This window comes from Alosa pseudoharengus, unplaced genomic scaffold, assembly GCF_046254945.1.
Source record: "Alosa pseudoharengus isolate Yale_2024_CS ecotype anadromous, Long Island Sound unplaced genomic scaffold, YU_APseudo_1.1 YU_APseudo_1.1_scf_20, whole genome shotgun sequence".
NCBI classification, from domain to species: domain Eukaryota; kingdom Metazoa; phylum Chordata; class Actinopteri; order Clupeiformes; family Clupeidae; genus Alosa; species Alosa pseudoharengus.
Window position 1 is genome coordinate 10,850,772 of NW_027468664.1, and position 72,089 is coordinate 10,922,860.

Genomic DNA, 72,089 nt, shown 5'->3' on the forward strand with positions numbered 1-72,089 from the left:
CAAATGACAAGACGCTCGTGAAAGAAAGATGCAGCTTTCAAGTGATAAAAACGCAAATTCCCAAGTTCACATTAAAACTGTTGGACATGAAAGGCCACATGGACTACAAACAAACTACAATGTGACAACAAAAGTGATGAGCCCCTAACTGGGCAACTAGTGTAGCAAAATCTAGTTTCCCGCCTCTGATTCCATAGGAGTTAATACTGCCGTCATGCCGGTCGTAAACTCGGAGGACCCAACTTTAAAAATCCCGATCTCCGAAAAAAGAGTGTTCATGAGATCAGCTCAGAAAACAAATACAGGAAACGCATAAATAAGTTATTAGAACTTACTATGGTTGAGCAAAAAGGAAAATGTCTCGGGTGAGTGTTTCTGTAGTTTAAGGCTAGCTTTAGACGACAACGATCTGAACACAATCCGCAAAAGTGGCGTTGCGTTCCCACTTTTTATTTCGCGTTTAGACGAGCGTCTTTGGGTGGAAATCTGCATGCACACGGTGACGCAAAAGTGTGAAATTTGATGTAGTATGCATGTATGCCAGGTGGCTAGGTGGTAGGCCTACTGTGAAGCACTGCCATACAACAACACCAAGAGCGCGCGCATGCGTTGAAACTTCCTTCTACTTTTCTCCGTAGTAGCGCGAAATAGCCCACAGTCGAAAACCTAAGCTAAGGCAACTTGAATATCCGACTGATGGAAATAATCCGACATGTTTGTTGTTGTTTGGCTGTACTGCACATGGATATGACGTCAACACGTATGCGAGGATAGCCAGCGTGAGCAGCTCAGAGCACACTTTTGCGTTTTTAACCCTTTAGATGGGAACGCGACGGTGGAGCATCTTTAAGATTTCCACTCTGGAGGATGGGTTCATTTTTTTTGCGTTTTTAAGCCCCAAAAACGCTGTCGCTGTCTAAACGAAAGGCACATCTGATAAAATATTTTGTCGGTTTCACCCGGGAGCGTTATCGTGTAAAGCCGGTCTTAGGGGCCGTTTATACGAGAACGATTGCGAAGGAAGACGACAAAATATTTTATTATAAGTGCCTTTCGTTTACACGGCAACCCCGCCATCGGGGCTTGAAGACGCAAAAATCTTAAGACTCCTTCCAGAGTGTAGAGTTTTGAAGACGACCTGGGTTGCGTCTCCGTCTAAACGGCTAAACCAAAGATCCTTGATTACCTCTCTGGCTAAACTGTCAAATTAGAATGTCTGCGCGTGACGTACCGGGCTTCTATCACACCACCACCCAGCGGTCTAGAATGCATATCCAATCGAATATCACATACTCTTGCGTCTTCATATAAACAAAGATTTCCCCCTGAGAATGCTCGTCTAAACGCGAATAAAAAAAATGAAGACAAGACGCCACTTCTGCGTCTTCTCTTTTCATCGTCACCGTATAAACGTAGCCTTAGTTTAGTGATAAATTACCTTGCCTATTTGTAACAAGTGTCAGATTTGTCTCTTGTATTGTTGCAAGGGAGGCCGCTGTGGTTGAGAATATGATAGTGACGTCGAGTCGGACACCTCGGGGAACAAGACTTCCGCACAAGTCTCCGAGCAAAAAATCCGACCCAACTTTTTTTTTTCTCTCTGTCGGAGGTCCGAATTTCTGAATATTCGATGTGGCATGAAGGCGGAATAAGTCATTTAGAGACAGACGAGTCCAGGAAGTGACATCAAACACGTCAAAATATGTCATGCCGAAAATGAGATTCCAGAAGTAGGTACATCATTTACTTTACTCTTTATGGAAGATACAGCAGGGAAAACTTGTTTTCTTTTACAGTCTATGGAACAAAATGGTCGCAATAGGTATTACGATTTTGACCAGCTCACCTGGAGACTGAAGGCAGGATACATTCAGAAATCTATATCTCACTGAAAACAGCATAGATGGGTTTTTTTCCAAGTCTGTATGTGTGTGGAAGTAACAGACACACAAAATAACACCAAATCCCAGAAAAAAGTGATTTTTTTATAATATGGACACTTTAAGAAATTCATTCATTTTAATTTTGTCACAATTATAAATTTGCCTCACATTTAATGACAGGTGCTGAGGCTGGTCTAAGATTTGCGTAATCACCCTGCTGCGGTTCTTATGACTGAGGGATACCCAGTGGTCATAAGTTCTGATGATCCCACCCTGTTTGGGAACCCTGGACTCTCCTATGACTTCTACGAGGCCTTTGTTGGGATTGGAGGGATGAGTGCAAACTTGGGCACCAAGGCGGGATCACATCAGCCAGCAGCAAGCGGCAGCGGCAAACGTAACGCAATGCTCAGACCATAATAAGTGTTGTCTCGTTCCTAAGCAACATAAATGGTTTGTCAAATGAATACGCTCGCATTGCGCTTTGAAAGTTGAACCAAGTTCAACGCTCAGCTTGTTCAGCGTTACCACCGCTCCACTGCCGAACTATAGAGAATAATAGGAAACCTGCCGCTGGCTAATGTGATCCTGCCTAAAAGAACTTGCTGTGAATTCAATCAAGTAAGCACTTCAGAGTTTACCAGGTAGGCCTACAGCTTTTTGTCTCCAGAATTAAATAAGAAATTGTTGAACACATAGCAGGATAAATGGAACAAATTTATTCCTGACCAAAAAGATCTGTGAGCTTTAGCTTTTTTAGTCATGGAATGCAACATAAAACTCATTTTCAGCGCTCTGCCCAAGGGCCGAAAGGATAAATTGATGAAAATATGAGAGGAGAAGTGGGACAAAGTTGTTTCTGCTAATACTAAAATAGACTAATAGGTACAGTTTTGGAAAAAAAGTGGCAGGAGAATTGAGACTAAACTGATATGTGAAAATACAGGATTGACAGACTACTCTCCACACATGAACTTAAATTAGACTTGAACAGTAAATATAGTGTTTTGAATTAAGGACAACACTCAATAGTTATTTTACACTTAGTTTTCTAATCATCCCATGGACGTTTCAGGCCAGATGCCCTTCTTTAGCATGACTAATGATAAATGTGCTTTATTACACCTGTTTCCCCCTGACTCCTTATTCCTATGGGTTTCCTTTTCATATCATTTAGTAGGCTATGCAAAACTGTGTGAAACAGGAATGCGCTCAGAATCATACTCTAATGTGAAGTAATGGATTCCATTCTTGAGCTAATGTAGGTTTTCAACATCACCACTCAAATGAAAAATAAATGCAGCACTGTTTTTAAACTTAGGATAGGCTACGGATAGTGATTGTAAATTCAATACAACTCAAATTTACTTTATTGGTGAGCTCATGGCTTAACCCCAATTTTGGAGGTAATATCGTTCCTGAAATTTAAAATAGCCTAATTCTTTGTCAAAACTTCTCTGGGATGTCGTAGGACAATGTCCTCACTGTTTATTAACTCTGCCTATTCTTTTCTCTCTAACTATGTCCTAACAGGATCTGATGCGAGCAAACATTAGCGATACAATCCGTTTAATTACTTTGTTTTCAATTGGAGTGTCCTGACGGCAAAGGAAACAAAGCAACGTTTTGAGAGAACTTTCGTCGGACACCCCATGAAATAGGTTGCTTAGAACTTCAGCTTAGAACTTCTTATAACTCTAGAAACTTAAACAACTCCTCTATAGCAGTGAAAGAAAATAATGAAATTTACATCTAACCATAAAGATCTGAAATGATACTCTGCCAGAAGCTCTTTCAACGCAGAATACCTCAGGATCTTTGCAATGAGGAGACAGACTACACATAAAGATATTACATTACAGTTCATTTCAATTAAGTAATGTACACAGACAATTGTTACTTTTTCCAATTATGCAATATAAATAAAATGACTTAAGCATCATTTGCATTTGTAGCACAACTCAAACCTGGCATATCTCCTATGCTCTTGTCTTGACCAGAGATTGAGAGTGAATCTGTTTCTGAATTCTGTTTGTGTACAGTCACTCAAAAAAATCAATCTTTGCAACCGGAGTACAGGACAGCAGTTGTCTAAATACAGGTATGTTGAAATATGCTCTACAGGAATTCAAAACTCTTTGACCACATTTGTAATCCTCCAGTTCTGACCATTGCATTCCTGCATGACAAGTTCACTGTCCTTTACCTCCAAACATCTCTTTGACACTCTGTTCTGTATGGCAGACCCCTGCATGGTAAAGAAAACATATCCAAAACCAAATATTTGTTACAGCTTGTTCATGGCTGTCTCATGTATTCCATTTGAAACTAATACAGCTAATAAGAAATCAATCATGTTCAGGTTTATTGAGAGCCTCACCTGTTTGAAGTCCCAGTGCATATTAAGGCCTGTTTCTTTGGCCTTCTTGCATTCATGTAGTTGTGGCAATTCTTGCAAGCCTGGATCCACCAGACAACGGTTAGTTTGGTCCGTGTTGGACTGGATTTCTCCAATGTATATCTTGCCACTTGAGTGATAGTAGCAAGCCTGCAGCAAGATATATGTGAGATGGTGTTACAGGCCTCTTCATTGCATCTATATTAGCATATTAAAAAAATATGCTGATTTGGCAATTACCTGAGATGTGTAAGAATGACATTGGTATAAGATGGGGGTGTGTCCTGAGCCTTGATCCACACATGCATCTGTGTTCATGTCATTCTGCAACTGACATCAGAGACAAAGGTGGGGAATCCTTCACAATAGTCTTTCCAATAGTTTCTCTTTTAAAAACTAGATGTACCACTAAAACTAGATGTACTGTTACAAAATATGTTTGAAACTTTTGTGTATGCTTGTATGTGCATGCCTGTGTGTGTGCGCGCGTGTGTGCCTGTGTGTGCATGCGTGCGTGTGTGAGTGTGCGTGCCTGTGTGCGTGTTTGTGTGTGTGCGTGTGGATGTGTGTGCATGTGAGTGTGTCTGCATGTGTGTGTGTGTGTGTGTGTGTATGTCAATTTGTCTCCATCTCCTTATAGAGCCTGACCAATATGGGATTTTGAGGGCACATACCGATTTCCCGACATACCGTTTGAGTTTTTCAAAAACTGATAACTGATATATTGGCCGATAGTCATTTTTAACAAACACAATGTAAAAATGTTTTCCCATAACAAGGTTCTAATCAAGATGGGGCATTATGTATTTGAATAGGCCTAACTATCGAGTTTCCTAATAAAAGGCTCTTCATATACAGTAATTAGTTTTGTTGTATAGAATAGAAAGAATAGTAGGCTAAGAATAAAAGAGGTCTTTGTTCCGTACATTGCCACAAATTGTGAGCAGTTTATGCTTAATGACTCCGCCTTTATGCAACCAAAACATTTTACAAATATGATCAGTTACTTTACTTTAAGCCTTTGAAGCCTAAACTCTTCCTTAGTTGAAATGCAAGAAATTGAAGACTGAAACTAGGGTGTAGTGGGTGTTTGGGAATGAACGTTAGCTCAGATGCTCACATTTATTTTGTGTAGACTTTTTGTGGTCTTAATGCAACATTTTACAAAGCACTGACTGGGCCACCAAGGACTGTGAGTGCATGAGTCAACAGCAGAAAAAACTATTAAGCAAGCAGAAATGTCCCAGCCCGGTGTTTAGGATGCATCGTATACAGGTTATCTTTCAAGTGTATCTTCCATCAGCAAACCATCATGTTAGCGAACATTAGCATTGTGGCTAACTAACTTAGCTCCTGTCAGTATGATCAGAAAATAATGAGATGACAGTTGAAAGAGACAATTACAGTGCTGTTATCAATTTGCTTGGTATTACTTTTATGTTTTTACCAACAATCAAACTAGCCTCCATCACTCAACCAATGCTAACGGTAACATTATTTTACCTATGGATATAACATTTAGCTTGTGCAAGATTAAAGTACCTGCAGTAAAAACCAAGCATGTCCGATTAACATTCTCAGGTTTATTTCGGTTTCAAGAAGAAATGGGGATTACATTTCATGTGAAAATCATCCCCCTATTAGACATTCTCTGCCGTAAGCTATTATTTTCTCTGCCGTAAGCATTCATTTGTTCCTCTCTCAATCAAGATCATTAATGAGCAGCGATGAATGTATGACCATGCATTTTATTAATTGTATTTACCTCCCTGCTGAAAAAAACAGCCTGACCAGCTAAAGGTGGTTTGCTGGTTGACCAGCTTGTTAACCAGCTTGTTTGACCTGATGGTTGACCTGCTAGACCAGCAAAACTCTCACGAAAACATACCTTCAGCTGGTTTTCCCACCTTATGATGGTAATTCAGCTGGTTTTGCTTGTCATACCACCTCAAGCTGGTCATTTTAGCTGGTGTTGCTGGTCTATAATGCTGGTTTTACTGGCCATGCCAGCTTATGTTGGTCATTCTAGCAAACCAGCATGACCAGCTTGACAGGCTGGTCACCAGCATGACCATCTTGCACCAGCTGTATCCCACAAGACAGGCTGGTGACACCAGCATGACCAGCTTCCTCAGATGGTCACGCCAGCATATCCAGCTGGTGGCCCAACCAGCTACACCAGCAAAGACCAGCAAGAGCTGGAAGAAAACCAGCAAAGACCAGCTAAAACCAGCTACCAGCATAAGCTGGTTTCTAGCTGGTTTTTTCAGCAGGACTGTGACTGTATGCAGTGGTTAAAGTGGGATTTGGCAGGTGGGGGAACCCTAAAATCCAGTGTTGGTGCAACGGGGGAAAATGACTCACCATTGGACAACAAATTAAGTATTGTGGTGTACTGTAGCAATACTTTTTGGACAAGAATGAATATCTTCTTGGTCATCTCTGTACACACGAAAAATCAACTCATTATTTATTTTAACAATATCATTGGTATGAAAGAATATTTATTATTAATTTATCTCAGGTGGCAGAACTGCGTTCCTCCCCACTTTAACCCCTGACTGTACAGTATGTATGTATGTATGGTTATGAATGGAGGAATGACTGCATATTTATATGCATATTTGAATGTATGGATATTTATGAATGATTAAATGAATGTTCATGTATGACTGAATGCATGGATTCTTATGGAAGTAGGAATGAGTGTCTGTAAGGTATGTATGGAAGAACAAGTATAGAGAAATGGTAATTTTGCAATTTGCACAGCTCCTTGAGTACTTTTGAGCCCAAATGTTTACTGTACATTGTCTTGTAACTGTTTTAACCCTGTGCTTGTTTTGTGTCTCTGTTGTAACTCTTACAGCAATTTCTCTCAGCGTCCAAAACAAATTTCTCCTTGGGGAGACAAATAAAGATATTTTGACTTTGACTTTGATTCTTGTGTTGTCCTCAGGGATTAAAGTGAAAAAAAATAGTTTGACTGAACTTTTTTCAGGCCATAAGTCATACGTTCTTCATATCTACCTATAGAGATAGCACCCCTTTTGCGGTCGCGACCTATTGGTTTTTAATGTACAAAAAGATGCAAACAGCAAAGTAAAGGCAGTATTCGCCTTATTCACACAGCGGCCATTGTTTAAACCAAAACGAGGCTACAGGGTACACTTACTATATAATTAATGCCACCTACAGGCAGTGTTGGGCAAGTTACTTCAAAATCGTCAAAGTAATTTGTTACATTATAATATTACTGTCTCTGAATTGTAAGGCATTACATTACTATTGTATTACTTTTAAGTTACTTTTACCAAAATATCTAGAAATATGGATTTGGAATTCTAAATGCAGTTTATTATGCTCAATGCAGCTCATTGCACTTCTAATGGAGGGCGATGTGGTATAACATAATGACTAAGCTAGGCTTAAGGCTAACAACAGTAGAATAGGCGCAGTGATGGCTCATGATGCAATACAAGGAACAATCATAGCCAGAATTTTGTTAAAAGCAGACAAAAGGTCGAAGTCTGGTCAATTGTGATAGAAATGCTGTAACTTTAGGCTTAGGCCTACTCATTAAAATCAACAGAGAGCCCACTACCTGTATATTGTAACCCAAAACTTGTCAAGACAGGCTACACAGTGCCGCTGCTGGCCATTTTGGTGCCCTAACTGGTGAAATACAGTATTAACCCAAGTATGTCATCACAGGGCTCTCAAGTTTTGAGGACAGGCAAGACACACTGGCATGGGAGTCGAGCGCTCTAACCACTGAGCTAAAAGCCCAGGCTTCCAACTCAGCGGTTAGAAGCGTTCTTAAGGTTAGGGGTGTGAGGATTTACACGCGCAACTAGCATCATCAGCTAGCATACACCAGCCCCAGGTCAGTTACCAGTTGATCCAATATTTGTTGTGCAGAAATATAGCCCGTCTTATACACACCAATTGAATTTAAATAGAAATTGTAAAGATTTGTATTTTTTTTTAATTATTCCATATTTAGTGTAGTCATATCAGAACCTGAAGTAGCCTACAATCCAAATGCAAGCATGAAACTTCAGAGTATTACCTTTCATTTGAGGCCAATATTATGCTTATGTGGGGTTCAGTAAGCATTTGATTGCCAGTATGCATTTTGGATAACCCAAAGTCCTATGGGGAGTTTTCATAGGGCATTTTACCAAATGCATGAGCATACCGTGGCAAATAATGGTCTAAAGTACTCATGTTGTCATTCTATATTGATCTACTTTTGCACACAGCATGACAAGACCTAATGCTAGGACTCAAGTCATATCAAGTCAAGACCTAGAGGACTGAAATGTGGTCAGTTCAAAGGTGCTTGTTATCCGGTAGAAAAAGAAAAGAATAATCTAGCCTTTGTAACTTTGTGTCAGTACATCACACAGTTATTCTAATTGTTTTCCAACAGTGCCTCAGCTTTCCAAAAGAGAGCAGGCATTTGATTATTGGCTAAAGTATATAGGAGCAATGCCCTCCTAAGTCAAAATGGGGGCAAAAGTATAAAGTATAATTGCTCAGATTTGCAAAAGAAAAGATTTGACACATGGCACTAACAATTCAATAATGGGCCTTTTCACCACCTCTGAGCATCCACTAACCTGGACCTTTTAGGGGGCTTTCCTCTCAGGGTGAATGAGAGGATGCTTAATTGCTTTTTACCCGACATTTTTGAATACAGATGCAATGATTAATGCATCCATGGCCAGGATATAATTATATAATATGACATGATTTTAAAAGTGACCTATAACAATAGGCTATGCAATAAGCTACTATTCAAACGAACACTTAAATTATATTGTTCTTAAACAACGAGTAGGAAAACTATAGTAACTAATGAGAGATTGAAATGAATGAAGTTATTACCTAATTATCCTGTTCTCTTCCACCTACAGTTGCTTCTCTTCCAACTTCACCTCGTTTACCACCTCCGCTATTCATTCACCGAAGGCCGAGACTGCTCACGAAACTGAAACTCAGAGTTCGCCCGGCAACAAAACAAAACTATTTCCTAATTGGTTGAGAAATCCTATTTTCTGATTGGCCGATAGGTTAGTAACTGAACAGCAGCTCTCTGAGCTGAATGAGCGCACAGACAGCAACGTTGTGTGACACGTTTGTAAAATATAGCTCTTAGAAATTTCTGTGCGGGCAAGTTAATAATTTCTCGGAGTGAGAAATGCCATGTGTGGCGTGTGAGCGTGTGAAGTCATTGAAATGCGTGTGTCTCACGCTCAATGCGTGAGACTTGAGAGGTCTGACGTTATATGGCGACAGAAATCAACTATCAAACAAGCCACTTTGATTTTTTGCTGTTTTCATTAATACAAAAGATGGGTGACCCCCCCCCCCCTCCTTGACAAAACAAGTTAGGTGACCCTCCCCTCAACAAAGAATAAAAAGACATGACCCTCCCCTATTTTCCTCCGGTGACCCCGTTTATAAATAACGAACGGTCCCTAATATGCAAGGTTCTGGTAGGCATACTGGTTATGGTTTTGTGCTATAAATTAATAATATTTTATAGCAAAGTTTTAAGTTGACTATTTTGATTGCATGGTTATTTTTTGTCAACATACACTCACAACCTACTGTCGTTAAAAGTGAGGCCTAAAGCAAAATAGGCTACAAGGCTGTCTGTGCGTCACAAACACGACTGACCCCCTTACTAAACAGTTCGCGATGATGACAATATTATTATTATTTTATGTTAACACGCTCAGTCAAAACCTTCCGTTGCAAATTGTGAAAAACATTGTTGTACATGTCATAACAGACGGGATAATACATTGCATACGGTTTATATTGCGTCGCTTTACACATAATGTTAGTTGCATTGATTAAAAACTGTAACAATAATAGTAGCCTACATGGGGTGGCATAGGTTCATAGGTGACACCCAAAATGAATGACCTCCCCTGACAAGAGTTCGCGATAGTAAGAAATTGTCTACATTGATGCACGGAAAGAACACAGCCTACGCTTCTTCTCCGAATTCGCACATAGAGCTCACAATATCATATCCAAAAAAGTTAAACGGATTTGCCAACCTCATCAGCTGTCTCGATTGTGTCACTATAATCCAACTTTTAGACCGTTATTAGTCCTCCATATGTGTTCTTTTTTTTTTTAAGCAAACGCCCCAGGCCAACGAGACAAGCGTGTAGCTACAACATAAACAAAGCGGAACTCATGGCTGAGGTAGGCTAGGCTATCTTCTTGAGCCGTCACTGATTGAGACACAGAAAGTTCTCAAGAACACTATTAGGTCTTTAAACATTTATCATCACACACATTAATTCATCGGACCTAATATTTGTAGTTGCCTTAAAAAAAGGAAAAGAAAAGGTGATAGCCGCCCCCCCCCCCCTATTTTTTTTTTTCTCATCGGATCTGCATCGATCTCAAATATGACATTTCTAAAATCAAATTGACGGAAATCCGTCCTACGACGGAGAACTTTAATCCTTGGGACCATTAAACCATACAATGATCCAAAACATACAGCCAATCAAGGCAAGAAATGCTTAACAGAGAACAATGTCAACATTTTAGAGTGACCCAGCCAGAGTCCAGACCTCAATCAGTCAAAAAAGTTAGCACAAGGCCAAAGTGATGGCAAATAATCATTCCTGCCTCAAAACCCAGATTGCTGCTAAAAAGGTGCGGTCTACAATCATTGTGGAGACATGGAGAGGCTTGGTATTATAAGAACCATTTCGAGCGCTTTGATGGCAAATAAAGATGTTTCCATTGATTATTTAAAAAGGGTATGAATCATTTTGGACATGCCATTTTTCATAAAAATTAAAAAAAAAGAGATAAGAACGATTATTTCTTTGATTCCATGTTTCTACCACATTGTCTTACAACCTTTTGGCATGTGGCAGTGTAATTTTCAGTCAGAAGAAACATATTGGTCAATAGAAAATCAACATCACATCAATATTATAATATAATATCAATACAATAATATATGTACAGGCATTGCTAATACCGATATCCAATTAAACAATTGTTTTATGGGGGGAAAATCAAACCAGAAGGAAGGAGGTGATCAAAGTCACCTAAAAGAAAAACACATGGCCACCAACTGCATGCTCGTCATTTATTAGGGAAGAATCAATGATGCTGCTTGTTCATAACATCATAACACCTCACATCACATCACAATCACTCAGGTCAGGAACATTTCTACTAGATGTCACTAGATGGAGCTGTCACACTTCAAAGCAAATCATGATTAATATGTCTGCTTACATGTGAACAAACTAAGGTGCATGAAGGATACAGTGGATATTCTAAATGTCCACCTCCACCTTTCTAACTGGTAGCCTCGTTAGGAATATAGGTTGGCTTTTATATAGATTTATTCAGATTTAGTCCTTATATTAAAAACAAAAGAGAATAGATCAAAAGGAATGATCCACACTCAATGTGTACGAAGTGGATTCAAAAGGTAATCCAAGGAGATTCATTTTTTGTACAAGCACTTTGCAATGGGTAAAATGTTCTAATCGAAACTAAAGGTGCGTAGGTCAAAACAATGACCCGCACTCAGTGGTTTTATTCAGACGATGGGTAACAAATGAAGACAGAATTATGTTACAAAGGTGCGTAGACCCCTTTAAGTGATCTGCACTCAATGTTATAATTCAGCATGGTCTACCAGGTTACCAACTGACCTGATGTTTTTGGTCTTTAAAGGATGGGCACTTTTTAATTTGGGAGCTGAGGTGTGACAGGAGGTTACTCAACCTCAGCTGTGTGATAGCACTGTCATTTCCTGACCACACACACACACACACACACACACACAAATCAAGCATCATCCTTGACCCTGTAGCCAGTAGGCCTAATGAAGGGCTTCAGTTTGAGGGTGAGGGGTAACTTAGGTGTGAAGTTGCCAATACCTCCTGGGCCCTTAGCGTCAAGAATGTAAGGATACACACGAGAAGGATGAGCAAATGAATACCACCTTACCACCCTCAAAACGGTTGCCTCTCAGTTGAGGCGGGGCCAGACTTGGTTAAGATCCAGGTCTGAAGTAAGGGCAGTGGCATCCATGGGGGAGGGGATGATAATATGGGCTGACTTTGGTTTGGCCACTTTGCACCTGCTGCTACCACTGCTAGGGACCTTGATTGCTCCCTCCGCTGCATACTTCCAGGTCATCGCACCTGGTACAGATTGATGCTCCGGAGAAGCCAGCTTGTCTCTCCCGGGGCTCTGCATATTGGTCTTTCCAGAGCCCTGCTTGTAGGTCTTCTTGGCGGAGTGTTGCTTGTCATAGCTCGTCTGCTCCGCAGCTGCTGACTGGGGAGGGCTGTTGACCTCAACTGTCTTCCTGGAGGTACGGATCCTTGTGCGGCACCTGTTTTGGGCCTCCGTAAACCAATCATGCTGAAGGGCCTCATCCGGAGTCATGCGCTTAGTTGGGTCCCAGCTGCATAAGGTAGTGAAATGTCAAAGAATTCATATGTGAGCATAATTAGAAACAATTACAAATGCCACCATATCCCTCTCAGCCTACCCTATGTCTGCCCTGTGTTGCCCTATGTTTACCATGTCTCATTTTGGATTCTATGTTTTGTACTGCACTGATACATACGCAAGGCAGCCCCTGATGAAGTCCAAAAAGAGTGGATCAGAGGTCTTCAGAATGCTGGCCAGATCTTTGGAGCCAGTTTTTCTGGTCTTGCCCTTGCTATTGGTGTAGGGCCTTGGTTTGCCAGTAGGCTCTGGGGGAGAAAAGGCTCATAGTTTACATGGGGACAAACTCTCATGGGGCCATCTTCTCCTCAGGTCATGTCCTGTAGCATGACTGCACCTGATATCAGGAACTCACCAAAAAACTTTTTTGTCCTAGAAGCAGTCTGAAGCATCTCCTCCGGAGGCACTCCCAGCACCTGAGACACAAACACACCTCAAAGATCATGACATGCAACTGCAGCACTCATTTACAAAACGGAGAACCTGTGTTAGATACACGGAACAATTGCTGTTAGACAGTACCTCCATGATGAGGGCAAGCTGGTCCTTCTCATTCTCTCCAGGAAAGAGTGGCACGCCGGTGTACAGCTCCGCAATGATGCAGCCAAGGCTCCACATATCAATCTCTATGCCATAGCTGCAGCCCAGAATGATCTCAGGGGAGCGGTAGAAGCGGCTCTGGATGTAAGAGTACACTGCGGACAAGAAGGCCCAGAGGTAAGTGGTGAGATGAGAGGGAGACTAGACTGTGGGGATGATGAAGAGGACGAACAGGGAAGGGCTGTGTCTCACACACCTCTCTCATGATCGAAGCAACTAGATCCAAAATCGATCACTTTGATGTTCTGCGAGCCGTTCTGGGTGACAACGATGTTCTCCTGCAACAAACACCATCAACTCAGCATTGAGATCATGAACAGTAATGGCAGGACATTCTTCATCATACAAACATTCCACTGGATTTTTCAAGCAGATGGATGGAGAGGAATGATAACATACCGGCTTTAGGTCACAGTGGATTATCTTCTCATGATGAAGCACCTGCAGGCACTTAAGGATGGAGTGAGTGAAGCGACGCACTGTGGCTTGGCTGAAGCCCTTATAGCGGTTCTTCTTTATAGTCTCATAGAGGTTATCCCTGAAATCATGAAAAAAAGTAGTGACTCTTTAGATGTACAGTATATAGTCACATTGCATGTGCTAAGTGCTCCAATAAAACAACAATAACATATCAGCAATATCCATTTAGCCAATGTATTTTGGTTTTCCTCTAGGCCACTAAAGCTAAGTGTTTTAAAAAAATAATTACATTACAGTAATCAAGTGCCAATTCTGGCATACATTTTGCCATTGATTATTTGACCTCATTCTGGAGGCTCTAATCATCTTCGGTCACCATCTTTCTCACATGTGGTAAATGAGAAGTTCTCTTAGATAATAATAATAATAATAATAGTTTATTTTATATAATGCCTTTCTCAAACCCAAGGTCACTTAACATACTAGAAGGAAAGCATAACAACAGACAATACAAACAAACAATAACAATACAAGAAGACAAGCTATGTGTGTGGAGCTATGTGTTGGGTGTAGAGGAGAAGTGAGATGTGCCTTGAAGAAGGGAAGAGATGGACAGTCACAAAGAGGTTGGGGGAGGGAGTTCCAGAGTTTGGGGGCCAAGGCACTGAAGGACCTGCCACCCAGGGTGGAGAGTCTGGTGCGGTGGATAACTAGGAGGTTTTGGTCAGAGGATCTGAGTGAGCGGGAGGGAGTGTAAGGGGTCAAGAAGTCGCAGATGTAGGAGGGAGCAAGGTTGTGGAGGGCTTTGAAGGCGAGTAGTAGTACTTTGTATTTAATCTAGGACGGAGCTTGTAGCCAGTGGAGTTGATGGAGAATGGGGGATGATGTGTGAGGATCGTTTGGTATGGGTGAGGAGCCTGGCTGCAGAGTTTTGAATGTATTGCAATCTTTGAAGGGATTTAGTGGGGAGACCAAGGAAAAGTGAGTTGCAGTAATCTAGATGGGACATGATGAAGGAATAGACCAAAGTCTGTGCATCACTAACAGAGAGGAAGGAGCGTAGGCGGGCAATGTTGCGGAGGTGAAAGAAGGCAGTCTTAGTGAGTGATTTGATATGAAGATCAAAGCTGAGGGTGGAGTCAAGTTGAATGCCAAGGTTTTTGACAATCGGGGTGGAGTGGACAGGTGAACCATCGATGTTAAGAGTGAGACTGTGAGGTTTGGAGAGCATGCTTTTAGGGCCAATCAGTTGAATTTCTGTTTTATCTGTGTTGAGTTTGAGAAGATTGTTTTGCATCCATGGTTTTAAGTCAGAAAGGCAGTCAGTGAGGGAGCGTGGTGGGGGGTCAGAGGGAGAGGGAGTGGTAAGATAGAGTTGAATGTGATCTGCCTAACAGTGTACATTAAGACAGTGGCTGTGAATAATCTGGCCAAGAGGGAGGATGTATTGAGGAAGAGGAGGGGCCCAAGAACAGAACCCTGGGGGACACCACAAGTGACGGGGGACTTAGACTGATGTGGACCAAGTGTGACAAACTGCTTTTTGTTGGTGAGGTATATGAAACCAATTGAGGGCTGTGCCAGAAACACCAATAGCAGACAGACGGGAGATTAAAACATTGTGGTTGATGGTATCAAAGGCAGCACTAAGGTCAAGGAGGATCAGAATGTTAAGTAAACCAGAGTCAGCAGACAGGAGGAGGTCGTTAACTATGCATAGTAGGACAGTCTCTGTGCTGTGACATGAGATGGAAGAGGGTCATACAGGTTGTGGTGGTTGAGAAAGGTGTGTAGTTGTGAGGCCACCACCCTTTCCAGTAGGGAGGTTGGAGATAAGGCGGTAGTTTAACAGTGATGTTGGGTCGGAATCAGGCTTTTTGAGAATGGGTGTAACTGCAGCAGTCTTGAGGGCAGCAGGCACAACACCAGAGTTGAGGCAAGTATTTACAATCAGTGGAATGGGTTCAGATAGGGATGTGGCACAGGCTTTAAGTAGAGGGGTGGGGGCAGGGTCGAGCTGATATGATGAGGAGTTGGACTTGTCAGTGATAGTGAGGGAGTAAATAGTGATGTCAGTGATAGTGAGGGAGTCAATAGTGGTGAAATGGGAGAGCTGAGCTTAGATGCATTTCCCAACCGACCACTAGCCTTACCCCTGGAGCTCAAAGGTGATGCATAAGTGATCACGGAATGTAAAGTGCTCCTTCATGTGGATGATATTGAAACGGTTGTTCCGATCTTTCTTGCGCAACAGTTCCAAGATCTTGAGCTCCATCAGGGCTTGGTGCTTGAATCTGTGCCCAAAGCACACGAATTAATAACATAATAGAAATATGTATTTAACTATAGAAAGTATACGTTCATGGAGTCTTTTTACCTTCTTTTGTTGTGAAGAATCTTAAGAGCAACCAGTTCTTTGGTCTTATGATCCATACATTTCAGGACTTGGCCAAATGATCCCTTTCCAATTACCTCCAGAACTTCATAGCGGTATTGAAGGTGATCATGCAAAACCTTGAATATCCATAAAGAAACAAAAAGCATGACAATGCACACTTAAGTATTCGGTTATTAAGTCATGATTCAATAATAGGCTGATAATTCTCTTTCAGAGCCGCTTGTTTTTCTCCATAGACAGTAAAATAAAAAAAAATTCCGCTATTCAGAGTAGCCTTTAAGAAAATTGTCGAAAAAAACGTTTTTGAGAGAAAAGGCTGTTGGGCCCATGACGTCGGACTTAAAGGAATTATCCGGAGTAAAATGCACTTTAGATCAATTTACGGATGATTGGGAGTACACACGTTGAGTTGACATCAAAATCATCTTGCCATCTTTGCCATCTTTAGGGGAAAATCCGTAGGAGTCGATTGCCAAGATTGGGAGTAACACGCTCTGGAAATTCACAATTTCGTCGCCTTTTAAAAAAAAAAAAAAAAATAGTCCAGTATTTCTTTTGAAATCGAAATGAAGTTGTATGGACTGGACTATGTTTTTTTTTAAACGGCGACGAAATTGTGAATTTCGGCAATCGACTCCTACGGACTTTCCCCTAAAGATGGCAGCAAAGATGGCAACATTTCCGGAAAGGTACTGGCTTGATGAAATTCATTCTGGACTCTCTATCCGACCACATAAAGACCTCGAGATACTTCGGTTTGGCTTTAGGGACCCTCTACTCACTACCACGTAAGTGTAATGTTGTTTGTAACTGTAGAAGAGATATAAAAATAGCGTTTTTTAGCGGCGAAATAATATGCCCTTCTCACTTCCACGCTAACGAGTTTTGACTAAAAACGGTAAAATCGAACTTTCTCAAAACACATCCGAATGACATGATTTTGATGTCAACTCAACATATGTACTCCCAATCATCCGTAAATTGATCTAAAGTGCATTTTACTCCGGATAATTCCTTTAACAACCGAATACGTGTACACCTCATAAGGAATGATACAATAATGCCTATGACATCTACACTGTTCTAAGGACAGGATACCTTGATGTACGCGCCATTCTCATCATCAAAGCCATTGTTTTGAGGAGCCCCTTCAACTGCTTCGATCTTCTGGGCATCGAGACCAAGGTAGTATATATCCGGAAAGTTAATGATCTCTTCCTGCTCAAACTCTGACAGCTTATCCCTGAATATTTTCAGTGCCTCTGTGAAAAAACATTTAACAAATAAAACATCAGTCGACAGCGAGACTCAGTCTTCACAGAGATATCTGCTGTCTTTTATCACCCAATGCACTTGAATTTCTCTGTACCTCTTGGTGTTAGGGGCAATGACTTTGCTCCATTGTAGGGACTTGTACTTTTCCTGTTGTTGATGCATTCTGGAAGATTCTCCACTGTGGACCTGAATTTCGAGGTCCGAGGCCTATCGTCCTGTTTAATGGCAGATTCAGATTCAGTCAAACGCAGTTCCACTTGGGCTTACCTGTCTGTCTATAATGAAAGCACTTAAGTAATGGACAGTCCTACAGCTTACAGCGCTGGGTGGTGGGATCACAGGGGGAGTATTGTGGATAACAGGAGCAATACGGGGCAGGATGTCCTTATGGCTGCTGGTCTTCTGGGGGTTACGACACACTGGCTTATTCTCCAGATGAGGAAATGTGCCAAGGAGGTGCTGAGGGGAAGAGACAGAGATGCAGATGAAATGTGAAACGGGAGACAACTTTCCTGCAGTATGTGTACACTCCTGTGGTGTACAGGCGCAGGGAACAGAGTGGCAAGACAAAGGACGGTTTGAAGCATCTAGTCTGCTTATCCAGCTGACTGGCACCCAGGTGTGCCACAGGCACTAACTAGACCTCCTGAGAGGCAGGTAGGGTTACCTGGAGTGAGAAAGGGATAGGGACAAAGGCAGAGAGGTCCAGCACTGACAGGTGCCGTCATCTGCTGCCAGCACACCCTCAGTAAGGGGCCTTAGCCTTGGCAAGCCTGCCTCATTATCAACACTAGTCGGCTCGATGAGGCCACAGTGTCACCCCCAATGCCCTCAATTTCTGCTCACTTGGGTGTACCCTCATACAGTCAAAACTGTGGTACGGCTCCAATGCTGGACTTTTTGCTTTACATATACATAATAGCCATTGACTTCATATATGCCATATAACAAACAGAGCAAAGTGGTCAATAGGTTTTACCCTCACGACACGGGTAATTTGCTTTACATTTTATTTATTAAACTACTGTGTAACAGTCTGCAAATGTCCCCTATATGTGTGTGTGTGTGTGTGTGTGTGTGTGTGTGTGTGTGTGTGTGTGTGTGAGGTGGTAAGGGGTGGTTTTGGTTGGGTCATGGGCAGAGACACCAGTTCTCAGGTAAATTCCTACTCTCCTACTCACAGGGGTCGCCCACCCCCCAACTGCACACACTAGGAGAGTGCATCTCAGGGGACACTCTGTGAGGATGGAATGAGAAAGGCCATACCTGCTGGTAGGGTCTACCAGATAGCATACGTATACCAGATTTCTGGGGTTTGCTCGATCGAAGCCGTTCCCCAGATGTAACATGCAAGCCAGTCACCGAAGTCCCAGTGTGGGGTTTGGGACCAGGGGGGCACTCATCCGGCTGTAAAAAATAATAAAAAATAAGGGGGCATACACACACAAGCACATTTAATTTTCACATCATCGTACACTTTCCTAAAACACAGACTTCAATATCTATCATCCTTACAACTGAGAGTTTTAGGTTATCCAACAATAAACTTTTTGGCTTATGTGGCTAGCTAAATATCACAAATCCAGAACGAATCTACAAAGCATGAGTGATCAAATGAACGTCAAAATAGAGGAAAAAAGACCCAACACAATGATGATATAAAGAACAGTAGGCCTATAATAAACAGTAATCGAATTGCATCACCTTAATAATATCAGGAAACATGTCCTCACAAATCCTCAATGGACTCGAGTTCTCCCAATTCAATATCTACATCACATCGAATTAACGGTTCTTTCAAGTAGGCTACAGCGTGTTTTCAATCAGAAACAATGAATCCATGTAGATCGGACATGGCAATGACAGAAAGGTCCATTCGTTTTGACGTGTTTTCGAAGACGCACCTGTTCGGGACTTATTACTTAGGCTACATAGCCTACTTATTCTGTCGCAAATAAGATAGGCTACAGAATTATTTGTCAACTCTGCGAAGTAGGCATAAGCTTACAGCTTCTTGTGGTAGGTGGCACATCACGAAAACAACAAAAACCTCGTAGAACTGACTTCATGCTTTACACGAGTCTCTTTAGTCCAGGCAAAACTCGTGTAATCCATTATGCGATCTTAATGATCTGCTGATAGCGCAGCTACAACAGACCGACACACTGTGACCACAGCGCACGTCACGTGGAGCTGGACACGAGCGCATGTCGTTTATAACCAGATCCTGTTTTAAACGACATAATTTGGGGTCTGAGAATCCGTTTTTATCAGAGATCCGCTCTGATAAAAAATATAAAGATGGGTAATCCGCAGAAAATACACAAAGAATGTATTTACAGCTACCACATAGAAACTATAATTTATATTATCAAGAATTACTCCCGTTACGACTCACATTACATTTCAAGGAAGTAGCCTACCTACTCAGGGAATTGCAAAATCACCCCACAGAATAAGACATGAGTGAATTCACCATGGCAAAAACTCAACTACGGCTAAATGCAAATGCTAAGTCTATGTGCACTGTTCAACTTTTCTTATAATGTATAGTCAGTGACTTGTGCATTAAAAGGTAAGCAAGACATGCTTTGATTTTTATTAAAATAAAGGAATTTAACTGTTTTCTACACACTCAATCACAGTAGGGGTGCTTTCTGTTCACCCTCCATTTGTGCCCATTTCACTCTGACTTTCTTATTCACTTTGATGCTCTTGCAGAGCACTTGGCAGTGCAGTGAAGTGGCATCTTCTTGAGGCCATAACACTAGAACCGTATGCAGGTGAATAATCATATAACAAAAAATAGAAGACATCCTCAGACTTGCCATTGTGTGGTGCCATCTTGTGCTGATGGCTGATCATATAAACACTAGTTACAACTCAGAATGTAAGTTTTCGTAGTTATCTATCTGGAGAGTAGGCTATTGTGGCAATCCTTACTTTAAAAAAATCGTGGGAGTTAAGAGAGGAGGTTTCCCAGGCCAGGGACTACCCAGACCGGCTTAATCCCACTCAAAATGAATCCCACAGCACATTTGTTTGTTGCAAGTGCAGTGAGGACTAGTCACAGGTTATAAGAACTATAAGCAGAAAGAACCGAGCTGAAGGCGACACGTCACTAAGATCAAAGGGGGAAGCCGGCATATTGGTTAAGCGGTCATTTATTACAATGCATGATGCATGGGTACAGCTTGGGTACCAAACACATTTGCCCTGAAAGACCATTTTAATATTCATTCCAAAACATCAAGCAAGAAAGCATTTAGCCCCTTTGCTAGGTACTGATTAGCCATTACAGTACATTTTGGTTTGCCATTAAAACTTACCCCATCCACAGACTCTTTGCTCACAGTGGACCTTGCCTTAGTTGAGCTGTGTAGCTCAGTCCAGGGAGCCATTTCACCTAGAACTATAGTGACTCTGAGGAGGGTTACAGGGGCTGCCAGTTCACACTCTGCTGGTGTTGGCCTTCCCTCTGCTGATAGCTGTGCCTGAGTGTGGGATCAGAATCAGTAGCAACTTGACTGACCTGAAATACACTCCATCCTTTGGGAATATTACACTGGTGGTGATAAACCGGAGGATGGCCAGGTGAAAGACAGGCACCCAGAGTGTCTTTTGAGCTCTACTGCCACAGCTGTGGGCAAAAAGCACCCAAATGATGAGGCACAGATCTTAGAAGTGGGTAAGATCCTATGATATTGGCCCTTAGGCGAGACATGCAGAAGTAATGGATCAGAAAGAAGATATTTTAGTCCCACAAGCACAGCAGGTGTCTCCCATGTCACTCGAACAGGCCAGTCGAACCCCATCGCCCACTCATCGAACAAGCAAATGCCCTGCAAGCTGTCCAACACCATGTACAGCATTTTGGCTTAACAAGCGACTTCTGGCCCAAACACGGTGTAAGTGACCAGTCTGCATTGTCTCACGTTCTGACGGCTCTGTCAGCGGCCACCTCATAGAGCTAGGCTGTCCACTCGCTGGCCTCTGTCCATGGGCCGGGTGGACTGACAGCCCAGTCTGGCTCCGTGTCAGCCAAGTAAGCAGAGAGAGGTTGTGCCAGAATCCAGCCCTCACTCCGAGCGTGACGACTGACAACCTGGTGCATGTGTGAGCAAGGGCTTCTGTTTGGCAAAGCTGAAATGAGTTCTTGAGTGTGTATACTTGGAGCTGAAGTGTTTTAAAGAAAGTGTTGTAGCATCCAAGAACAGAAAGAAATAAGATATTCGGCTCTGGTGGGCAAGATTACTGTTAAGACAATGTGCCATTCATTGTATTGCTGTCCAATCCAAAAGGATACAATGTAGGCCTCTGAGCAGCTAATGAGGTTCCCCAGGACAGTTTGGCCAGGAAGGCCCAAGCCAGCCACAGTGTGTTCCCCTTTAGAATAATATTGTAAGCTATAATCATAGTTTTCCCTTATTGCCTATAATAGGTTATTTTTTTAGCCCAGCCTAGGCTATATAAAATATTCCCATATTCTATTTCATGTAATTATATTCAAAGCACTGACAATATGTGCAGCAGACTAGATTACATTTCACCAAATTGATGGTCAGGAAAGTCTATTCCTATTTCAAGCATTTAACTAAGTGTATGCTTTTATTCACATACCTTGCTCAGAACTGGCAGGGCTTTGTCTCGTTCGTTCGGCTTTCTCGCAGTTTTACGGCTAAAATGAAACAGATGCGACCGTCATTTCAGTTAGGTTATGGCCATGATACCATGAATTTAGGCTAATTCATTCATTGGGCTTATATACTTCAGTGTAATTGAACGTGGACCTGTTTCACGGACATCCACCTAGAACTTAATTCTAAACAAGATTAATATTAACATCATACCACCAATATTCGTAGGCCTACTAGGCTAAATTATAACCTCACCGATCTGGGGGTCGTTCCCTGAGATTCCCGGAACTCATGTTTGCCTTAAGAAGTCTTCTTCGGCATATGAGAGTGGTCATGAAAGCGACAAAGCTACAATGAAGCAATCTCTGAAAGGCTATGGATTACATTTGATATGCCTACAATGTCATAATGAACCGCGCGTGACGTCATAAAGCAATTGACAATCCAACGTCAAACGGAACCTTTGAGCAGAGCTCTGGGCCGAGGCTAGCGTTCTAAAGCAGTTCAGTTAGAATTCCAAGTCGTCATTATCGGTATCATTCTAAATGCCAAGCAACACATCGCACGCCTGGGAACTTCATCTTCATGAAACAAGACTGCCGACTTCGATTGTTATAAGACTTTTTGACTCAAATTCATTTTTAATGTTCCATTCCATCCAAATGTACAAGTCGCCAGACAAAAAAACAAACAAACATTGACATTACCGTATACATATTAAGTTCAACATGCTTTTAAAATAAATGGTATTATTAAATGAACCGACAACACATACAAAGTTTGACATATAGACGTGTGGAAATTCTTTAGGAATCCAGCAGAGGGAGCCGCTTTGTTTTTTTACCTTTGTTTTTACTGCGTTCAATGTAATGGTGTGGCTATTTGAGATTCCTCCAGATGATGGTCTACTTATGGGGGCATAAAAGTTCTGTAGGCTGTGTTTGAAAGTATCAGGATGCCAGCCATCAGTGAGCCACAATTATGCTTGTTATGGTTATGGTTATGGATTTAGCAGACGCCTTTGTCCAAAGCGACACATAAATACAAACAACATAATAATATTGAACAGGGAACAGATTAGAATGTAGGTCAAATATAATAAGGAGAATAGCCTAGTTATAATACACAATAATATCAATTCAATCAATAGCCTAATAAAAAGCAATGGAAAAAAGTGGAAAGGCAATAATAAAACAATAATGTCAATTCAATCAATAATATAAAAACAATGACATGCTAAGACTACATTAAGGAGAATATCAATAATAAACAATAATGTCAAATTAATTAACAGCCCAATTGAAATAAAACAACATTATACAAACCATAACACATAAGCGCTTAAACAACTAAGTATGTTGAATAGAAATGTCTTCAGACCCCTCTTAAACGACCCAAAACTACAACAGGAACGGAGAGCACTGGGCAATTCATTCCACCAACATGGAACCACTGAACCAGATGCGGTCCGCTTTTGCTGGCCCCGCCTCCCCCCGTAACCATGTGAGCGCTGGGGGCGTCGCTAGAGGGGCCGCCGGACCCTGTGCAGTTGTGGGGTATCGCTTCTCGGCCTTTTGGCTAAGATCAAGTGTAGCAGCCGGTTCCGAGCGATCGACCGGATTGCATTGTGCTACACTTCACATGTCTAAATGGGGTGGGGCTTGTCCCTGCACCCGGCGGCCTCCTCGGTATTGCAGTGCCGCCAGGGAGGGAGCCAAATCTGTGTTGTTTGTCTTTATTTTTGTTAATCCCCCTAGAGGCTGTGGACCGTGACTTGTGGCACTGAACTCCAGTCCGCCCAGGGGGGCACATTCCTCCCTTTTCCCCTCTTCCAAACGAATAGAAAAAAAATCTGTTCTTATCAGTTTAATATCTGATACGTCCTCTATCTGAGGACCATATATTAATCTGATTTTTGGAACAGGGAGACGGAAGAGGGGCTTGCTATCGACCCGGTATTGCAGTGACTCCAGGAACGGTGCACATCCCTTTGACTGTGGAAGAAAAGAAAGAGTCTGGAATTAGACCCAGTTTTCATTACTGGTTGACACAACAGACGCTCACCAGAAGACCGCAGTGGGCGGTTGGGGATGTAAGGCTTGATTATTGAATTAAAATAACTAGGAGCAGATCCAGTTAGTGTCCTATAGGCCAAAGTGAGAGATTTAAATTTAATTCTGGCTACTATAGGGAGCCAATGGAGAGTAACTAGGAGAGGAGTTACATGTGTCCTCTTTGGCTGATTGAAGACCAGGCGTGCTCCAGCATTCTGAATCAGCTGTAATGATTTTGTTACACAAGTGGGTAAGCCAGTTAATAGTGAATTACAGTAGTCTACCTTAGAGATGACCATGGTCTGAACAAGAAGTTTTGTGGAATCTTGTGTCAGATAAGGTCGGATCTTCCTAATGTTGTAAAGCATAAACCGACATGATTTTGGAATAGAAGCTATATGCTCAGAGAAGTTAAGTCGGTCATCAAGTACAACGCCCAAGTTTTGTGCCGATCTAGTTGGGGTCAGTGAAGTTGAGTCAAGCTGGATGTTAATCTGTTGGGGAATAGCTGTTTTAGCTGGAAACACCAAAAACTTTAAGCTGAAGGTGCCGATCTTTCATCCAGGCTGAAATATCCTTAAGGCATGCAGAAATCCGGTGGGAAACACTAGAGTCATCAGGTGGGAAAGACAGGTAAAGCTGAGTGTCGTCTGCATAACAGTGATAGTCAAATCCATGGGAGCGAATGGTATCTCCTAAGGAAGTGGTGTAAATAGACAAAAGCAAGGGTCCTAATACTGATCCCTGAGGCACATCTGTGGTGAGGTCATGAGACTTAGATACCTGTCCCTGCCAAGACACGTTGAAAGAACGCCCTTTAAGGTAAGATTCAAACCAATCAAGAGCTTTTCCAGAAATTCCCAGTTCAGATAGTATAGATAGGAGAATGTCATGGTTAACAGTATCAAAGGCTGCAGATAAATCTAGTAGAATTAATACTGATGACTGAGCAGAGGACTTAGCTACTCTCAATGCTTCAGTCACAGACAGAAGAGCAGTTTCAGTATTGTGAATTCAGCTTGTGAATTATGTTGTCCACTTTGTATAACCTGCATCAATAATTCTTAGCGGTAACGGGCCGTTACAGTGGCCTATAAGGTCCCTCTCAGTCTCACAGTTCTGGCCATGTAGGAATGGAAGCGCTTTCCAAAAGGCCCACCTATCTGGTGGAGCAGATTTTTGCTGATGCTTATCCCTGGAACTAACTTCCTGGTGACATTAAAGGTATTTCATCTATAGTTCTATAGTCATCTATCAGTCTTGACTTTGAGTTTACTGATTTAGAGGATCATGTAAGAATACTTGGATAGAGGTTAACACAAAGGGTTTAAAGTGCATGGTAATAGTGCAGATGACTCACCCTCTCACTGGAAAGCTAAAGTCAAGTCAAGTAAACTTTATAGCGCATTTCATACACAGGTCATTCAATGTGCTTTAAACAAAAGCAAACAGGAATAGCTTATAAAAGCATAGAAGGGTAATAGCCAAAGAACAGTGTAAAATGTAAAGAATAGTAATGTAAAAGTGTTTAAAAAGTAATAATTAAAACACATAAAAAAACAATAAGAATGATTATAGCCTAGCCTACTAGTCAAGCACCCAGAGAACAGCAGCACTCTATATGGAGATTCTTGAAGTAGTTCCAAACTGTGCGCGCACACATATATTTCCACAGGGCTCGATAGACCCCCTCGTGGAGTATTAAAGGGGAACTTGGCAACTATTTCAACGTAATAAACCTGTTTAGAAATCATTTGGATGGTTAAATGACCTGTTCTGAAGAAAATGGTGACTTTTCCCGATGCCCTTAGCGTCCCCAGGCGGAAAACCAACATTGCAACATTGAGACTACAGAAAGAGAAACTCGTTTTATATTGTGTTTCTTACCTTGTAACATCCACATTGTCTGCCGAACATATGCTAACCGTTTTGCTAGCTTGTAAACAAATCCATGTGCTTTATCATTACCTTTTTCTACAGTTTGAAATAGCATAATGCACAATATCACCAGCAGAGCGGGAAATCCTGCCAAGTTTCCCTTTAAAGGGACACCAGGCAACGTTTTCGTGTTAATTAATCATCTTCGTAAGTCGGTATATGGTTAAATGACTCATTACGGGGCAAATGAAGGCTCTCTCGCCCGCCCCTACTGCCTGTAGGAAGAATATCCCACTTGCAAGTTCGGTGTATCCTACCCGCCGACCGAAGCAGGATCAGTTTACAGCACAGAGGCAGGCTAACGAAACGCTAGAGATTGTTGCAAACGTGTGTATAATGGCAGAGCCGGCGAAGAAGCAGCGAAAACCCTTGACAGAAGACGCAAAGAAAAGGAAAAGAGCGAGGGGGAGTTTCGTAGATAGACACCCAAATAGTTCAAGGAAAATTCCGGTATTTAGCACTTTGAGTCTCTTTTCTGGTTTGTTTTGGATGAATTACAGTGGTGGACCCCGACATTTTGACGATTGGTCCTGTCTCGACTTTTCTGACTCGTTTTGAATGCATTCACTGCTTCAGAGTGTTTGCCTACAGGCATGCACAAACATGTCCTTAAAACAATCCTTAACGTTCGTTTTCAAAACTGCAACTCACCGAGTGGTTAGTGGTGTTCTGTCCAGAGCTGAACTGCATAGCAACTAAAAGCTGCTTCACCATGTTTAGTTCTAACAGGTTTTAGCCTACTAACAAATATTTCTCCTGAGACCTGAGAGGTCTGGAAGGTAGGTGTGTACTGCTGGAGCATGTCTGTAGGTCATTTGGTCCCGTTCCATTTAGTGATTTATAAACAAGCAGAAGCGCTTTAAAGTCAATTCTGTGACTTACTGGAAGCCAATGCAGGGACTTAAGTATTGGTCAGTGTGATCAGTTCTTTTAGTTTCCATGTTAACCCATAGCCCATAGCCGCTGCATTTTTTCTAAATCTAAAATCTAAATCTGTTTGATAGTCTTTTTTTTAGGGAGGCCTGAAAAGCTCATTGCAGTAATCAACCCTACTGGAGATGAATGCATGAATACGTTTTTCTAATCATGTTTTGACATTAGGCTAGTACGGAGCCCGGGAGAGCTCACTTTAAGTGATATTTTTTCTGGTCGTGATAATTTGTGAGCACGTTTTCCTTTAATTGAGCCCTGGAATTAATAAAACGTGATCCCGTTGTAGGCCTGAATTGAGCTCTTGAAATATGTATTTCGTGCTCACATTTAGTAATTCCCGACATTTTCTCACCGCTCGCTGTGCTGTGGTGGCAACTTCGTGTTACCTTGGCATGGACTAGGCCTACAGCTGTCTGTAACATTACAATTCATATTGGTAATGTGATGATAACCGTAGCCTAATTAAAGCCTTTAGGTGGTCAGGATGGTTTATAGCGGACTTCTACTTTTTGTAGCAGGGTCACCTGTGGTGTCAACCGCCAGCTATGGAGACCCATAATGGGGAAATTCTACTAGGCTACATAGGCTACTCGGGCTCTGTTGTAATGACCGGTTTCCACTACCTCCTAGATTGTTGACTAAAGCCTACGTTAACTGTGAGGTCTAGAAGGCAATCGAAGCACACACAGCGACAAGCTCCCAAACAATTACAACACGTAGACCTACTGCTGTTGGTACAAATAGGCTACTGCGTATTAATACCCACCCAATACAATAAGGTTCCCTCTAGCGCCCGATGGGCCTCACCATATAACCCACCCGCACATCGATATGCACACAACGCAGTAGGCCTAAGCTTTGATACGGACTATGAAACGGGAGACATAAACAGTGGCGTACATGATGCTCAGCTTCTCACGCTATGTAGCTCACACCGTTCGCGATAAACACTAGCCTAGAAATCTAAACGCACCCTAGCGGCAGCAAATTAAATTTGCTGCCAGGGCTAGTCTAGCAACTCTCCGTTGGCTTGTAAGCTCGAAAAATTAAACTTCTATCAGGCCAATCAAATCGTGTATAGAGTCGTTAGGCGGGCTTAACATAATGATTGATGGCAGAGTTGCAACGGTTTGGCTTGAATTCCCTGCTACTTGAAAACAAACTAGATGTACCGCAGAGCGGTACAAAATATGACCGCCGCCCAGTCCAGCACATTTTTCCCACAAAAAGAAATCACGCTGAGAGGCCTATATGATTCTAACTGTCTCACTAAATTGCATTATCCACACTCAATTCTCACTGGTATCTGCTAGACAACAAGTACCAAAACATGATTAGTTCATAGATTTCACATGTAAAATTCATTTTATACAACCCCACCTCCATCTTGCCTGTTCATAATTATGAGAAATTCTTGATTGTTTTTGTTATGTTTATGTTATGTGTGTGGGTGTGTGTGTGTGTGTGTGTGTGTGTGTGTGTGTGTGTGTGCGTGCCTGCGTATGTGCCTGTGCATGGAAGCGTACATATGTCTACTGTGTGAGTATGTGTCATACGCAGTGCCGGCCCAAGCCTTTTGGGGGCCCTAAGCAGAATTTGATTTGGGGGGCCCCTCCCACAACGCAGTCACCTGTGCTTGGCGATAATTGACAACTTCACACTATAATGTCATATTATAAATTAATTCAGTGAGGTTATGTATTAATACAGCGACTGATTATGAACTACTGTCCCCCTGGACACAGATGCATAAGGACCCTCTCCCCCTACCCTGTTTGTGCAAATGTGGGTACAAACGGGTGTGTGTGTGTGTGTCAGGGATTAAAGTGAAAAAAAATCGTTTGACTGAACTTTTTTCAGGCCATAAGTCATACGTTCTTCATATCTACCTATAGAGATAGCACCCCTTTTGCGGTCGCGACCTATTGGTTTTTAATGTACAAAAAGATGCAAACAGCAAAGTAAAGGCAGTATTCGCCTTATTCACACAGCGGCCATTGTTTAAACCAAAACGAGGCTACAGGGTACACTTACTATATAATTAATGCCACCTACAGGCAGTGTTGGGCAAGTTACTTCAAAATCGTCAAAGTAATTTGTTACATTATAATATTACTGTCTCTGAATTGTAAGGCATTACATTACTATTGTATTACTTTTAAGTTACTTTTACCAAAATATCTAGAAATATGGATTTGGAATTCTAAATGCAGTTTATTATGCTCAATGCAGCTCATTGCACTTCTAATGGAGGGCGATGTGGTATAACATAATGACTAAGCTAGGCTTAAGGCTAACAACAGTAGAATAGGCGCAGTGATGGCTCATGATGCAATACAAGGAACAATCATAGCCAGAATTTTGTTAAAAGCAGACAAAAGGTCGAAGTCTGGTCAATTGTGATAGAAATGCTGTAACTTTAGGCTTAGGCCTACTCATTAAAATCAACAGAGAGCCCACTACCTGTATATTGTAACCCAAAACTTGTCAAGATAGGCTACACAGTGCCGCTGCTGGCCATTTTGGTGCCCTAACTGGTGAAATACAGTATTAACCCAAGTATGTCATCACAGGGCTCTCAAGTTTTGAGGACAGGCAAGACACACTGGCATGGGAGTCGAGCGCTCTAACCACTGAGCTAAAAGCCCAGGCTTCCAACTCAGCGGTTAGAAGCGTTCTTAAGGTTAGGGGTGTGAGGATTTACACGCGCAACTAGCATCATCAGCTAGCATACACCAGCCCCAGGTCAGTTACCAGTTGATCCAATATTTGTTGTGCAGAAATATAGCCCGTCTTATACACACCAATTGAATTTAAATAGAAATTGTAAAGATTTGTATTTTTTTTTAATTATTCCATATTTAGTTTAGTCATATCACAACCTGAAGTAGCCTACAATCCAAATGCAAGCATGAAACTTCAGAGTATTACCTTTCATTTGAGGCCAATATTATGCTTATGTGGGGTTCAGTAAGCATTTGATTGCCAGTATGCATTTTGGATAACCCAAAGTCCTATGGGGAGTTTTCATAGGGCATTTTACCAAATGCATGAGCATACCGTGGCAAATAATGGTCTAAAGTACTCACGTTGTCATTCTATATTGATCTACTTTTGCACACAGCATGACAAGACCTAATGCTAGGACTCAAGTCATATCAAGTCAAGACCTAGAGGGCTGAAATGTGGTCAGTTTAAAGATGCTTGTTATCCGGTAGAAAAATAAAAGAATAATCTAGCCTTTGTAACTTTGTGACAGCTACATCACACAGTTATTCTAATTGTTTTCCAACAGTGTTTCAGCTTTCCAAAAGAGAGCAGATGTTTGATTATTGGCTAAAGTATGTAGGAGCAATGCCCTCCTAAGTCAAAATGGGGCAATAATTAGTATAATTTAATTAAGTATCATTTAAAATTGCTCAGATTTGCAAAAGAAATGATTTCACACATGGCACTGACAATTAATGGGCCTTTTCACCACCTCTGAGCATCCACTAACCTGGACCTTTTAGGGGGCTTTTCTCTCAGGGTGAATGAGAGGATGCTTAATTGCTTTTTACCCGACATTTTTGAATACAGATACAATGATTAATGCATCCATGGCCAGGATATAATTATATAATATGACATGATTTTAAAAGTGACCTATAACAATAGGCTATGCAATACACTTTAATTTGTTTAGTGCTAATAAAATGATTAAGCGAGAGATGTTTAGAATGTGACAATATGTCAGTCATCGTGTGAACGAAAGTATGACTAGGCATAGGCTACTTGTTCTGAGCAAGTGTTGTCAATGAACACTGTGAAACTGTTGGCTAAGTTACAGACAGTCATGAACAACTGATGCTAATTATCTGGGAAACATTCTCTATAGCAGCAGTCACGTTGTCATTGTTTGTGTCAAACAAGTTGTGGATTTGTTGTAACATTAAAAGATGACTTTACTCTGTGCTGAAACCATGAACGGATGCTCGAAGCTCCAAGGTGAACGAAACTTGGAAGAAGTAGGTAACAGGTTCACGTTCAATAATTCACGTTCAACAATTCCAGGATACGCGTTTTTCATTGGTTGTTGCGTTAAATCTTACCCAGATACAATACAGTTATTTTCTGATTGGCTATTGTGTAGCCCCTCTCGTTATTTTTGATTGGCTGATAAGTGGCAGGCTCAACTCCAGGGGAGACGCGCTTGATTCCTGCCGGTTCCATAGTGAGAGCGGCGCGGCCAGAGACATTTTGGGCGCTGCCGCAGCATATTAAATATATAAATAGTTTTTCTCCGTGAGAAATACAATGTGTGGCGGGAGAGCGTGACAAAAGACTGAAATGAGTGACTGTCACGCTCAATGCGTGACACTTGAGAGCCCTGTCATCATATGGTCAACTATAAAGATGTAGGCTAATCTGCCTGTTCCCAGGGATGGGTAGTATTTCTGAAACATGTAATATGTATTTCAAATACAAAATAGTATTTTGTCATTTGTATTTTATTGGGTTGAAGGAAATGGCTCTGTATTTTGTATCAAAATACTTAATTGGTGTGTATTTTTGTATTTTAGAAATACTGCAAAATACTATATGTGAAACACACTAAAAAAAAGTAGATACTACACACAGGTGTAATGAATAATTGGTAATTAGGCAACAATGGTTTATTTTTATCGCAATCAGCTAATGTGAGAACAGCTGTGATGAGCAAGTTTACCTGTGCAAGTTCACATAAGGACACTGACAAAGGCAACCATGTCCTATTGTCTCCATGCCAATCTTTAACAGAAAAAATGTCAGATATCTCAATGAACCACAATGACATCAATAGATGGTAAGGTGTTGAGTGTGTTTGAATTCCCTTCCTTGTAGCATCCATTTCTGCATTCTACAGTGGGGACAAGTTCACCTTGTTTAATTAAATAACAATTATATTTCCTTATTAGCTGCATACTTGAGGTTGGAGATATTAAGGCATATCAAGTTTCTCACATACTGGAACTTCAAGATACATAGCCTTATGATTTTCTTATTCAGTTCTGCACTGGACTTGAATTACGAAATTCGGCACAGATACACAATTATGATTTTGGCCTATTGATTATAATGTGGTTAATTGAAAGCTCTGTCAGTCGTTTTGGATAAGCATCAGCTAGTTGACTAAATGTAAATGTAAATTCTTGAATTATTCTTCTGATCACACTACATGAACTTGCATACGGTATACTATTTGGTATGACGGGCCAAATTGTATTGTTTTTTACTATATAGTTTTAATAGGCTAAATGTTTGGGATATTAAAAAGCTTTTTTTGCAGTGCTTTCATACTTCCTTGAAAAAAGTATTTTGAGTATTTTCTAAATACAAAAATACAGTATTTTATTTTGATACATAATATGGTTACTGTATTTTGTAGTTTATTTTGATACATTAAAAATGAGGGTATTAGGTATTTTATTTTGAAATACATTCTGATGTATTTTTGCCCATCCCTGCCTGTTCCCAGCATCAGAACACTTTGCGATGGTTAGCGTGTCGTAATTCAAGTCCAGTGCAGAACTGAATAAGAAAATGATAAGGCTATGTATCTTGAAGTTCCAGTATGTGAGAAACTTGATATGCCTTAATATCTCCAACCTCAAGTATGCAGCTAATAAGGAAATAGAATTGTTATTTAATTAAACAAGGTGAACTTGTCCCCACTGTAGAATGCAGAAATGGATGCTACAAGGAAGGGAATTCAAACACACTCAACACCTTACCATCTATTGATGTCATTGTGGTTCATTGAGATATCTGACATTTTTTCTGTTAAAGATTGGCATGGAGACAATAGGACATGGTTGCCTTTGTCAGTGTCCTTATGTGAACTTGCACAGGTAAACTTGCTCATCTTTACTTGCGTACGACTTCACACCAGTGCTTCAGACCAGAGCTGATGCTTCAACAATAGCCGTCACTGAAAAGCTGTTAGTGTCTTTGAACACAGCTGTTCTCACATTAGCTGATTGCGATAAAAATAAACCATTGTTGCCTAATTACCAATTATTCATTACACCTGTGTGTAGTATCTACTTTTTTTAGTGTGTTTCACATATAGTATTTTGCAGTATTTCTAAAATACAAAAATACACACCAATTAAGTATTTTGATACAAAATACAGAGCCATTTCCTTCAACCCAATAAAATACAAATGACAAAATACTATTTTGTATTTGAAATACATATTACATGTTTCAGAAATACTACCCATCCCTGGGAACAGGCAGATTAGCCTACATCTTTATAGTTGGCCATATGATGACATACTTGGGTTAATACTGTATTTCAGCAGTTAGGGCACCAAAATGGCCAGCAGCGGCACTGTGTAGCCTGTCTTGACAAGTTTTGGGTTACAATATACAGGTAGTGGGCTCTCTGTTGATTTTAATGAGTAGGCCTAAGCCTGAAGTTACAGCATTTCTATCACAATTGACCAGACTTCGACCTTTTGTCTGCTTTTAACAAAATTCTGGCTATGATTGTTCCTTGTATTGCATCATGAGCCATCACTGCGCCTATTGCATTCTACTGTTGTTAGCCTTAAGCCTAGCTTAGTCATTATGTTATACCACATCGCCCTCCATTAGAAGGAATGAGCTGCATTGAGCATAATAAACTGCATTTAGAATTCCAAATCCATATTTCTAGATATTTTGGTAAAAGTAACTTAAAAGTAATACAATAGTAGTGTAATGCCTTACAATTCAAAGACAGTAATATTATAATGTAACAAATTACTTTGAAATGACAGTAATAAGTAATACATAATACATTACGATTTTGAAGTAACTTGCCAAACACTGCCCCTGGCACTTTCATACGTGCGCACCTGCCAGGCTAAGAGCCAAAGAAATCCCCCTGTATATTCACTCCAAGTTGGCCTACCATAACTTACCAACTCTAGCCTACACTGTAGACCATAAACTGGCTATTTATATGACCAATGTATTTGTATTCTGTATTCTGCTTTATGAAGCAGAATTACGCACTGCTACTTGGAACGTAACACATTTTTGTTGGCAGGAGAGAGAATGACAGCGATTAACAAATTGCACTTGTTGCTGGTTACCAATAAATAGGCCTAGGCTACTATATTTTTTTTTGCAAACGACAAAAACAGAAAGGATGGAGACAGCAAAGCTAGAGATGGGCAGGAACAAGGTCAATTGGTAGAAATGCTTGTCAAAACGTTAGGAGCTGGATGTGTGGATGAATGAAGCACAAGTATGCTTTATAAGCATGCACACTGTTTAAAATTAGGCTATGGCTACACGGTAAACTACAAGTAAACCAAAGTTAGCTTTTTTTAGGGCTGGATAAAGTTGACCAAATGGATATAGGCTGTTAGGCGTGAATAAACTAGGCTACTTGCTCCAACCCTTCCAACGTTAATGGGGACGGATGTTGACATTTTCCGTATTTGCGTGAGAAACCCGGGAAATCTCCCTTATTTTCATTGTTCAATATTGACAGAGCTATGGAACGAAAGAGAACGTTATATGGCGACAGAAATCAACTATCAAACAAGCCACTTTGATTTTTTGCTGTTTTCATTAATACAAAAGATGGGTGGCCCATGACCCTCCCCTATTTTCCTCCGGTGACCCCGTTTATAAATAACGAACGGTCCCTAATATGCAAGGTTCTGGTAGGCATACTGGTTATGGTTTTGTGCTATAAATTAATAATATTTTATAGCAAAGTTTTAAGTTGACTATTTTGATTGCATGGTTATTTTTTGTCAACATACACTCACAACCTACTGTCGTTAAAAGTGAGGCCTAAAGCAAAATAGGCTACAAGGCTGTCTGTGCGTCACAAACACGACTGACCCCCTTACTAAACAGTTCGCGATGATGACAATATTATTATTATTTTATGTTAACACGCTCAGTCAAAACCTTCCGTTGCAAATTGTGAAAAACATTGTTGTACATGTCATAACAGACGGGATAATACATTGCATACGGTTTATATTGCGTCGCTTTACACATAATGTTAGTTGCATTGATTAAAAACTGTAACAATAATAGTAGCCTACATGGGGTGGCATAGGTTCATAGGTGACACCCAAAATGAATGACCTCCCCTGACAAGAGTTCGCGATAGTAAGAAATTGTCTACATTGATGCACGGAAAGAACACAGCCTACGCTTCTTCTCCGAATTCGCACATAGAGCTCACAATATCATATCCAAAAAAGTTAAACGGATTTGCCAACCTCATCAGCTGTCTCGATTGTGTCACTATAATCCAACTTTTAGACCGTTATGGCTAGGCTATCTTCTTGAGCCGTCACTGATTGAGACACAGAAAGTTCTCAAGAACACTATTAGGTCTTTAAACATTTATCATCACACACATTAATTCATCGGACCTAATATTTGTAGTTGCCTTAAAAAAAGGAAAAGAAAAGGTGATAGCCGCCCCCCCCCTATTTTTTTTTTCTCATCGGATCTGCATCGATCTCAAATATGACATTTCTAAAATCAAATTGACGGAAATCCGTCCTACGACGGAGAACTTTAATCCTTGCAGTGTGTGTGTGTGTGGGGGGGGGGTTAGATGTGATTTCCTGTATTCTGGTGCATTTTTGGGATGGTCAGCTGGAGAAGGGCAGTACCTAAATTTGTTCAGATTCATAGCCTTTTGCTTTTTGACTTATTGGTAGTGAATTCACACAACTACTTGGGGTTCAGGGTCCCTTGACCTCTTGGGCTCGGTAGGCTCATTCAGTAATCCATCCTTGCTCACATGCCAAAAATGTTTTGGGGCTCCAATCTAGACTTCTGGCCCCATGTGCTTGGTAAACCAATGTATTAATATAGTTGTTATTTACACCAACCCTGTCACCTTTTAATCTTAGAGGGTACTAAAATCACAGATTTATTTGAAACATTCATATTCAAAGTGAAGCACTAAGGGTGGTTTACTGAAGTTGAATTGACAAATAACAAAATACAACAGCATTTGTATTTGTTGTAAACAAGTACATCAGTTTAATGACTTGTTTTTCAACAGATTTGCTGAACAAATCCGCAAATGTGCATTAAATGAGCAATTTTCAACTACAAAATAAAAACAAAATAGACAAACATTAATAATCAAAAATAAAATGTCCCAAAAAATAGATAATTATTCCTACTTCGTTCCTGGTTTTTAGGCATCTGCAACTCTGCAGTGGACGAACCTGCAATGATTAAATAAATACATAAATAAAGAAGAAAAAAAACGATGTTAAATGTGTCGTGTCATATTAACAGGCTATGTAACCATTTGCCATCAAGAAAACCTCACCTTCTGGTAGGTAGAGTTAGGTAGAGGTAGAGATGTGCTCCAAAGGACTTCAACAGTGTCTTTGAAAAAAAAAAAAATATTGCATAAGTGCATAGTTGATCGAGCAGAATTAGTTTATTTTGCTATCATTACTTACACTCAAATAACAAGCAATTCCACATGTAACAATTCATATTCTATTGGCAAATGAGGCATAATCAAAAGAGTATACTTAATTGCAGTATGGTGAACGCTTAACATGGTGATCTACTGCAGCCTAAATGTTAGGGTAGCACCGCTACATCACTTGCCACTATCTTAATCAAATGTAAGTTTATTTTCATCACAGAAGTCTCCCCACCCAACATGGTATATTTTCTCAAACACTACCATCTCTCTACAAAGATCTTAGAGCAGAGCGCACTGCTGTTCCATCTTTGCCTATGAAGCTGGAACGTTACCGATGCCCAGAGTCGCGCTAGTCAGTGGGTTGGGTTGGGACTGGGAGCCTGGGCTTAGTCTGTTGTTGCTATCAGACTTACCACTATGTCACATATTATAGAGCAGTAATAAACTATCAACACTTTCAGGTACGAAATCAGAAACAATCCCTCTGTGGTAAATTTGCCTTCAGCTACGTTTTCATGTAGCTACTGTAGTGCTAATGTCCACTTCAGTCAGCTAGCTAACTTTAATTTACGACATAATAAGCCCACCTAGAGCAAGGGTACATGCTTGATTGAACATCCAAAACAATCCCAATATCCTTGACATCTGAAATACATCTAGATAAATATATATTAATGGGAGACATTTCTCTGTTGATGGCGGAGATTTAGCTCTGGTGATGGCTTATATTAGATCATGACAGCTAGCTAGCTACCTCAAGCACAAAACATACTGTAAATAATCATGCAAAACATACCTGTATCTTGCTCGTTTTTCTCCTCCTCTGTCATTTTCTTCGTTCTGTTTTCGGCACCAGAGAGATACGTCCTTTTTTGTGACTTGTCTTAACATTACCGTCTCTTCCGATTGTTGAACTTGATGCAGTGTCTGCACGAATTGTATATGCACCCGAGGTGTCTACTTTATGCACGTGACTCAAAGGCTGGCAGACACAGTAGCAGTAGGCAGGCATATTGATCATGAAATCATAATTTTCTTGATTTGAATGATAATTGTTTCATTTATTCATTCATTGATGTCACTTGTTTACGTTATTTATTATGTAAAAAAAAAAAAAAAAAAGAACTCGATTGGGGGCCCCCTGGTGGCCAGGAGGCCCCAAGCAGCCGCTTAGTTCGCTTATGCCTCGGGCCGGCCCTGGTCATACGTATGATTACTGTGAATGTGTGTGTGTGTGTGTATCTGTTTGTGCACATGTGTGCACATGAACTGGGTTAACATGACCCCTGGAGGCAAATATACGGAAAAAATGGTCATCCTAGGCCCTACAGTTCTCAAGATATTCACAGAGAACTGTGTCTGGCCTACCCTCCTTTCGGGGGGTCCAGTCCAGCGGGGGGGCTACAGATCAAAACGAAAAATGACAGTTCCATGCTATCCATGTGGGGGTACATGCCCACCAAGTTTTGTGTACCCCGGTCTTTCAGTGTCCCGGGAATCCTTGTTGGTGTACGTCACTAAATGTACACATAAATTGTTTTATTGTAAGGCCCCCCATGAACGAAAGTACACAAAACTTGGCATGCATTCGGAGGGTGTCATAATGATCCTACAATTTCAATTTCGTGCAGTTTTGACCATGTCAGCCAGAGATATTGTGATGAAAACACCTAATTTTTTGCTTTTTAATTTTTAACTAGGTGGCGCTATACATGAAATAAGTGGTAATGGGATGGGTTGACATGGCCCCTTGAGATCAACATACAAAAAAAAGGTGGACCTCCTAGGCCCTACGGTTCTCGAGATATTCCCAGAAAACTGTCTCCGGCCACCTACAGGCCAGTTGGTGTATAGTAACATAAATTAATTTATTGTGTGGCCCCCCATGAACGGAATTCCACGAAACTTGGCGTGCATTCAGAGGGTGTCATAATGATCCTACACTTCCAATTTCGTGCAGTTTTGACTATGTTAGGTCACAGATACCTGCGATTACAACACCTCATTTTTACTTTTTTGTGTTTAACTAGGTGGCGCTATATATGAAATGAGTGGTTATGGAATGGGTTGACATGGCCCCTTGAGATCAACATACAAAAAAAAAATGGTCCTCCTAAACCTTACGGTTCTCGAGATATTCACAGAAAACTGTGTCTGCCCTACCCTCCTTTCGGGGGGTGCAGTCCAGCGGGGGGGCTACAGATCAAAACGAAAAACGATGGTTCCATGCTATCCATATGGGGTTACATGCCCACCAAGTTTCGTCTACCCCGGTCTTTCAGTGTCCCGGGAATCATTGACAGAAATTTGGACATGCGAAAAAGAAAAAAAAAAAATCTGACTAAACCTATATGACCGCCGCTTCGCTGCGCGGCGGTCATAATAAGATAATGTTGCTGTTGGTGAACAGTGTGACACCATTTAAGCTTTTATTAAGTTGGCAAAAGTTTGAACTAGCCAACTAGCTCCGCTGGTGGGAAACGCATGGGACTCATAGCGCTGTCCTATTGCGCAGAGAGAATTTGAAAGACAACCGATTATCCCGCCCCTCGGACTGAGCACTGCGAACGGTGAGTGCCCAGACCCTACATTTTAATGTGGGTCTGGCTCGTCAGGCTAGATAAACACCACAGCTCTGCATAAACTTGGACCTCAAGACTCAAAACTTCGGCAAACATTCAGCTGGACGAAGATGGCTAGGGGCCTGTGCAAACACACACAATCATCTGCTCTCCCACCTATAGCCTACCTAACTGGGCTATATCCAGGTGCACTGCAATCAATGAGATTCCCCCTCCGTCACTACAAGCGACACACCTCCCGACGTCATTCCCGGGGATACCCCTTGACATCACACTACGTTTTTGTGCACACAATTTAATTTCTTCGAGCCCACGTTAATTATTCGTGGGTGCGTTTTAGTAGATCGAGATCTCGAATATACTATACCGTGCTCATGTTTACATGTGTCAAGACAATATTGAGTGCACAAAATTGTGGCCACGTTTAAGTAGATCGTGCACACAATGTTCTATAACCATGTTCACAAATTGTGCTCTCGTTTTAGTAAATTGTGCGCTCGTTTTAGTAAATAGTGCACTCATTTAATAAATTGTGCCCTCGTTTTACTATGCTTAAAATGAGAGCTCAATTTAGTAAAATGAGCGCACAGTATAGTAAAACGAGAGCACAATACAGTAAATTGTGCACACAATTTAGTAAACCGAGAGCACAATTTAGTAAAACGAGCGTACGATTTAGTAAAACTAGTGCACAATATAGTAAAACGAGAGCACAATTTAGTAAAACGAGCGCACAATGTAGTAAAACGAGCGGACATTCTCTCAACATGCAAAACATTTTGCGATGACACCTCTAGGGCTCCGCACATTAGCCCTCTAAGTTTGGCAATGTTTTTGAGATGGTAACAAGCTGATTTAGTTATTGCTTTCATGTGGCTGTTTAACTTTAGATCACTGTCAATTATGACACCAAGCTTTTTAACAGTATTGTTTGCTTTAAGCCCTTTAATTTCAAGGAGAGTGGCAACCTTAAGTCTTTCCTCCTTTTTACCAAATATAATTACTTTATCTTCGTTCAACTGAAGAAAATTTTGAGACATCCAGTTGTTGATCTTGTCACTGACAAAGAGATTCAAGAGGACCATAGTCATTAGGTGATAGAGCTAAGTAACGTTGGGTGTCATCGGCATAGCTATGATAGGAAATCAAATCGTTTTTGATGGTTTGTCCAAGTGGAAGCATATAGAGGTTGATCGACCCCTGGGGAACACCACAGGTCAAGGATGTTGGCGTTGAGGTACAGTTGCCAATGGCAACAAACAAACTCCTTTCTTGATATGATTTGACCCAATTGATGACAGTACCCTCCAGAATTATTGGCACCTTTGGTAAAGTTGACAAAAACGGGTATAAAAAATAATCCTTTGGCAATTTATTGTAATCTCACAATGAAAAGAGATAGGAAAAATCCAGCCTTAAAGGGAAGCAAATTTATTTTGTGAAAAAATCTCCTAAATAAAAAACAAAAACATGTTGCTCACAACTATTGGCACCCCAAGAAAACGTAAACACATACATAAAATGTAACAGAAGAATTTTCCTAATTTCAACTTCTTTAAGTTCATCAGTGTCTGTGAACTTTCAGAAGTAGTTCATGACTTTCTTTTTCACAAAGGTATGAAAATAAAGTGACACAAAGTCTAAAGTCATTTTTCAACATTGGAAAGAATACACTAAATGAATAAAAAGAGAGTGTGTTGACATATGTAAGTCAGGAAATGGCTAAACAAACTGGTACTTTATGAAAATGCCTATATTTACAGTTAAACCAATGATTAAAAACTTCTAACCAACTGGAAATGTGACAAACATGCTTGGATAAAGACCCATCGTTATCTTGCCCCCAGGATGGTAAGATAGGAAAAAAATTCCATAAGAACCTTCTGTTGGAGAGTTACAGAAAAAGTTATCATCTTGGTCACCAAGTCCTCCAAAAAATCTTAAAAGGTGACCTCACTGCTTATAGATTAATTAAAAGGCATGCCAGGTAAAAGCCTGTCCAGTCATTTAATTACAAATGTAAGCGGCAGAAGTTACTGAATGGTACAGTGACTTTGTCTGGAAGTATGGTCTATTGTCAGATGAAATTTGCGCTCTTTGGCAAGAAACACTTTAGGTGTTTACTGTAGGTGTACATAGAAAATAACGGGCAGCCGTTATGGTATCATGAACCCCAAGAAAAACCTGAACATTTTCAAAGGAAATCTGTCAATCTCTGCCAAGATAATAAAAGTGGGTCATGGATCATTCATCAGGTCACTGAACCAAAACAAATGTCTAGATCAAAACACAAATGGTTTACTGAAAACAAAATCAAGCTGTAGTAATTGCCATCTCAGTCACCTGATCTAAAATGCATAGGGTGAGTCAAAGAAGAGAATACACAAGTGAGGGCCTTTTGTAAAGATGAATGGTCTTAAATCCCTTGCTTTGTATTCTCCAACTTTATGGGGTGTTACAAGTTGTTTTATTGGCAAAGGGAGACATAAAAATGCTTTCTATTAACAAAAACTCCAGATACATTCAAATAACCACATTCAATTTCCACATTCATAAAACAGCACATGTGCTGTTACAGTACCTGAGTTATCAGGAAGTAGTAATTAATCTATCTTTATCTGCATTTGGCAGCATTGTTTCCTGTTTCAAAAAGGTCTATGTACCCAGCCTGCCCTTAAAAACAGCTTTTTACACAGGTTAACACAAGGTACTTTTCCATTAAAGGAACTTGTGGCTCATTTAAAGGTGGCCTTGTGTGGTGGAAGACAATAAGATTTACCAGAGGTTATGTGGTAAATAAAGCTAAATACATTACAGCTTACAGTTAGCTTGTTGAGGTAACACTCAGCTGAATGGACACAGGTAAAGCATCCGCTCACATTGGTTTTAATAACAGTGTGCTAGTATATTCCTGTGTCAAGTAATTATAGGTGCCATGAAGCCATTCAGGTGAGCAAAATTCAACTTTCAACATTACCTTGAGGTAATTCTAAAATTATCCAGTTTAACGACTTAATGTTGGTTCCACCACTGGAGAAATGCATCATTATTTTTTATTGTGCCCAGAATGGGTTGAGAGTAAAAGATTTCATGTCATTGAAGTTCACAGTCCCTGCACAGCCATGGAAACAGAAAGGCTGAAAGGTCTGGCTGGGGGACTGTTCGTCCCTGTAAATGTTCATGCCACCTGCTAAGTTCCTGCAGTGGCAATGTGTCTGATTTATCAGGAATCTAAAGTGCTTCCTAACACTTCTTCCAAGGCATATTTATACTCACATTTAAGGCTGATTTTCCAACCCGTTTTCCAACTATAACTTCCTCTTACAAAAGGGTGGAAAAAGGAAATGGCCTAAAAATCCATTTAGACACAATCAATGAATTCAATCATTTGACAATGATGAGCAAATACCGTATCAATAAATATTTACACACAATATAATTACATATGTATGACACACAATATGCACGGGCATTGCTAATACCGATATCCAATTTAACAATTGTTTTATGGGGGGAAATCAAACCAGAAGGAAGGAGGTGATCAAAGTCACCTAAAAGAAAAACACATGGCCACCAACTGCATGCTCGTCATTTATTAGGGAAGAATGGGATATGGGTGGCTATGGGGAACTGTTGTTTTAAGTGAATTATATGGCTGGTGCCATGGGGAGAGATGGGGGTATTGTGGGGGACTAATGGGGAAGTCCCATTGAGTCTGTCATGATGGTCAAGCGCAGAGGGGCCCAACAGGCGCAGTCTAGGTGTCATTATCTGCAGTGCTGTAGGCAAAGTCCCAATGTGATGGCAGTTTGGGTAAGTACAATATGTGGCAGAGGCGAGGATGAACCAAAGTTTGATTTGGATTTGGTCTATGATGAAGGTTTTTTTTTGGAGTTTGGGTGGGGGGGGGGGGGGTCAAATTGTGTCTATAATGATGGTTTGGTAAGAGCTTAAGGTCAATGATGCTGCTTGTTCATAACATCATAACACGTCACATCACGTCACAATCACTCAGGTCAGGAACATTTCTACTAGATGTCACTAGATGGAGCCGTCACACTTCAAAGCAAATCATGACTAATTTACGTCTGCTTACATGTGATAAAAAGTGCATGGAGTAGAAAGTAGATATTCTAAATATCCACCTCCACCTTTCTAACAGGTAGCCTCATTAGGAATATAGATTGGTTTTTGTATAGACTTATTCAGATTTAGTCCTTAGATTAAAAACAAAAGGTCAAAATAGATCAAAAGGAATGATCCACACTCAATGTTTAAGAAGTGGATGTTACAAATAATCCAAGGAAATTCGTTTTTTGTACCATTAATCTGGTATTTTAAGGAATACTCTCTCTGCATCTTGTGATAGATGAGAAGATTACTGTGAGTAGGTGAGCAGATCAGGGTTAAGACCCGCTTCCTTGTGTTTTAATAATAGATGCTCAACAATACTTGAGACAGATCTTTTGGAAGTTGATTAGAAATTAGTCAGTTAGAGATTATTCTGAAGCACTTTGCAATGGGTAAGATGTTCTAATCGAAACCAAAGGTGCGTAGGTCAAAACAATGACCCGCACTCAGTGGTTTTATTCAGACGATGGGTAACAAATGAAGACAGAATTATGTTACAAAGGTACGTAAACCCAGCGCTTGATCTGCACTCAATGTCTTCAGCATTCAGTGTCTTGTACCATCAATCTGGAATTTTAGGCAGTACTCTCTGCATCTTTGGTAGAGAATTACTGTGAGTAGATGAGTATATGAGGGATAATATCTACTCCCATGTTTAAATAATAGATGTTCAAATATATCCATGCAATGCTCAGTTTTAGAGGTTGATTAATTATTATTCTGTTATCTTTGATAATATAAACCAAAGGTGCGTACTTCAAAAACAATGATCCGCACTTTTTATCAATTCAGAGAATGGGTGATAAAGGAAGACTTAATTATGTTACAAAGGTGCGTAGATCCCTTTAAGTGATCCACACTCAATGTTATAATTCTGCTTTAGGTGCATGGTAAGAAGGTTTGGTATAATTATTTATCCAATTAATTTCCTAAGAATCATTGCAAAGTTGCAACAGATAACAGAATTATAGTGAGAAAGTTAAGGGTTAAGATCTGCTCCCTTGGGTGTTAATAACACAAGTACATTGCACAAGTACATTCATGCAAATTTAGAGGTTAGAAATACAGCTCAGTGATTTCAGGCTGTGGGTAATATATGCAGGCTGAATTACTTTACAAAGGTGTGTCTGCACTCAATATTTCAGCTCAGGAGCACCAATATACTTGCATTACTATCTTTGAAATCTTCAAGATGTCAATGAGTACTAAAGTGCAACATTAGGAGCATGGTAAGAAATTTAGAAAGGGGTGGCCGAATATCCAAAGTGTATCCAATTAATTTCCTACAAACCATTGCAAAGTTGTCATTCAGCATGGTCCACCAGGTTACCAACTGACATGATGTTTTTGGTCTTTAAAGTTTTAATTCGGGAGCTGAGGTGTGCCAGGAGGCAGTGGGATAGCACTGTGATTTCCTGACCCCACACACACACACACACACACACGAATCAAGCATCATCCTTGACCCTGTAGCCAGTAGGCCTAATGAAGGGCTTCAGTTTGAGGGCAAGGGGTAACTTAGGTGTTAAGTTGTCAATACCTCCTGTGTGTCCAAATATTCCTGAAGTTTGGGTGGATCCAGGCCCTTAGCGTCAAGAATGTAAGGATACACACGAGAAGGATGAGCAAATCAATACCACCTTACTACCCTCAAAACAGCCCTAGTGGTTGCCTCTCAGTTGAGGCGGGGCCAGACCTGTTTAAGATCCAGGTCTGAAGTAGAGGTTGTGGCATCCATGGGGGAGGGGATGATAATATGGGCTGACTTTGGTTTGGCCACCTTGCACCTGCTGCCACCACTGCTGGGGAGCTTGATTGCTCCCTCCGCTGCATACTTCCAGGCCGTCGCACCTGGTACAGATTGGTGGTCCAGAGAAGCCAGCTTGTCTCTCCCGGGGCTCTGCCTATCGGTCTTTCCTGCTTGGCCCTGCTTGTAGGACCTAGCAGAGTAGAGACGGTGAGACTTATCGGCCACCAGCGTGATTGACCTCTTGGCCACCGGCTTGATGGACTTCCCGGCCACCAGAGGGATGGATTTCTCGGCCGCCTGCTTGGGGGACTGGGGAGGGGTGTTGACCTCAACTGTCTTCCTGGAGGTACGGATCCTTGTGCAGCACCTGTTTTGGGCCTCCGTAAACCAATCATGCTGAAGGGCCTCATCTGGAGTCATGCGCTTAGTTGGGTCCCAGCTGCATAAGGTAGTGAAATGTCAAAGAATCTATATGTGAGCATAATTAAAAACAATAAAATGCCACCATATCCCTCAGTCTACCCTATGTCTGCCCTGTATTGCCCTATGTTTACCATGTCTCATTTTGGATTCTATGTTTTGTACTGCACTGATACATACGCAAGGCAGCCTCTGATGAAGTCCAGAAAGAGTGGATCCGAGGTCTTCAGAATGCTGGCCAGATCTTTGGAGTCAGTTTTTCTGGTCTTGCCCTTGCTATTTGTGTAGGGCCTTGGTTTGCCATTAGGCTCTGGGGGAGAAAAGGCTCATAGTTTACATGGGGACAAACTTTCATGGGGCCATCTTCTCCTCAGGTCATGTCCTGTAGCATGACTGCACCTGATATCAGGAACTCACCAAAAAACTTTTTTGTCCTAGAAGCAGTCTGAAGCATCTCCTCCGGAGGCACTCCCAGCACCTGAAGCACAAACACACCTCAAAGATCATGACATGCAACTGCAGCACTCATTTACAAAACGGAGAACCTGTGTTAGATATACGGAACAATTGCTGTTAGACAGTACCTCCATGATGAGGGCAATCTGGTCCTTCTCATTCTCTCCAGGAAAGAGTGGCACGCCGGTGTACAGCTCCGCAATGATGCAGCCAAGGCTCCACATATCAATCTCTATGCCATAGCTGCAGCCCAGAATGATCTCAGGGGAGCGGTAGAAGCGGCTCTGGATGTAAGAGTACACTGCGGACAAGAAGGCCCAGAGGTAAGTGGTGAGATGAGAGGGAGACTAGACTGTGGGGATGATGAAGAGGACGAACAGGGAAGGGCTGTGCCTCACACACCTCTCTCATGATCGAAGCAACTAGATCCAAAATCGATCACTTTGATGTTCTGTGAGCCGTTCTGGGTGACAACGATGTTCTCCTGCAACAAACACATCAATTCAGCATTGAGATCATGAACAGTAATGGCAGGACATTCTGCATCATGCAAACATTTTTGATGTTGATGGGGAGCAATGATAGCATACCGGCTTTAGGTCACAGTGGATTATCTTCTCATGATGAAGCATCTGCAGGCACTTAAGGATGGAGTGAGTGAAGCGACGCACTGTGGCTTGGCTGAAGCCCTTATAGCGGTTCTTCTTTATAGTCTCATAGAGGTTATCTCTGAAATCATGAAAAAAAGTAGTGACTCTTTAGATGTACAGTTTATAGTCACATTGCATGTGCTAAGTGCTCTAATAAAACAACAATAACACATCAGCAATATCCATTTAGCCAATGTATTTTGGTTTTCCTCTAGGCCACTAAAGCTAAGTGAAAAAATTACATTACAGTAATCAAGTGCAAATTCTGGCATGTTTTGCCACTGATTATTTTGACCTTATTCTGGAGGCTCTAATCATCTTCGGTCACCATCTTTCTCACATGTGGTGAACTAATGAGAAGTATGAGAAGTCCACTAGCCTTACCCCTGGAGCTCAAAGGTGATGCATAGGTGATCACGGAACGTAAAGTGCTCCTTCATGTGGATGATATTGAAGTGGTTATTCCGATCTTTTTTGCGCAACAGATCCAAGATCTTGAGCTCCACAAGGCCTTGGTGCTTCAATCTGTGCCCAAAGCACATGAATTAATAACATAATAGAAAGATGTATTCAACTATAGAAAGTATATACATGGAGTCTTTTTACCTCCTTTTGTTGCGAAGAATCTTAACAGCAACCAGTTCTTTGGTCTTATGATCCATACATTTCAGGACTTGACCAAATGATCCCTTTCCAATTACCTCCAGAACTTCATAGCGGTATTGAAGGTGATCATGCAAAACCTTGAATATCCAGAAAGAAAAACAACATTTCATGACAGTGCACACCTAAGTATTCGGTTATGATGCAATAATAGGCTGATAATTATCTTTCCGGGTCCAACGGCTTTCAGAGCCGCTCGTTTTTCTCTATAGACAGTAAAATAAAAAAATGTCCGCTATTCAGAGTAGCCTTTAAGAAAATTGTACTCACTTGTTGACTCAACCTAATAAAATACTATTTTTCGTGGAAGCCTGGGCGTCACCCTTGATTATATCATCTGGCTGCACAGCTACAGCAATTACTCTGTTAAAGTTAACCGATTTTGTTTAACCCTCACTAAACTGAAGTGATGGTGATAAGGTTTACAAGTTGCGTAAAAAATGGCTGGCTGTGCTAGTCAACGTTTTTTGAGGAAAAAGCTGTTGGGGCCCATGACGTCGGACTTAAAGCGATGGTTCGGAGTAATTTCACCCTAGGGTCCTTTGCACCATGACCCCGAGCCAAACACCCTCCCAGAACCTTTTTTCCCTTGGTCGAACCCTGGTCGAGTAGCGCTGTCAGAAACTAATGACGTTCTGCAGTCGTGATGGAACCAACTTTTATCTCGTAAATTACCCCACTAATAATGCCCTGAATGGTACGAAACTTCTGCAGTAGTACAACTATGACCTTTAGTCCAATAACGAGGCATTAGAAAGTTTGTAAGTGCACCAGGAGTTTATTTAAATAAGACTTGCCTGATTATCTGCTACTATACCGCTGCGTCAACGTTTCTTCCGTGATTTGGGAAAAGCCCGTAAAAGTCCTGGCAGGAAGCATGCATAAGGATGTAGATCTAGGAATGCACTAATATTTTGTTCGTAGTCCAGTTTGCAACAATTATTAGTTAACACTAAGTTGTAAACACTTCGGAATTTTTTTTTAAAAAAATGGATATACCAAAAAACGTTGATGTAATCGCTTCCTGCAAGGACTTTTACGGGCTTTTCCCAAATCACGGAAGAAACGTCGACGCAGCGGTATAGTAGCAGATAATCAGGCAAGTCTTATTTAAATAAACTCCTGGTGCACTTACAAACTTTCTAATGCCTAGTTATTGGACTAAAGGTCATAGTTGTACTACAGCAGAAGTTTTGTACCATTCAGGGCATTATTAGTGGGGTAATTTACGAGATAAAAGTTGGTTCCATCACGACTGCAGAACGTCATTAGTTTCTGACAGCGCTACTCGACCAGGGTTCGACCAAGGGAAAAAAGGTTCTGGGAGGATGTTTGGCTCGGGGTCATGGTGCAAAGGACCCTAGGGTGAAATTACTCCGAACCATCGCTTTAACAACCGAATATGTGTACACCTTATAAGGAATGAAACAATGATGCCTATGACATCTGCACAGTTCTAAGGACAGCATACCTTGATGTACGCGCCATTCTCATCATCAAAGCCATTGTTTTGAGGAGCCCCTTCAACTGCTTCGATCTTCTGGGCATCGAGACCAAGGTAGTATATATCCGGAAAGTTAATGATCTCTTCTTGCTCAAACTCCGACAGCTTATCCCTGAATATTTTCAGTGTCTCTGTGAAAAAACATTTAACAAATGAAACATCAGTTGTCAGAGAGACTCAGTCTTCACAGAGATATTTGCTGTATTTTATCACACAATGCACTTGAATTTCTCTGTACCTCTTGGTGTTAGGGGCAGTGACTTTGCTCCATTGTAGGGACCTGTACTTTTCCTGTTGTTGATGCATTCTGGAAGATTCTCCACTGTGGACCTGAATTTCGAGGTCCGAGGCCTATCGTCCTGTGTAATGGCAGATTCAGATTCAGTCAAACACAGCTCCACTTGGGCTTACCTGTCTGTATATAGTGAAAGCACTTAAGTAATGGACAGTCCCAGTGAAAACCCTGACAGTTTTCCACATGTATCCACCCTGACATGCTTACAGTGCTGGGTGGCGGGATCACAGGAGGAGTATTGTGGATAACAGGAGCAATACGGGGCAGGATGTCCTTATGGCTGCTGGTCTTCAGGGGGTTACGACACACTGGCTTATTCTCCAGATGAGGAAATGTGCCAAGATGGTGCTGAGGGGAAGAGACAGAGATGCAGATGAAATGTGAACGGGTGACTGACAACTCTCCTTCAGTCTGTGAACGTACCTGTGGTGTACAGGCAAAGGGAACACCCAGAAGGGAGTGGCAAGACAAAGTTTGTAGGTGTAACGGTAAACCACAATAAAATTCCCGACAATAACAATCACCTCGGTGGATTACCATGGTGCGAAAAACGTGTGAGGAATTATTTCCAGCAATAAAGTAGGCGCACACAGGCACAGCATTCAACGTGGGTATTTCTTATGTGTTTGAAGTCAGGTGCCACTGCTTTGCATATTTATATTCATATATTAATATTCATATTAAATCAAAATTACTTTGTCATTACTATCATTTAAATAATATATAAAACCCAATGTGGCCCTTGAGCCAAAAAAAATTGCCTGCCCCTGGGCTAGTTTAAACTGTAGCCTATGCTTTTCTTGTCTCCCATGCCTGTTTCATTCATCCCGACCTGGAGGGACAAATGAAACATTACGCACGTTTCGCTTTTGTTGAAATAATTCCTGAACGATTTTGTTCAGAGCTGAACATCCAACTGTAGTTGACAGAGGACCGGTAAAATATTAGTGACAAAATGTGACAAATTATTAGCTTTCAATGTGGTACATTCTCTTTGTAAATTATGTTTAATTAAAAAGATTAAATCGCCCCGGCTCGGCAAAGGAGATGCAGCTTTATTTAGTAATTCACAACAATTCACTAACTACCTCAGTTGCAATGCTACATATTCATACCGTTATATCTCTGATTGTGTATATTTCATGGTATATTCTAAAATATCCACCATTACAAATATTCTTATTTATTAAAAATTATAATATTGACTGGCGTTAAAATATATCCTATGGTGCTATGCTGCGCAGCGCAAAGGTTTTGAAAGATACAATCTTTGAAAAAGCCCTGTATTTGGAGTTGTAAACCTACACTTTTAAGGTGTATTGTCTTGATGGATGAGTCAATAAATTGTGTTAATGGTTTACTGAAGATATTGATGGACAATGACAGGTTGAACAGGTTGTACAAACGGAGATGATTGCAGATGTGGTTTGTTTACAATAAAGAAGGAAACAAAAAACCCAATTAACGATCGCTGTATAACAAATCATACTAGGACCTACCATAGATAGGTCTATGGGACTTAACATTGGAGCTGCTCTTCGATAGGAACGCAACCACTTGGGGCACTTGTAACCGAAGGGTTGCCAGTTCGATCCCCGACCAGTAGGAACGGCTGAAGTGCCCTCGAGCAAGGCACCTCCACGTAACCCCTCACTGCTCCCCGAGCGCCACTGTACAGTAGCAAGGCAGCTCTCTGATCCATGTTAGTGTGTGCAGTGTTTCCCATACATTGACTTATTTGTGGCGGCCCACCACAATATCAACATTGACCACCGCACAATGATTTTCCAGGTTGTACTAAATTGTGCTTAAATCTGGTTAGCATGATAACCACACTGTGCTAATTGTTAAAAACTGTTGTATTCAAGTTAATTCTTCAATCCAACCACCACAAATGGAATTCAATTCTGTGTGTTCACTGTGTGCGACCAAATTCCTTGTATATGCCAGTATACTTGGCCTTGAAACCTGATTTACATTTACATTTAGGTTGTAGTAAGGTAATGATTAAAGTTAAGCTAACTGTGTGCTTCTTACTTAGCCACAAAAAGCTGATACCTTGTGCACATACATTGTAAGAAATCTCTTGCTCGAACGAGCGTCTCCGCCTCCGCAATCCCCACCTGCGCTCTCGGCCTTCTATTTAAATGCCACCTCTTGCGCAGGTGCGGGTTTGTTTTGAATGGCTACGGCGGCAATTCTTTGTTGGAGAAACGAGCAAATCCTGGATTCCTGAGGTATACTTTTGTTATTGCATGTGCGTCTGTGAAATGTAAGTTTATTTCCATGGACGGACTGGCCATCTGGCATACCGGGCATTTTCCCGGTGGGCCGACGCACCTTTTGGGCCGATAGAATAGGCTATATATATAATTTACTGTAATCATTTTGGCCAACGATCGGCCCAAAGGAAGGACAATCAGCGGCCCATTGGTTACATTTCCATATTGACACTCGACTGCTCCAATAACAGCTCACGTCACATTTTGGCTCAGAGCCAGGATTCTGTGAGCGCATCAAAAGTTAATCGAAGTTGCCTACATGAAATTGCGGCGTGTGCCGGTAGTGACAATAGTGCAAAAGTAACACCAATGTAGAAGCTTCAAAAATACATTATTGCAAGTAGGCTGGCATATGTCAGCAGCATGTTGAAGTTCGTTGAGTTTCAACGAGGATGTAAGCAAGCGCAGAGGGACAGTGAGCAGGTGGTGGAGCAGGTAGGCTATGTGTGACATGCCATGCTGACGATGATGATTATGATGACTTATTAATTGCGATAGTGTAGCCCTAATGATGGTAATGATAACATAGTAAAGCCGTGCTGTGATTATAATAACAAATAGCGCAACTTAAATGTTCTAAAAATTAATGATTTGCAAACCCGGACAGCAAAAGAGTGTCAAATCGATGTTAATTGTTGGTCAGATTGATCAGTTTCCGTCAGACGCCCAAAATTCAACATCGATGGCATGAGTGATGGTTGGTCTCTCAAAGTAGAACGTCGAAAGGGTTCTATCTTGGAAGGGTTATCATGGTAAAAATGGGCTAAAAGACTGTAGACTGACGGAAATGTGGGCTACAAAACATCAAGTCATATTCATGCACAAGCCAACTAAGCTATATACAGTAACCTATAGCCTACGATAGCCTACTGGAAGACATTAAAAATAATTAGTTAATGTAGCTATAGTGTTCCGAAATGTACCAGCAATGTAGGTAGGTAGTATAGCCTACAGGAATAAAATATTTCCAGCTACATACAGCCCTGTTTATTTCGTGTTGTTTCAGTTGTCCTACAGTAATTAATGTCTACGACAATCTAGGTAATTTAGCTCTTTACACATAGGCTTCAGTAACTGTTTGGTGCTGCTGTCAGTTGAGCATATAGTTTAAATGTAGCCTATTAAATAATTTGAAATGATACTTTGAATTCAAGCAGAAACTCTTTAATAATTGCTTGTATAGCCTACTTGAATATGGAGATGTGCTCCATGGCTACCTCTGATCAGTCAGAGTGATAGCCAATGAGGCCTACATCACTTTCAGTGCTCCATGACAGCTGGAAATAGGCATATTTAAGGGTAATGCAAAGATTTTGTATTTAATTAGGTGTGCCCGACTGATTTGATTTGAGGGCCGCTTGGGCCAGGGCCGAAATATGCCAGGGCCGATTTTTGGCCCCAGTCCGCCCCTGTTTATTTCCTTTCACTGCCTTTATTTATAATGTTTATTGATGTAATATTTCTTAATTAAGTTCATCTGTTTGTCTGCAGCATTCTATTGTTTGACGCGACTGACGCACTGCACTAAAATGTTATTCCTTTTCTGTTATATACCTGTGATGGTATTTATTTATGCAATGCAATACGTGTAGCCTAACGTGATGCTTTGTGTTATCGGATATCTTCTTATTTCGTTTGATGTAGTATGATTTGTTATACAGCGATCGTTCATTGGGTTTTTTGTTTCCTTCTTTATTGTAAACAAACCACATCTGCAATCATCTCCGTTTGTACAACCTGTTCAACCTGTCATTGTCCATCAATATCTTCAGTAAACCACAATAACTCTACTCCTGTCTGGGGCTCGTGTCTGGCCTACACCATTACGTCTGTCACATTCATAGAGAATTGGCGCAAGATCCAATACAGTTTTTACATGGTCCTTCGTGAGCCGGAGATGACGGATATAATGGATCAGAAAGCCCTTGATCAACGGAAATCTGCAAGACCCCGGCATCCACCTGCACGTCTGGACTACCAGACACAATATGCAGGATATAGTTACAGCTCCACCGATCCTCGCACATGCCAAGGCGCTCAAGCAGTGGGGGACTCGCAAGCTGCGGGGCTATCCGCTCCCCTGGTGCCAGACTTCGACTCTGCCATGCCCCTGGTGGCAGGAACAGGAACTGCTGTCCCAAATAGAAATCCCTCAGAAACGCTTCAACCTGTCCAACATAATCCTGTATTGGTTTCCAGCAATCCTTATGATATGACTAAATTGCAATGTGATATGAACCAGTTAAGAGAACTTATTCATGATTTAGGACTTAATGTTTATGCATTAGAGGGTAGAATGCAGCGTTGTGAACAGAACAGTGTTTATATGTCATCAGCCTCTGAGGCTTCAACGCCTGGTCGCCAGGATATTCCTTTAGTTTAGGAGTTAAGTGCTTGTTTAGGTGAACACAATATTCCACTGTCTACACAAGCAGAATACTGCACTCAATCACCTCCTCCTCTTAGCCACCTATCAGCATTACCACCTCCTGCCTCCATGCTTAGAAGCCCAGAGCCTGCACAGGTTATTCTTATTAGTGATTCCCCAGTAGCATTAGGCGAGCAGCCTCTTCCTCCTCCCCCTCCTCTTCCCCATCCCACTCCGCCTGCCCACCACCTTTGGGAGACAGTTGGACCCTTATCAGGCTAGAGTACCCACCTTGCAAAATCAACCCTTAGTGCCTCCTATAAATGCTGCTACCTTTCTGCCACATCCTCCCTGTGACCCGGTTCTACTACCTCCTGGGCCACGGTACACCCAACCTCCTGTCCTACCCAGATCAGGGCAGCTCCAGCTACACCCAAAGCCTCCTGTGCATACTAGTCCCATCCAGCAACCGCGTCCTCCTGCGGGTTCCCAGTTAGCTCCTCAACTACTTCAGCAGCAACCACTAGGTGGAGCTCTACCTGCCCATTCCTCTCATGGGTATTTCTCTGCGCCAGCGGGACTTCCTTATGTTTAACCTCAGGCCCCTGGTTACGTGACCCATCAACCTCAGGCCTCTAATTATGTGCATCATCAACACCTAGGTCCACCTCCCCTGTTTACTCAGTTGCCTGTAGCTTCAAGGGTATATTCATCACGCATTGAAGCACCCTCCTTTCTTCATTTTGTCCACGATGACCCTTTAGAGTTTGCCATGCTAAAAATGGCTCTCCTTAATCTGCTCCCTCAAGATGAACCTGAACAGTACAAGTACCATATATTGCTTGATCATCTGAAGCTGGAAACTGCATGCCGTCTAGCTCTTGCTTATGCACACACCCACCTTCCCTATACGCATGCCTTGGCTGCACTTCAGCAGAGGTATGGACAGTCCCATCAACTAGTTTTAAAAGAAATCAGTGTAATGCTTAATCTCCCCCCTGTTCGTTCAGGTGATGCCAAACACTTCAGTGACTTCGTCTTGAGAGTTCGGGCTCTAATAGGCATGCTCCAGTCTCTGGAGACAAGTCAGGGCGATGCAGAGTTAGCCTGTGTCTCACATGTTCAGCAACTCCTTGGCAAGCTCCCTTCTGATCAAGTAGCCAATTATGCGAGGTACGCTTGTACCATGCGTCCAGGGGCCTCCTACAATCTAGTGGATTTCGCAGAGTGGCTTGAGCAGGAAGCAGAATGCCAGATAGTTGCCATCCAAGTAAGTCAACGGGGAAGGGGAGAGCTATACCTAAGGGATAGAAAACCGGAAAGATCCAAGTTCCCGGATCCACCATTTTACATGAAACGAGACAGTCCCAAAAGAGGCCAACAGCAGCTATAAATGATGTTTGCACCTCAAGCACAAGCCCCTCAACTCCAAAAAGTAGCTGTCCATTCTGCACGGCAAAGGATCATCACCTGAGTGTATGCCCGGACTTCCGTCAGCTATCCCTGGATGAGGTCCGAAGATGGCTAGCAGATAAGCAACGGTGCTTTAGGTGCGGCCGGGATCACAGAGCCTCTCAGTGCGACCTAAAGAAACTCTGTCCTAAATGCAGTGGTAAACATCTTGGAGTTTGGCATGAAACCAATCGCACAAAGTCTGACCCAGGCCTGTCCTACCTAATTAGGTCTAGCTGCAATACTTGAGTAGCTTGAGTTCTCCTCAAGGTAGTGAAACTGGTTCTAAGCTACAGGGGTAAGAACCTGGACACCTACTCCATTCTGGACGATGGTTCGGAGAGAACAATGCTGTTGACCACTGCAGTCCCTAGGACTTATCCTAAGAACTGTCCGACAGGATACTGAGACCTTTAAGGGCAGAACTGTGTCTTTCAATGTTTCTTCAGCTACAGACCCACATAAGAAGTTCATCATTAAAGGAGCCTTTACCTCAGAAAACCTGTGCCTCTCTGAGCAAACTTATCCCAAACGTGTCTTGCAACGCTTCAGACACCTGCAAGGTCTGCCACTCCAGATGTTCAATAAGGTGCAGCCAACCCTGCTTATAGGTTCCGATCACCCCCATCTTCTGTGTCCTGTGGAGCGAGTCATTCTGGGCCCTGGCTGTGGACCTGCAGCAGTCCATACACGCCTAGGCTGGGCTCTTCAGGGGCCCAACTCTCTTCCCTGAAGAACAGGCCGGACCCACTGCAACACAACATGAGGCTTTAAGTTCTGTTTGACAGTGGGAGCTCCAATGAGCTGCAACTTCGTCAAGATGTTCAACGACTCTGGCAGATAGACATCCTCCCCTTCCAATCCCTGGGTGCCATTACCCGTTCTAAACGCGATCAGGAAGCCATAGCATGCCTTGACAAACAAAAAGTTAGAGTGACCGTCAATGGTGTTGATCTTTATGCCACCCCTCTTCTCCGTGTTAAAGATGCACCTCCTTTATGGGCCCCTCCAGGTGCTGTGATGCCAATGCTCCGCAGCACTGAGAGGCGGCTGACCGGCAGCCCGGAACGCGCTACTATATAAATGCTGAAATTGCCAAGCTCATCGGGGCTGGATATGTGAGGAAGTTGTCCTCTACTGAAGCATCACAATCCAAAGAGTCTTGGTATAGTCCACATCACCTTGTTGAACACAACAGTAAACACTGGTTAGTGTTCAACTGTTCCTTCAGGTACTTAGGACAGAGCCTGAATGCCTTCCTTTTGCCGGGGTCAATCCTGGGTCCCACCTTGATCAGGGTTCTCTTAATTCCGCCAACATCCTGTTGCCATGAGTGGTGACATTAAGGGTATGTTCCACAAAGTCTGACTGCTTGATGGTGACAGACCCCTCCTTCGTTTTCTTTTGGAGGAACATGAACCGCGATCAACCACCAGATGTCTTTGAATGGCAAGTTTAACTTTTCGGGACAACCTGCAGTCCTTGTTGTGCTACGTATGCACTACAGCGCCATGTCAAGGACAGCCAACCAGGTCATGACATTGTTTTGCAGTCAATCGTTCTATGTAGACAATTGTTTGCAAGTCTCCCCTCACAAGAAGAAGCCAGGGCTTTCCTAGACCACCTGAGAGCGGTGGTAGCCCAAGGTGGCTTTGATATCCGTCAGTGGGCCAGCAACCGTCCCACCGTCATCCAACACCTACCCCAGGAAGCCCGATCAGAGAGCACTGAACGCTGGCTTAGTCATGACCGCACTGCACCACTGGAGGGAAAATTAGGCTTAACATGGCACTTTGCATCCGATACGTTGGGCTACAAACACAGGCCTGTGCAATACCAACAGCTGACCCTTCGTAATGTGTACAGAGTCCTAGCAAGCCAGTATGATCCCCTAGGCTTTATCATACCCTACACTACCAGGGCCAAGATCTTGCTACAGCAGTTATGTTGGAAAGAGAGGGAATGGGATGACTCCACACTCCCTGCAGAATTTAAGACCATTTGGATATTGTGGGAAGATGAGCTGCCAAACATCAACATTCCTCGGTGCTACAGCCCCCTGACAACTGAATGCATCACACGAAGAGAGCTAATTTTCTGTGATGCCTCAGAAAACGCCTACGGCTCTGTCGCCTATTAGGGGTGTAACGGTACATGTATTCGTATTGAACCGAAACGTCACGGTTCGGTGCATTAATTTACAAGGAGAATACATGGTATATAAATAAATATAACTTGCGCGCAAATTAATTAATACAATGCAGAACTACTGTTCGATACGCAAGTTCATTAGGGACACCTAATCTGTAGTCCCGCTTTATCTCTGTGAAGCTCTCTGGCGCATAGGTAGCCGAGGTCCGCCTACATAGGTTACAGCTTTTTGTCAGGTCGACGAGTCAGACAAGGCCGTAGTCATGATGTCAACATTGGGGGGGACCAAATCTGTGGTGGGGTCTGAGGGCCATGCAAAAAATATTATTAAAAATCACACACAAGTTGTTACGACATTTTTTCCAACTTGTGTGCCGTCGCCACATTTGATTCCTACGTTTTTGCCTGCATGGATGCGCGATCGAGTGCGCATCTAAATAATATGCAAGATGCAACAACCATTTCTAAGAGGCCTATAAACAGGGTAGTTCCTGGCATTAGCACTAGCATATGATGCATTATTTATGTTGTAAGACGTGAAAGAAATGAATGGCACGGGTTTGCACAAATTCATCATTAAAAAAATAAAACTTTTCACTTTCGCTATCATTGCGAGAATAGGTTACAATATGGACAATGTTTCAACGTTCCCTTTGAGTCTGATCGGCTCCAAAAATGTATGGGATTTCCTTAGCCTGTGCTACATCTTTCCAACAAGTTTTGTGAGAATTGTGTTGCCGGCCCTACCTCACCACAGTAGGGTCAGAGAGGGTTAAAGCGGAGCTAGTACAGTAATCAAGAATCTTTGGTAGGGTGCAGTAAATCGAAGCTTTTGATAGCGCACGCCACTAACGAAAAACTAGGGTGACCAGATGTGCTCTTTTTCCAGGACATGTCCTCTTTGAGACCTTACAAATCGTCCAGAATTTTGTTATTGTAGAGCCTCAAACGTGTTTACAGCGAAATTGCATTGTGTTTTTCTCTGTCGTTCACAAATAAGTTCAAAATAGCCTTTTGAGGCAGTGTTTTCTCTTATGTCCTCTTTTTCACAAACTAAAAAGAGGACACAATCAGGTCACCCTAGAAAAACGGAAAACCACCAGGTCAAACCACTCAGGGGTGTAGGCTACTCTGGAACCATCACTAGGTCACTAATTTGTGCGTTATTTATGTTTGATTACATTTCAGATGGTGGTGGTTGTTGGTTTCCTGTAGAGTTTTATTTATTTATTTTTCTATGTCCGTATATTGGGGGGGACATTTTGGTCATATTTGAATATTGGGGGGGACACGTCCCCCTCAATGTCTATGGTGACTACGGCCCTGGAGTCAGAGATAGCAGCAGCACTAAGGATGGGTATGGCAAGTGGTGGCGACCCACAAGAGAAGTCTCTTTAAGATCGCAAGTTTGGGAAAACTTCGGTTTCCCAGTCAGTTATAGTAGTACAGACGAGAGAGTGGTGGATAAGACTGTGTTGGCATTGTTTCATCTGTTGTTGGGTATGTGAGTGGAAATACATTGAACATGCTAACGCACATACGACTCCATCACCCATGTAGGTCTACCAATCACTGGAACAAGACAAAAAACGTCTCCCTGCATTTCTTACCAGCCTTTAAATACACATACAAATAGGGCCAAAACCTAAAGCTTAAAATTATTTTTTAATGATGGAGCAATTTCGTTTTTTTTTTTTTTTTTTAAACTTTAAAGAAAGCCAATTAGTGTGACATTTTCACAGTTAGTAGATTATTACTGTATACACACTGAAAAATATTGAGGAAAACTGTAGACCTTTCCATATACAACCAAACACAGATGTTGAAAGTCTCACCTAAGTGGATTTTTTAAAATCATTATTCTATGTAATTTGCACTTTTATAAATAAGTGATGCTAGGCCTATTCAGTTTTATAGCTGATTGTCTTATTTTGTTTATAAGTTCCAGATTGAGTCTGTAGATGATGTGGGGTACTTGTTTACTGTTTACATCTTACTTTGCACACTTCAGGTTGAAAACAAGCAAGCTAGTCTTGCAGCTAGCTCAGGAGAGAGATTTTATCACTAGGTAGTAGGCCCTGCAGCCTGAGACATTCACAATAAAAAAATTGCCTTCTGCATTTTTGATTTGCTTTTCCCTCCATTGTACCAAACTCGTACCGAACCGTGATGTCTAAACCGAGGTATGAACCGAACTGTGACTTCTGTGTACCGTTCCACCCCTATCACCTATATGAGGATGCAGAGTGACAAGGGTCAAATATACATCTCGTTTGTTATGGCAAGACCCTGAGTTACACCTCTGTCCCTCGGCTTGAGCTTTGTGCCGCATTGTCTGGGATGCAATAAGCAAAGCTCCTACAAACCGAACTGTCCCTCCCTGTTCACCAGACTGTTTTGTGGTCTAATTCCACTACTGTTCTTACCTGGCTCTGCTCCGAAAACTGCCAATACAAGGTGTTTGTGGAGAACCGAGCAACAGAGATCCTGGAGAATAGTGATCCTAGTGACTGGAGATATGTCAATTCAGCAAGTAACCCAGCCGATGACATTACCCGAGGGATGACCTTAAACGCGATATGCAGTCCATGTCGGGTGGAATCAAGGCCCCCCTTTTTTGCACTTGTCTCCTGACCAATGGCCAAGTTTCCCTCCAATCCTTCACATGAGGCCTGCACTGAATTACGCAAGTCTGTGTTCTGTGGTGTCATTCAAGCTGATGCTGATGGCGTAACTCCAGATGACAGTCACCACCGCTCATGGCAGGAGTTAGTAGATACTGTACTACCTTGCATGCCGTATCTCAGAATTTCACGGCCGATCCTCCAGAGTGCTCCAAGATCGAACTCCTCCTCCTGCAGAAAGCCCAACTTGACTCCTTTCCCGACGAATACAGTTTATTGAAGGCTGGTAAAGCAATCCCACAGTCCAGCAGGCCCATCAGACTCTAACAGAAGCACATCTGATAGTGTTGGATCCGAAACACTACATCACGACCCTTCTCATTAAAGATTTTGACCAAAAACTTCTCCATCCTGGACCAGAGAGAGTATTCGCCAGCCTTCGCCACCAATACTGGATTCTGCGTGGCAGACAAGCAGTGCACAAACACCAGTATGCGTGTGTAGAGTGCAAAAGGTGGAAAGGAAAGCCTACCATTCCTAGGATGTCAGAGCTACCTCCTTGTCGCCTTTGTTTATATAAGCCACCCTTCTGGTCCACAGGGATGGACTGTTTCGGTCCTTTCCTGGTGAAGATGGGCCGCCGTTCCGAGAAGAGATGGGGTATCCTTTTTAAATGCCTCACCACGTGCTGTGCCCACTTGGACATCCTGTCAAAGTTAGATACTGACAGCTGCCTTCTATCCTTCCGTCGCTTCATGGCTCGCCGTGGTTGTCCCTATGAAGTAATTTCTGATCGGGGAACTAACTTCATTGGGGGAACGAAGGAACTAGAAAAAGCATTCTCAGACCTCAGCCCAGCTCTTCAGGAGATATTGGCGAAGCAGAAAATTAAATTCAAACTTAACCCACCACATGCTCCACATTTTGGAGGCTCCTGGGAGAGAGAGGTGAGAGCCGTAAGCCTTAAGAGTGTCCTTGGGGAGTCATATTGTGATGGAAGAAGTGCTGAGAACAGTTCTGGTGGAAGAAATCCTGAACTCTAAGCCTCTCGGATATGCATCCTCAGAGTTGGCTGATGCTGACCCTATCACCCCAAATCTACTCCTTATGGGGCGGCGGGAAGCAGCTTTGCCCCAGGTCATGTACACTGACCCTGAGTTACTTTATAGCCAGATTCTCGTGGACCAATTCTGGTCCAGCTTCATAAAGAATTACCTCCCTGCCCTCCAGACCTGACAGAAGTGGCAACGGGACACACCTAACCTGACTCCCTCTGCAGTGGTGATGGTGGTGGATCGCCAGCTTCCCCGAGCATTTTGGCCAGTTGGAAAAATACATAACCTCAAACCCAGTAAGGATGGCCGTGTCCGGACAGCTGAAGTTCTGATTAAGGGAAAGATTTACATGAGACCAGTTAGCGCACTGATTCCTTTGCCATATATAGATGATAATATTCCTTCTTCTGTATAGATTTTTTTTTGTTATCAAATATGCTGATCATATTTGAGGGGCGGCTGTAAAAAATCCCTTGCTCGAACGAGCGTCTCCACCTATGCAAACCTCGCCTGCGCTCTCGACCTTCTATTTAAATGGCACTTCTTGCGAAGGTGCAAGTTTGTTTTGAAGGGCTACAGCGGCAATCCTTTGTTGGAGAAACGAGCAAATCCTGACATTTCTGAGCCTTTTCTTGTGGTCCAAGTCCTGCCCTATATGCCTTTGCAAGGTATCCAAAGTGCATAATACTCCATTGTACTTCATTCAGTTCTTTACGCCGAGTGCCTCCAACATGGCCATGCAGATGGGTTACCGCCCAGAACGTGACGTCCGTGCAAACCCCTAATAAGCCAAAAGTCGTAGAAGGGCATTACTAAAGTTAAATCTCACTCTAATCTCCTAGCTGTGCGATATGTCCCATTACAACCCATTGATCTTGCCATCCACTAGGCTAGCGTTTCTCAAACTATGGGCCACGGACCGGCACCGGTCCAACCCATTGATCTTGCCATCCACTAGGCTAGCGTTTCTCAAACTATGGGCCACGGACCGGCACCGGTCCGCAACATGGACATTGCTGGTCCGTGGAGCCGCGGAGTAAAAGTGTATGATGCATGCATGAGTGAAACATCCCAAAACAATGGCACCCATATAATTGCTGTTGTTTTGAGAACTATTTCTCATGCAAGCATCATGCAACCATGCAAAAGCAATGAAACTATTGTAATTATATTTTACATTTAAGCAGTCCTCTGATGTGCATGTTTTGAAACTTTTTGTGAACAATGTTAGCACATTGACTGCTTAAAGTGCATGTTTAAGCAATAAGCCCCGAGAGGCCGTAGGTTACACTGATTCTACAACTGCTAAGGGGCGTTGTTAGGCACAACGCGCTAGCGAAGTTGTAGAATCAGTGTAACATTGGGACTCGAGTGGCTTATTGTTTTTCTAAAACTGTTACTATAAATACCTGGCAAAGTTTCATAAAGTAAAGGCGCAGCAACTAGAAATGGAACCGATTTATTCATAGATAATCACTCTTGCGCCAAGAAATATATTTCCTCTATCTGAATGGTTGCCAAGCAACGTCGTGATGCAACTTCTTCAACTTTTGTATGAAGTTATGGTAGCGCAGTAATATAGAACGAAATGCAGTCAAGCTGTATGTTTATGCTGGATTTTACAACGGCATCGAACGCAATTCATCCAATCACAATCAAGGACCGGAACTATCAGTTTTAGAAATAACAATATAGTATAACAATAATAATTGTGATAATGATAATCATAATGATAATTTGATGGGGGGGGGGGGGGTTCAGGTCAAAGAAGTGACTAGGCTGTTGCGCGAACAAAACATGACGTCAAATACCACGGACAACCAGCAACAGTGGATACTGTTTGTGTTTAATCCAGGGTCTGACTTTTAATAATTTAAAAAAATATTAATAAAAAAAACAGTCGTGACGGTGTGTTTTTCTTCTGAAAACATCATTGCCTGCCTATTGACATTGACTGATACACTGCCCTCTGGTAGACAGAACAACTTAAGTTTGATACCAATATGGGTCTTACTGAAGGCATTTAATGGTAAAAATATTATTAATAAATATTCAAATATATTCAAATATATGCAAATATTAATATTAATAAACAAACACACTTATTGTAAATTGTAAAAATAATTTGGGGTGTGGCAAAACTGTAGCCTAATCAACTACGGCTAAATGCAAATGCTAAGTCCCTATGTGAACTGTTCAACTTTTCTTATAATGTACAGTCAGTGACTTGTGCATTAAAAGGTAAGCAATCGGCTCAATGAGGCCACAGTGTATAGTATGGCTCACGCCCAATGCCCTCAATTTCTGCTTCTACTGTAGAGCAGTACTGCCCACTTGGGTGTGCCCTCATACAGTCAAAACTGTGGTACGGCTCCAATGCTGGGCTTTTTGCTTTACATATACATAATAGCCATTGACTTCATATATGCCATATAACAACCAGAGCAAAGTGGTCAATAGCTTTTACCCTCACGACACGGGTAATTTGCTTTAAATTATATTGATTAAACTACTGTGTAATCTGCAAATGTCCCCTGTGTGTGTGTGTGTGTGTGTGTGTGTGTGTGTGTGTGTGTGTGTGTGTGTGTGAGGTGGTGAGGGGTGGGTTTGGTTGGGTCATGGGCAGAGACACCAGTTCTAAGGTAGATTCCTACTCTGTGAGGGGTCGCCCACCCCCAACTGCACACACTGGTGGTACGGCTCCGATGCAGTACTTTTTGCTTTACATTATATATATATATATATATATATATATAATAGCCATGGACACCATAACAACCAGAACAAAGTGGTCAATGTGTTTTACCCTCACAAAGCAGGTAATTTGCTTTAAATTATATTGATTAAACTGCTGTGTAACAGTCTGCAAATGTCCCCTTTGTGCGTGTGTGTGCGTGTGCGTGTGTGTGTGTGTGTGTGTGTGTGTGTGTGTGTGTGTGTGTGTATGGGGTGGTAAGGGGTGGGTTTGGTTGGGTCATAGGCAGAGACACCAGTTTTCAGGTAAATTCCTACTCTGTGAGGGGTCGCCCATCCCCAAGTGCATCCCAGGGGACACTCTCTGTGAGGATGAATGAGAAAGGCCTCACCTGCTGGTAGGGTCTACCAGATAGCATACGAATACCAGATTTCTGGGGTTTGCTCGATCGAAGCCGTTCCCCAGATGTCACATGCAAGCCAGTCACCGAAGTCCCAGCGTGGGGTTTGGGACCAGGAGGGCACTCATCCGGCTGTAAAAAATAATAAAAAAAATAAAGGGGCATACACACACAAGCATGAAACACATTTGCACATTTAATTTTTACATCATCATACACTTTCCTGAAACAGACTTCCAGCACTGTCCTCACCAGATTCAACCCCATCCAATAAAGACTTTTAATATCAATCTTCAATCTACAATCGCAGTAGACACATTGTGCAATATTTTGTAGACTATCCTTACAACAGAATTTTAGGTTATCCAACAATGGGTTGTGATACACTTTTTGGCTTATGTGGCTTGCTAAATACCACAAGTCCAGAAGGAATCTACAATTAGCTGAGTGATCAAATGAACGGCAGACAGACATTTACAATACAGGAAAAAAGACCCAACACAATGACAACTATAATATAAGGAATAGTAGGCCTATAATAAACAATTCACAAAGCCTATATCACATCGAATTAACGGTTCTTTCTTTCAAACACAGCGTGTTTTCAATCAGAAATCATGAATCCAAACATGTAGATCGGACATTGTGTGGCAATGACAGAAGCGCACTGTTGATACACAAGAGGATACAAATCTCCTATCGTTACTCCATGGAAAGAGGGCAATCCACTGACGCGTTTTCGAAAACGCCACCTGTTCGGGACTCATTAGGCTACTCTGTCGCAAATAAGATATATAAATAAGAACTACAGAATTATCTCTGCGAATAGGCCTACAGCTTCTAGTGTGAGGTGGCACATCACGAAACAACACACACCTCGTACAAAGTCACGAGTCTCTTTAGTCCAGACAAAACTTGTGTGTAATCCATTATGCAATCTTGATCTGCTGATACTAGGCCACAGACCGACTGTGACCATATCCAGTAGCGCACGTCACGTGGAAAGCTGGACTTGTGCGCAGGTTCATCGTTTCTAACCAGACCCTGTTTTAAATTCATTCCATCACTAATTCAAAATAATTTGGGGTGTGGCAAAACTGTATCAACTGTACCTAATCAACTACGGCTAAATGCAAATGCTAAGTCCCTATGTGAACTGTTCAACTTTTCTTATAATGTACAGTCAGTGACTTGTGCATTAAAAGGTAGGCAAGACATGCTTTGATTTCATTAAAATAAAGGAATTGAACTGGTTTCTAAGTTACACACTCAATCACAGTAGGGGTGCTTTCTGTTCACCCTCCATTTGTGCCCATTCACTCTGACTTCTTCTTCACTCTCTACAAGTGCTACTGCTTGGATGCTCTTGCAGAGCACTTGGCAGTGCAGTGAAGTGGCATCTTCTTGAGGCCATAACTAGAACCCTATGCAGGCGAATAATCATATAACAAAAATAGAAGACATCCTCAGACTTGCCGTTGTGTGGTGCCATCTTGTGCTCATGACTGATTATATGAACACTAGTAACACAACTCAGAATGTAAAAGTTTTTGTAGTTATCTATCTGAAGAGTATTGTGGCAATCCTTACTTTAAAAAAGGACTAACGTGGGAGTTAAGAGGAGGTTTCCCAGACCAGGGACTACCCAGACGGGCTTAATCCCACTTAAAATGAATCCCAGAGCACAGTTTGTTGCAAGTGCAGTGAGGACTAGTCGCAAGTTGTAAGAAAGAACCGAGCTGAAGGCGACACGTCACACAAGTCAAATGTCACTAAGATCAAAGGGGGAAGCCGGCCTATTGGGTAAGCGGTCATTTATTACAATTATGGGTAGTTGGGTACAGCTTGGGTACCAAACACATTTGCCCTGAAAGACCTTTTAATATTCTTTTTAAAACATCAAGCAAGAAAGCATTTAGCCCCTTAGGTACTGATTAGCCATTACAGTCCATTTTGGTTTGCCTTTAAAACTTACCCCATCCACAGACTCTTTGCTCACAGTGGACCTTGCCTTAGCTGAGCTGTGTAGCTCGGCCCAGGGAGCCATTTCATACTCTATAGAACTATACTGAGTCTGAGGAGGGTTACAGGGGCTGCCAGTTCACACTCTGTTGGTGTTGGCCTTCCTTCTGCTGATAGCTGTGCCCGAGTGTGGGGTCAGAATCAGTAGCAACTTGACTGGCCTGAAATACACTCCATCCTTTGAGAATATTACACTGGTGGTGATAAACCGGAGGATGGCCAGGTGAAAGACAGGCACCCAGAGTGTCTTTTGAGCTCTACTGCCCCAGCTGTGGGCAAAAAGCACCCAAATGATGAGGCACAGATCTTAGAAATGGGTAAGATCCTGGCCCTTAGGTGAGATATGCAGAAGTAATGGATCAGAAAGAAGATCTTTTAGTCCCACAAGCACAGCAGGTGTCTCCCATGTCACCCCAACATGCCAGTTGAACATGTGTGAGCAAGGGCTTCTGTTTGGCAAAGCTGAAATGAGTTCTTGAGTGTGTATACTTGGAGCTGAAGTGTTTTAAAGAAAGTGTTGTAGCATCCAAGAACAGAAAGAAATAAGATATTCGGCTCTGGTGGGCAAGATTACTGTTAAGATGATGTGCCATAGATTGTATTGCTGAAAGCCTGCAATGTTAAACATTGGGACAAAATATAATGCACTTCTATGGGATGCCAAGTTCACAGAAGTGGGTATTATTATTATTCATATTATTATTACTGTAGGTGGGGTAGTCTGGCCCAGTGACCAAATAGTACTTCAGCTCAGTGAACACTAGGGATACAATGTGGGGCTCTGAGCAGCTAAATGAGGTTCCCCAGGGCAGTTTGGCCAGGAAGGCCCAAGCCAGCCACAGCCTGTGTTCCCCTTTAGAATAATATTGTTCACTATGTAAGCTATAACCATAGTCTTTCCTTATTGCCTAGTGTATGCTTATGTTCACATACCTTACTCAGAACTGGCAGGGCTTTGTCTAGTCCTTTCGCCTTTCTCGCAGTTTTACGGCTAAAATGAAACAGATAAAGAAATGTAGTTAGGTTCTCGGAACATGTCAGTCAGATTATGGCCATGATACCATGAACTAGGCTATTTAGGCTAATTCATTCACGTCATTGGGCTTATATACTTCAATGTAATTGAACGTGGACCTGTTTCACGGACATCCACCTAGAACTTAATTCTCAACTATTAATATGTAATTAATATTAAATATTAATATTAAAATGAATATTAACATCATACCACAAATATTCATACTAGGCTAAATTATAACCTACTCACCGATCTGGGGGTCGTTCCCCGAGATTCCCGGAACTCATGTTTGCCTTAGAAGAGAAGTCTTCGGCGTAGTCTTGCTCATGAAAGCGACAAAGCTACAATGAAGCAATCTCTGCAAGGTGATTAGGCCTATTTGATATGCCTACAATGTCATAATGAACCGTGCGTGACGTCATAAAGCAACAGACAATCCAACGTCAAACGGAACCTTTGGGCAGAGCTCTGGGCCGAGGCTAGCGTTCTAAAGCAGTTCAGTTAGAATTCCAAGTCGTCATTATCGGTATCATTCTAAATGCCAAGCAACACATCGCACTCCTGGGAACTTCATCTTCATGAAACAAGACTGCGGACTTCGATTGTTATAATACTTTTTGACTCAAATTCATTTTTATGTTCCATTCAATCCACATATAAAGTATACTCTTTTGATCCTGAATTAGTGAAACACACTCAGCACACAGTGAGCACACAGTGAGGTGAAGCACACACTAATCCCGGCGCAGTGAACTGCCCGCAACAACAGCGGCCTCGGGGAGCAGTTAAGGGTTAGGTGCCTTGCTCAAGGGCACTTCAGCCACGGCTACTGATCGGGATTCGAACCGGCAACCCTCCGGCTACAAGTCCGAAGCGCTAACCAGTAGGCCACGGGCCACGGCTGCCCCTATAGGCTACAAGTCGCCAGACAAAAAACATTGACATTACCGCACATATTAAATTCAACATGCTGGTATTAAATGAACCGAAGTTTGACATAGGCCAGACGCGTGGAAATTCTTTAGGAATCCAGCAGAGGGAGCCGCTATGTTTCAAAACCTTTGCTATTATGTGTGGCTATTAGATATTCATCCAGATGATGATCTACTTATGGGGGCATAAAGTTCTGTAGGCTGCTGAAAATATCAGAAGACTGGATGCCAGCCATCAGTGAGCCGCAGCATTTCACCCTGGCCATACGGGAGAGTCCTAAACGTAGGCCCTGACCGGTAGACTTTACTGCAACGCCTTGAGAAGTACTAGGACTTCTTCCAATCTGACCTGTGGGCACAAATACAAGTAAACAAATTAAATCACATCTTTCAAATGCTGAAACACCTGCCTAAACTGGGAAGCATTTCAACTCATGCAATAACAAGTACCTATCTTAGGCCAATCATTTAATGATTTCCCTCTAGTTTTACCTGGAGGATTCCACTTGGAAATTCTACCTCCAGCTGGACTTGTGGAGAGTACAGGGCTTGACATGGGGGGAGTAGCGGGGGTTTTCTTCAGGGCGGGTGCAGTGTTGGTTGTAACTGGACTTAGACTGATGGTGGGGCTTGCCAGACCTCTGTTGCTGGAGGGAGTTTTGTAAATGTAAATCAGGTTTCTAGACCAAGTATACTTGTGTATACAAGGAATTTGGTCTCTGCATTTATCCCATCCGTGAATTAGTGAACACACAGAGCACACAGTGAACACACAGTGAGGTGAAGCACACACTAACCCAGAGCAGTGAGCTACCTTGCTACAGTAGCGGCCCTCAGGGAGCAGTGAGGGGTTAGGTGCCTTGCTCAAGGGCACTTCAGCCATTCTCACTGGTCGGGGATCGATGACAGTAGTTGGGAATGAAGTAACACTTTAGGTTAATTTAAAAGGGACACTTTGTAATATGTATCTTGTACAGTATTTCTTGTATTTGTTCCACCTTTGAGCGTTACCTGTCGTTGTGGCTGGTGTTTTAGATTTGGTAGCCTTAAGTTAGGGGTCTACTTTTCCTTCTTTGGAGGGGGTGTTTTCTTGTTGCCCTTGCTCTGTTTACTCTTTTTCAGCCCTTTCTTGATGGTATATTCCTCATGTTCTCCTCACTGAAATCTGATTCACTCTCTGAGTCTGAATAAAATAAATAAAACAAATCACATGAGTGACTGAAAGAATATAGGTAGTCTCATTTTTGAATCATATTCTGAGGTGAAGAACAGTCACTGCTACCGGGTGTGTTTTGGGGGAGGTAGTCCTCATCTACAACACTATCTTTATCTTCCTTCAGGGAGGACGTCAGTGCTATGTTGGCAGTGCTGCCGATACTGTGCCAAGGAAGCAGCCTTTCTTTGTTTGGATGATTTAGGGGATAACTGCTCATTTGTGATTTAGCCCTGAGGAATATGAATAAAGGTAACAGAAATCACTTTTATCTCATCTTTTATGAACTGTGTAGGACAACAAGCACTTCCTGAATAGACTATATGCAAACACTGTCTCTATGCACAAACAAGTGCAAGATTTTCTTCTCTCTCATTACCATGGTTATTGCTATCCACACTGCAGTTGGACAATGGTGGTGCTGAGTGTTGGGCTTGGTTGTCATTAACTGTGAACAAAACAAGCACAAATATATTTATGTTTTTGACAATGGGGAAATTGGTATGTAGACACATAACACATAGAGAGAGAGAGAGAGAGAGAGAGTTATCATAATCATTATCAAAAATCTACACACGATGAATGTGAACATTATTCTTTCTAAGTCCTCGGTAGTCTATAGATCATTTTGGTGTTGGTCTGCATTCAGATTTCATTTCAAGTTTCTAAAAGCCCAAATCTCCACCTTCCATAATGGCACTGCTAACTCAGCACAAAACAAGTTGGACACTGATAACATGAAATGATTGGACTGTTGTGAGGCTGGGAAGCCAAAGGCTTCGTACAGTAGCCTACATCACAGTTCCATTATAGCCTCATCTAATTGGTTGATCATTCTTTTTTCACGTTGCTTAGTGAAGGGGCCAACTCAAGCTGGCTTTCCTGCTCTGAAGATGGCAGAAGTGTAACAGTTTCAACGTACGTGTAGTGTGTATATATATATATATATATATATATATATATATATATATATATATTGTGTAGATGGCGCTGTTTCACTAACTAAACAAGGGGGGAGATTCCAGCGCAGCACAGCAGAATGAAAAGAAGTGTTAAATGATTAAGTGAATGTTTTCATTAAAATGACAACTAGCACAGAACAGGGCCCTTAGCCTCTTGAAGAAAATGCCACTACAAGCCTTTGCTGTAATTTTCAGGGGATTAGGTCAACCTGTAGGGAGAAATGCTTCCAATATTAAGGTGCAGTTGATGAAAAAAGTAAGTGAAAGGAATCTTAGAGCATAGAGAGTGCATCCAGAGAACACTGGGGACCTTCAAGGTCATAGAAACCTGCATTTCTCAGGACCCGAAGAGGGAGTCCGATTCCATTCTTTAAAAGTCCCAGCAGAGGATACAATCTGAGGCAACTGAGAAAGTATGGCCTGCCATAGCAGCTGTTGATTCATTCAGTTCTACTCTGCAATCATCAAATCCATACTGTCTGTGTACATCCCGGCCTATAACAGTCTGGTTTGGAGTAGCCACAAAACAGGATAAGATTGTAATGAACAGTTAGGCAGATAGAATCAAGCATGATTTGTATAGCTCACAAATCAGGAAGTTGGCAAAGATGAGGACTCTTCACACCACTGGCAGCTGCTACTGAACAGCATCACTACCAGACATCTGTCTTCAGGCTCCATGCCGCCACCATCATAATATAAACAACAAACCTTAATCAACTTGTTTGCACCACCACACTGCACTGTATGTTTATTGTCTGTCACATCGTGTGATTTTACTTATCACAGTGTCCTGTCTGCATATTGTACACAATCTACAATATATTGTCTTTTGTATTGTATGTGAAGTATATATTTCTGAATGGCAAAAGTCACCAACTGGCTGCCGAATTCGATTTTCTTATGTGTAAACATAGGCCTACTTGCCCATTCTGGTTCTGATTAGATTAGATTCAACTTTATTGTCATTGTGCAGAGTACAAGTACCAATGAAATGCAGTTTGCGTTTAGTTGATTGGTTGTCACCGCCACCGGGATGCAGAGTTCAGTAAGGTGACATCCACAGGAAAGAAGTAGCTAATTGTAATAGAAAGCATATGAGAACAGTTTAGTCTTAAATCTAGATACAAAACCGCCTATAGTTGGAGCACCTTTTGATGTGATTCTGAAGGTGGTTCCTAAACAAAGCCACACAGCAGCTTTTGGCTGCTTCACCATGTTTATGTATTTCTGACGCCAGATATAACAAACAGATTTTTCTTCAGTGTGAGATGAATTAGATGTGTGGGCATGAAAGCATAATGAGCCCCATTTGAAGATGAGGTCAAACTACAGTTATTCAAATACCTTTCATCAGTGAAAAGTATAATATGATGGCACCCCTGCAGAGGCATAGACACACAGACACACACACATACAGCAGGCCTAGTTAGGAGGACACAGTTAAGTTACATGGCAACAATTCATGTGCTATGTTTTTGCATGAGGTTTATTTTGGGAGTTGGCCGTTGGTAGGCCTATTGGGCATTTAATTGTTTGAGCACCCACCGATGGAAACATAAATCGCTGCCTATCCCGACACTCTTTCAACTACATTAAACTTAATAGTGAACCATCAAATATACCCTCCAGATTTCAGTGCTCATCACTGTGCTCATTGCTCATTTAGCAATTTAATCAAACTGCTTAAAAGTAAATTAAATCCCAAACCGAAAACCTTCTGCTTTTGGTAGCCGCTCCAAACGAAACGCATCTCACAATAAAACGCACCTTAGAAAAAAACAAATCCTTAACTTGCTGTTATCTACGCTAATTTGTTATTGTTCATGAAGTTGTGTCTGGCCAGTTATTATTTTATGAGTAGCCTTTTACTTTATTTCAATAAAATTCTACAACAGAAGCCTCATAAAAAAAATAAAGGCCTGCCTCGAATACAAGCCTGCCCCAAATAAAGGCCTGTGCTTTGCGCAGC

At 41.9% G+C, this 72,089-nt stretch overlaps 2 protein-coding genes, 1 long non-coding RNA gene and 2 pseudogenes across 3 annotated transcripts; 2 read left to right on the forward strand and 3 right to left on the reverse strand.

Annotated features, from left to right (window-relative positions):
* Window positions 1-3,871: 3,871 nt before the first annotated feature.
* Window positions 3,872-4,596, reverse strand: LOC143136598 (uncharacterized). Its single transcript, XR_012989361.1, has 3 exons — window positions 4,522-4,596; window positions 4,264-4,431; window positions 3,872-4,131 (listed from the first exon to the last, which is right to left on the reverse strand). It is a non-coding gene; the product is annotated as an uncharacterized LOC143136598 (long non-coding RNA).
* A 6,789-nt stretch (window positions 4,597-11,385) lies between these two features.
* LOC143136074 (dual specificity tyrosine-phosphorylation-regulated kinase 4-like) lies at window positions 11,386-19,600 on the reverse strand. Its single transcript, XM_076296554.1, has 13 exons — window positions 19,196-19,600; window positions 18,758-18,898; window positions 17,810-17,950; window positions 17,586-17,706; window positions 17,315-17,478; window positions 16,196-16,332; window positions 15,972-16,112; window positions 13,798-13,936; window positions 13,595-13,676; window positions 13,321-13,493; window positions 13,154-13,214; window positions 12,917-13,046; window positions 11,386-12,751 (listed from the first exon to the last, which is right to left on the reverse strand). Exons 1-13 carry the CDS (start codon window positions 19,214-19,216, stop codon window positions 12,310-12,312), a joined length of 1,893 nt encoding a protein of 630 aa, XP_076152669.1. The 5' UTR covers window positions 19,217-19,600; the 3' UTR covers window positions 11,386-12,309.
* Window positions 19,601-23,686: 4,086 nt separating this feature from the next.
* LOC143136993 (U2 spliceosomal RNA) lies at window positions 23,687-23,852 on the forward strand (annotated as a pseudogene).
* Window positions 23,853-23,942: 90 nt separating this feature from the next.
* Window positions 23,943-24,117, forward strand: LOC143136992 (U2 spliceosomal RNA; annotated as a pseudogene).
* Window positions 24,118-43,013: 18,896 nt separating this feature from the next.
* On the reverse strand, window positions 43,014-49,483 carry LOC143136845 (dual specificity tyrosine-phosphorylation-regulated kinase 4-like). The gene is made up of 11 exons (XM_076297519.1): window positions 49,151-49,483; window positions 48,887-49,007; window positions 48,616-48,779; window positions 47,088-47,224; window positions 46,866-47,006; window positions 46,422-46,560; window positions 46,234-46,315; window positions 45,960-46,132; window positions 45,793-45,853; window positions 45,556-45,685; window positions 43,014-45,394 (listed from the first exon to the last, which is right to left on the reverse strand). The coding sequence occupies exons 1-11, from the start codon at window positions 49,481-49,483 to the stop codon at window positions 44,881-44,883; spliced, it is 1,995 nt and encodes a 664-aa protein (XP_076153634.1). The 3' UTR covers window positions 43,014-44,880.
* Between the last annotated feature and the right edge of the window lie 22,606 nt (window positions 49,484-72,089).

Coding starts and splice junctions, on each gene's coding strand:
- LOC143136074 (XM_076296554.1), bottom strand. CDS start 19,216: ATGTTTCCTGATATTATTAAG. Junction 17,479..17,585: donor ATTGCCCCTAACACCAAGAG/GTACAGAGAAAT, acceptor GTTTTTTCACAG/AGGCACTGAAAATATTCAGG. Junction 13,215..13,320: donor AGCTTGCCCTCATCATGGAG/GTACTGTCTAAC, acceptor TTTGTGTCTCAG/GTGCTGGGAGTGCCTCCGGA.
- LOC143136845 (XM_076297519.1), bottom strand. CDS start 49,483: ATGGTAATCCACCGAGGTGATTGTTATTGTCGGGAATTTTATTGTGGT. Junction 46,316..46,421: donor TCCACTGTGACCTAAAGCCG/GTATGCTATCAT, acceptor TGTTTGTTGCAG/GAGAACATCGTTGTCACCCA. Junction 45,686..45,792: donor TAGGACAAAAAAGTTTTTTG/GTGAGTTCCTGA, acceptor TTTCTCCCCCAG/AGCCTAATGGCAAACCAAGG.